The sequence below is a fragment of the Nicotiana tomentosiformis genome, chromosome 3 (genome assembly GCF_000390325.3).
Source record: "Nicotiana tomentosiformis chromosome 3, ASM39032v3, whole genome shotgun sequence".
NCBI classification, from domain to species: Eukaryota; Viridiplantae; Streptophyta; class Magnoliopsida; order Solanales; family Solanaceae; genus Nicotiana; species Nicotiana tomentosiformis.
The window spans coordinates 129804337-129862250 of record NC_090814.1 but is presented as its reverse complement, the minus strand read 5'-3'; the positions used below and the strand labels follow the sequence as shown (position 1 = coordinate 129862250).

The 57914-nt window shown below is 37.1% G+C and overlaps 4 protein-coding genes and 1 long non-coding RNA gene across 15 annotated transcripts; 2 read left to right on the top strand and 3 right to left on the bottom strand.

Annotated features, from left to right (window-relative positions):
* Positions 1-597: 597 nt before the first annotated feature.
* Positions 598-8873, bottom strand: LOC104112204 (uncharacterized). 2 transcript variants are annotated; one of them, XM_009622060.4, is made up of 12 exons: positions 8624-8873; positions 6130-6228; positions 5741-5853; positions 4262-4416; positions 4095-4183; positions 3470-4007; positions 2950-3060; positions 1949-2187; positions 1777-1859; positions 1368-1479; positions 1208-1282; positions 598-1125 (listed from the first exon to the last, which is right to left on the bottom strand). In XM_009622060.4, exons 1-12 carry the CDS (start codon positions 8711-8713, stop codon positions 949-951), a joined length of 1881 nt encoding a protein of 626 aa, XP_009620355.1. In that variant the 5' UTR covers positions 8714-8873; the 3' UTR covers positions 598-948. The 2 variants fall into 2 exon arrangements, with proteins under 2 accessions (XP_009620355.1, XP_009620357.1); XM_009622062.3 differs by having other exon boundaries at positions 5741-5848; positions 8624-8865.
* Positions 8874-18385: 9512 nt separating this feature from the next.
* LOC104112203 (uncharacterized) lies at positions 18386-19478 on the top strand. The gene is made up of 3 exons (XR_689922.3): positions 18386-18532; positions 18719-18867; positions 18949-19478. It is a non-coding gene; the product is annotated as an uncharacterized lncRNA (long non-coding RNA).
* Positions 19479-27753: 8275 nt separating this feature from the next.
* Positions 27754-34024, top strand: LOC104112202 (microtubule-associated protein RP/EB family member 1B-like). Of its 2 annotated transcripts, XM_009622059.4 has the most exons (8): positions 27754-27996; positions 28731-28799; positions 28889-28975; positions 29428-29534; positions 29633-29769; positions 29942-30018; positions 33391-33504; positions 33646-34024. In XM_009622059.4, the coding sequence occupies exons 1-8, from the start codon at positions 27892-27894 to the stop codon at positions 33751-33753; spliced, it is 804 nt and encodes a 267-aa protein (XP_009620354.1). In that variant the 5' UTR covers positions 27754-27891; the 3' UTR covers positions 33754-34024. The 2 variants fall into 2 exon arrangements, with proteins under 2 accessions (XP_009620354.1, XP_070053699.1); XM_070197598.1 differs by lacking the exons at positions 33391-33504; positions 33646-34024 and adding an exon at positions 30120-30442.
* Positions 30616-47657, bottom strand: LOC104112201 (PH, RCC1 and FYVE domains-containing protein 1-like). Of its 9 annotated transcripts, none has more exons than XM_070197594.1 (13): positions 47343-47646; positions 46508-46663; positions 44741-44827; positions 43362-43451; positions 43189-43269; positions 41443-41637; positions 39252-41372; positions 37399-37545; positions 36347-36517; positions 35013-35136; positions 32170-34914; positions 31756-31824; positions 30616-30936 (listed from the first exon to the last, which is right to left on the bottom strand). In XM_070197594.1, exons 2-9 carry the CDS (start codon positions 46553-46555, stop codon positions 36437-36439), a joined length of 2850 nt encoding a protein of 949 aa, XP_070053695.1. In that variant the 5' UTR covers positions 46556-46663; positions 47343-47646; the 3' UTR covers positions 30616-30936; positions 31756-31824; positions 32170-34914; positions 35013-35136; positions 36347-36436. The 9 variants fall into 9 exon arrangements, with proteins under 9 accessions (XP_070053695.1, XP_070053696.1, XP_070053692.1 ...); XM_070197595.1 differs by having other exon boundaries at positions 30616-31824; positions 32170-32210; positions 32286-34914; XM_070197591.1 differs by having other exon boundaries at positions 31756-34914.
* A 5127-nt stretch (positions 47658-52784) lies between these two features.
* LOC138908491 (uncharacterized) lies at positions 52785-53150 on the bottom strand. The gene has a single exon (XM_070199163.1). It carries the CDS (start codon positions 53148-53150, stop codon positions 52785-52787), a length of 366 nt encoding a protein of 121 aa, XP_070055264.1.
* Between the last annotated feature and the right edge of the window lie 4764 nt (positions 53151-57914).

Below are 57914 nucleotides of genomic sequence, written 5' to 3'. Positions count from 1 at the left end.
AACCAAGAGATGGTGTAAATCGTAATTTGAGCTATATATTGAGCTAATTGAAAGTCATATCCAGGGTCACTTTCATGCAAATACAGAATACTGCTGAGCGACTCGAAGTAAATGAGCTTTATCAGCCCTCACAATAAAAATTCTCATTAATTATGTTCTAACGTGTCAGAGCTTTTTACTTATTGATGCAATTAAAAACTCCAATTTAAATTCCAAACTACTAACGAAGTTCGATTCAGCACAATTATTAATTTAATTGCTAGTTTATCTTTTTGGTTTTGAAAATTTCATTCATGTTGATGTTGTATGTTTACACTAACCACAATGTGTTATTGGCTTTAATTTAAACTAATAAACATATAGCTCAGTTGCATCTGATTTCAATTCTCAAATTAAACTATCGATTCTCACAAACGTAAAAAAAAAGACTTGAGGCTCCACCGACTTGACCTCGGCTCAATTACACTATAGGCCATTTGGTTAAACACAGCTCAAGCTTGACACTGAAGTTGTTCAGTTGACTAGCTCAAACTCGGCTCTACTGGATACTGTGACAATCTCCATTTGGACTTGATGCCCAGAATAATGCACGACAAATAAACAAAAAAGGAACGCTTTCGCACCGATTTCCTATCTCTGCTAAAATAAAGTACAAAGTTGCTTACAGAAGAGGGAAACAAAGAATACAACTTTAATTTCATCTACGCCTGTACATGGCGGGTAGATAACTACCAAAAGCCCTCTCTGAAGCCTTAAAGTTAGATGATATTCTCTAGTATAATTTATAAAAACAAAATTTTCAGGTTACAGATCTCCTGTCTGGTCCCCTATCACCTCGTTCTTGATCTCACTCAAGACTTCCCATCTGGATCTGCTGCCCATTTTCTCGGATTGCACATTTGTCCAGAAATTGCGTTCTCATAAAACGGCTGAATTCTAGGTCAGAACTCACTCGCTCATGCCATCACTCAATCCGTGATCACTAATGTCACTAAAAGCCTCTGGTTCCTCAACATCTGGGTTGCTTTCCGTTTCCATAGCAACTTCAGAACCCTCCTCGTCACTTTCATCTTCATAGATGATAGGCTGTATGGCACCATCTTCCTCATCACCATCATCAATAGTCTGCGAAAAATATAAATAAATTAGTCAAGATTCCATGGAAAAGAGGTTTGAGAGGGGCAACATTTTCACATGTTACCCTTACCCCTGCATAAAGCAATTCTAAGGAGCTTGATAGCTGAAGAGCTTGGTGGAGAGTTGAAAGTCTGGCATCAATAAGCTGCACAACGACCAACAAAGGAATTTTTAATACATTCTAACAGTCGCTACAGGTGCTATCAACACATGAAGAGTTACTCCCTGACCTGATATAAAGAGTTGAGTACAAGCAAAGAGGATTCTTGAGACATTATTCCACTAGCGTGTTGAAGAAGTAAACTTTGCAACCAGGGAAGGGCACAAGCCAATACAGCGCCCCTGTCAAGAAAAAGTACCATAATAAACATTAACTTGACCAATCTATGACAATGGAGGCTTAAGAGAGAAGCCAACTGCACTTTGCAAATGTTAATGGCAAAAAGGTTTCGTTATGTTAATAGAATTGGTGGAACAATATAGGCTGACAATTGGAACGAGGTAATCCCTGTCATGATTAGCATTCATTCTTTTGGTGCAATCTAACTCGATATCTTAAGTGTGTGGTCAAATGCACAATTTAGACAAAACACTGTATATAGGATCAACCAGATTAATGAAATTCACAATCTCCATTACCTTGACTGGATAATTGACAAGAGTGACTGTAAAAGCTTGAGAACATCTGATGGATTTAAAAGAGATACTGAATTTGCAATGACCTGCATAGCCAAGATACATCCTACCCATTAGGAAATAACATATCAATTCAGATGCTAGAACCTTAGAAATATTTCAGTACAAACATAACCTTCTCATCTTGTCTGTATAAGCAATCTATCAAAAGTGCTCGATCATCAGCATGAAGGGCTTGCTTGAGCAGAACATGAACTGAATCAGCACTTGGAGGCTTTGTTTGAGGAGGAGATTCTAGATCCTCATTGCTTTTATCTTCATTGTTGTCTGCCAAATGGAGCCTCGCGAGTTTCTCACCCATGGTCGGCTCGTTTAGATCATCAATCTGAACTCCATCTATAGGTTCACCATTACCTACACATCATCAAAAAGGTTATCCTCTAGGTAGCAAAATGTTATTCATACCAAATTTCTGAATCAAGTCTCAAATATCAAATGACCCCACATCCTAATGCTCAACAGACAGAAACAGCAGAAAGATGATGCAAAAAGGCACTGCCCGCTAAAGACAAAAAAAAGGATCCCTTTTAAAGGGAATGAACAGGTTTTCTACTGAACACTCGAAGGACTAACCAGGTTTCAAACAACTCCACAAGTCTATTATAGTGGAAGCAGTTAACTTGTGCATAATATCCTGCATAACACAACGTCCATCTACGAAGCCATAGAATGTTTATATACAATTGCATGTTTGAAAAAGAGAATACTACTTGTGTTTTGATTTTTAATACGGTCACTACCTTAACATTTCAACTTCCAAATTCAATAAATATCAGGGTCAAATACATTGACCACCCCCTAGATATTCTCATAATACAACCGACCTTCCTGTACCCCTGATATATGACACCCCGACTTCAATTCTTCCTTTTGCTAGTCAACACTAGGATTGACTATTAAGTTTCTGAAGCAATATCAAGTAAATGGACGGATACAGTTTTGTTTTTTAGAGAGACCGGTATAGATTATCTATCCACTGAATTTTCCTTTAACATTCTTAGCCATTCTCCAAGATATAAATATTAGTCATCTGTAGTGGAGCAACAGCTCCAGGGAGCATCTAACATATGTTGAATTTCTATGTGAGCAATACAGAATCATGCAAGTATGTCATACCATCATCTGTGATTGTCACTGGTGGAGTGACATCCAGATCAGATGCTGGTCGTTTATTCGTCACTTTGCTTTTCTGGATTAATTTAACACCTTCGTTTTCCATATCTGCACCTGAAACAGAGGGAGGGGCAATCGGAAAGACAGATTATAAGGATAATTCTGTTCTGGGAACTGTTCTCGGCATAAATCAAAAATGTCAATTTATCATAGACAAAATGTATCAGTGTTGTGATGCAAGAAAGTTTAAAAATCTTTGATAAAACTAACAGAGTGATGGCCTCGTTTGCAGAAGAGTTGGTCAATTTACAAATTATTTGATCTCTCTAACAGTGACTGTATCACATCATCTAAAACACCAAGACAAGAATTCGAGTTTCAAAAAAATGCAGCTCAGCACTGCTTGGCCGAGTCAGTAGTACAAATGGGATAGGGAAGGGGAATGACAGTACCACAGACTTCTGTAACGAGTCCTGATTTTTCCACAAGGAGACAAGAAAATGTAAACCACTATTAACAACACCTTTTCTGGCATGACCATTTTCTTGAACTGCAGCAAGCACTTTCTCGGCCTGGTCTACTGCTGCTATGACGATATCCTCCCCTGGACTTGAAATGTCTACTGATGTAAACTCTGGGGATTCCACAGAGCCATATGCAATCAAGGCCCTCAAATGAGCATCTCTGTCCAAAACATGCAACCTGGCAGCAATTATGGGCGCAATGTTCTTTTTTGCTCTTCCAGTTTTCTTTTCTGTTTCCCCTTTGCTAGCTTTTACAGTGATCTTAATTGGCTTTACAACTTCATCAGTGACAGACTCAAAGTTCCAAACATAACAAACACCCTTCTCTGATATTGCAAGGACAACCATACCGTCTTCTCCCTTGCAATTTTTCCTGCACTCAACAATTATAGGAGGATGTTTCATGGAAAGAACCTGCCCATAATCTGCAGCCCTTTCACCAAAATCAAGTTTCCACACTTGAAGTTGCCTCTCGCCAAGCCCAGCAGTAACAGCAAATTGGGCATCATCAGATAGCCATAAACGCTGTGCAACAGCCTGTTATAGCAGCTTTTGATGTTTATGGATCTTTTCAGACTTTAAAAGAACATCACATGATGAAGACAAAAACTTAAGACAGCTTACCGAGGCAGGAGACAACTTCAGCAACTCTTTCCCACTTTCTAAACTTAGAAATCGTAACTTATCACTGGCTGCAGCTATAATTTTCTCGTCTTCACATTGAGAATAAAGAAGTCAAATAGAAGTACTTAAAGTAAAACAGAAAGTGTAGACATAAGTTGGATACAAACCAGTTGAATGAGCCACTGAGGAAAAGGGCTTCTTTGACACTTTGAACTCTTTGATGACTTCTCCAGTGTCAGAGTTCATCTCAAATACTAAACCATTCGCAGCAACAGCATGAATCTTACGGGCTTTGTCCACAAAAAACAGACCAGCAGCTCCACTGCATTTCAAAAGCAACAGATTTCTTATTTACGCTTTTCTTAACTGTCTTTGGTGATAACTAAGATAGACATCATTCATGGTAGTCCATTAAATAGTTTGAACACTTCATCCATTTGTGATCACAATAAACCCAGCTAAGAATTATAAGACCAGCTAAATCTATTGAAGTTGAACAGCCCTCCCAAGATTTAATAAATGACAGGCTACAAGTGCCCAGAACATTTGCAAGTAAGTGATCAACTGCCCGAGACAAAATTGTATTGCTATGTGTCAACCACTTAAAAGATGAAGTCGTCCAATGACTTTTTACCAGCCCTGGTTCTCAAACCAATGCAGTTTGTGTTTTGATTTCAGAAATCAAAGAAGGTTGGATATAAATTACATCTCAGATACTTTTGGAATTTTAGATAATTTCTCGACCTCTATATGAACCTTCCCCCAATTATCCTGATGCGTCAGAGGATTCCTGATTGGGATTCCGTCCTCAAACTTGTTGGAATTTTCTGAAGATTGATGATATAAGAATCCATTGTAGTGGAAATTTCCCATAACAAAATATCTTTACAGAAACTTCTGAATCACGTGGCTATTTGGAAACTCTTGACCAAGATCACTTGATGAATAGAATAACATAGACACGGGATTTCTGGAAGTAATAGACGGCTTTAATGGAAAAAACTCATGGTTGATTTTTCAAGTAAATACCACAGAATATCCCAGATCCCACCTATAGAGCTAGAGAGAGAGAGAGAGAGAGAGAGAGAGAGAGAGAGAGAGAGAGACTATAAGACAATATCCCAGATCCCACCTATAGAGCTAGAGAGAGAGAGAGAGAGAGAGAGAGAGAGAGAGAGAGAGAGAGACTATAAGACAAACTTCTAAAAAAGGTTCAAGATTTACGAGTTATCAAGTATACTAGCAACAACTTTCAAAATGTCTCTATAAAGCATACCATTAGACATAGAGGAAAGGGGCCCTATGGATCTTTGTTTTGACAAGGAAGGGGCTCTACAGATCTACTCATAGGGTAAACAAAATGTGGAGAAGTATCTCATTCCTGCCATTAGAACAATGCAAAAGCAGCAAGGAAAATTGAACTTTTAAACTTGCAGAATATGATGATACTTTACATGACATGCAATTAGTAAGTCATAACTTTGCCTGTCTTAAATGATGTGTTATAACTTACAAGTATGTCTTAAATTTTAATCCCACATCTGACACTCAAGCAAGGGTATTCATTACTGTCTAAGTGTTTCCTGACAAGTACTTCTCCATCCTACATAAGAGCAAAAGTACATTCCATCAAAAGAATAACATACCTGGAAAGGGCTCCAGCTTTTCTCCACCTCATTAATTCAGCAGAGATATCAACTGCTAAAACAGTTCCATCATCTGCGCCAAGGGCTATTAATAAACGTTGTTCTTTTCTGCGCTAAAAATTCAAAACAAAAAGATGCCACATAGTAATTAGATAAAAATAACCTAAGAAAGTGGTCATAATTATCAAAAGTGTTACAAATATACAAGTAGTGGTGGCTAAATATGAAAATCTTAAATTCTTCACAATTAGGGGTGGAGAGATCAGTTTTTTCTTTTTGGGATGAGTTGGTGGAGAGATCAGACGTTCTTCAAAAAACTTTGGCTGGTCTTTTTACCACTCCATCATCACAATAATCAGAAGCGGGTTTTCCCAGTTTCCTTATCTTACCTTCTTTCCAACAAAACCGCAAGCCATGTAAGAAAAACTGTCTCCAGAATTCTCCGGTTTCCACTGAGCAAATAGGCTTCCACTACTTGTGTTCCAAACCTGAAGAATAGGCAACAATTAGTCATCTAGAATGCAATAAGTAAAGCAAAAGAATACAACACAGGGTAATAGCAAAGCAGAGTGGGAATAATTATGTAAAAACGCAAGTGCCGGCACAGCAACTAGCTGGTCACTGGTTCTTTTCATTAACTTTGACCCCGAAGTCTAGAAATGAAATATGAAATAAATGAGAATATATGTGTATATATACACACACACACGCACACACGTATATATATATAGATATATATACACACACACACACACACACATACACATACAATTGAATAATGGAATCAAAAGTGTGCCTTATCTAATCTCGATGATTGTTGAACTTCTTTACTTCCTACTTCCCGTAGCTAATTTACAATTTTAGGCTGTCCCGCTTCAAGAAGAACTTGCAATACACAGTAGCTTTAAATATCAAAGTTACGTTTTGCAGAAAACTCCAATAAGAGGATACAGTATATCTTCTTAACTATTTTCTTGATAAATAATGAGAGAAAACAATATTGACATGGTAGAAGAACCGGATCATGACCTGCTGCCACAAGGATACATTTAATGCTTTACAGGCATAACATATTTGTAGAGATTTCCCTATATCATATTCTTGTCTATCTATATTTTAACAGAGAGAATACAACACCCAATATAAGTGATCTTCTGAGATGTAACTATTTCCATGAAGACTAATACACATCCTTTATAAGGTTCCATGTAGACTATAACACTTCAGTTGATTAAATGTCCAGAAAAAATCACATTATCTTGTGTTGTACTTACATGATAACCTATGTAAAGATTAAGGAGCACAAGCTTGTAACTAATATTTATAAGATGGTTGTTATCTCGTCTTTCATCAGCAGTGAGTTGTTCATTTCACCATTTTAAATGTTTATTATCTTTCCTGCTTCCCAGCTTCTTACAATATTCTGCTGAATAAAGTACTTTTCGCATCAAATAAAGAATGAGTAGGCTGCAAAGCCGTGTTAGGGTGAACCAGCAACCAAATATCTACGCCCAAGTCATGTAATATATCTGCTTATCGGTTTCAACATCACTTAGCCAACCAATCCGTAGAAAGCCATGCACCTAGTATTTCCAGCCAAGTAAAGCAAATATTCTCCTAGAGTTGACAAAAGCTTTTCAGGTAGTATATAAATTGAGGTCTATCCCGTATCAACTGGACATTATAATCTTTTTGCTTTTTGTGACAAGTAGATTGCAAAAATATCTAAGTTGCAAAAAGAGGACGACTGATATTAGGCAACTGTTGCAAGAAACAATACGATGGATTTGCCTATACTGTCATCAAACAATGTAAATAAACATGACCACGTTATAGTGTAAGACTACAGAGTGGAATCTTTTTTTATATTGTCACAGAGGGGTCTAGAGGGAACCCTCCATCAGATACCTATGTCGAGGAGATTCAATAGTATATATATGCAAAGAATTTTGCTTTAACCCTTTTGGACAGTGTAATATTTTCTGAAGATAGATACGCCCATGCCCTGCATAATGCGGTGCTATGGATCCATAAACACTAAAATTCAACTACTCGGCTTCTTTTTTTTTATAACTAAGAAATCCAAGGGATTCAAAACTCGGTGGACAACGGTCCACATCTCTACTCTTCTCCACTTAGATACCAGACTTTTTTACTGCGGTGGGGTTCGAAGTTGTGGCTTCATCTAAGAATAAATCATCTCTCCAACCCAAAGATATTCTAACAGTAAAATATCAGCAAACTCACAAATCATTTACATCAAGTAAAAATCCAACCAACGTAAGGCAAAAAGTCACTAATACAAATCTTCCATTCTCTATCAAAGTTATTATTTTTCAATTTTATTGGTCAATTAGGTTAAGGAATAGTTAAAAGAAATACATGGGAACAACCTTTCCTTGAAAACCCTATACAAAATTGAAATATGGCGAAATGTAAATTTTTCTAATTTCTCAGTTAACTTAGTTCCCAGAGTAATTAGCCCAAAACTACATTGTCCGAGAGGCAGTTTGAAACCAGCGGCAAAATAGTACCCCCCAGCATACCAAAAGGGCAGCCCGGTGCACTAAGCTCACGCTATGTTTGGGATCCGGGAAGTGTCGGACCACATGTGTCTATAGTATGTAGACATGGCATGCATTTCTGCAAGAGAATATTTCCACAGTTTGAATATGTGACCAACTAGTCACATGGTGTCAACTTTACCCGTTACGCCAAGGCTCCCCTTCACCCCAAGTAAACCGGTATGCGAAAAAGAGCGCCGTAACTAAATCGGAAAACAAAAAAGTGAACTCAACACTATTAGTAACAAAAATAAACTGAGTGTTCCACAAGTGGAAAAAACTCAGCTGGCTGGTTCAGGTATAGAGTAACAGAGCTTACTCTAACGGTTCCATCTGGAGACAATATGGCGAGATATTCGCCGCCCGCAGTAAATGACGTAACTAGCGATTTTAGCTTCTCCTTTCCCATGAGAAATCAAAGATAACAAACTCTGAGTATAATAGGAAAGAACCGGCGACTCCGACACAAAGGCAGAGGACCGAGAGAGAAAACCACAACTAATAATTTGATTTTGTCGGAGAAAAGCGTCGGCAGGAAGGAGCAAACCAGTGGAGAGGGTTTTGGCGAAGGTTTAACGCAGAAAGTCATTTATATTTGGGCTTCAAGGGAGTTGGGCTTGTAACAATGTCTTCCTTTATAACTGGCCCAAATACTCTTTTTATGAAAACGGATATAATAGGGATTTCACATAAAAAGTGGAATGAATTCACCGTTTACTTTTGTCTAACAGTTATACATAGATTATATAATAACTATACATAATTATTTATATATTTTATATGGATTATATGCATATTTTATATCCATCAATTATTTTTAGTTTAACCGGTTGGGCGAGCGGCTATTTAGGTTAATTCTTCAATTTAAAATGAGTTTATAGCTAATATTAATTGTCAGTCCAGTTAATTATTCTTATTATATTAGTACTAAAAGATAAGTGATCTCATATTTAGAATTGTATTTTTATAAACAATAAACAAATTCGACATAAAGGTTAACAAAAGACTCTTTTAGTCTATTATTTAATTCTATTATAAATGATTTAAATATAAAAAATAGAGTTTTCCTTCTAATACTTGGCTTATTGATTTTAATCCTAATACGTCTCTGAAAACAAGGTGAGCAGTACTAAAGAATTTTGATTTATTACTGATACTAATTGTAATTACTAGGTAGGTGGACAAAATGATAATCATATTGACAAATTTTAAGGTTTACCTTTTTATTTCAAGTTGTTTATAAATAAGAAAAATTTCTTTTGTTTTCAATTTTTACTTTTAAACTACACAAAATATACTTTTATACTAGTTTTATTCAAGTTCCAACTATTTCGTTATCTTTATTGCTATGGCAGCCTAAAAATAAAATCGAGTATATGACCCTATTGAGCTGCCCAAATTTCTTCTAGAAATGACATCAGGTAGCCATTTTAAAAGGCTGCTATTTAGGAATTAACCAGTTTGTCATGAATTTTAGTCTTTTAGTTCAAATTTTCAGGAAATTTTTGTTTTTGGTTGTCCTGAAATTAAGATCTTTAGTTTAAAATTTCAGGACAAAATAAGTACTAGCTAATCTCTAAATAGCATCCCTGAGAATGGTTATATGTGCACTTGCCCCAAATTCCTCTTACTGCGTCAGCCCAGTTTTGGCCCAAGTAAAAGTTCACTTCCTAGCAAAATGCAAATCATGGTTACAGGTTACTTGCCATCTCTCTGTCCCATTGTAGTTATTTGAAGTTTCGACAAAGGAATAGCAAAGAACTATAACTTTTAACTAGGAGGGTATTTTTGAACTGTAATTATGATCTTAGAAATGCACGATAACAATTGCCAATGGCTATTTTGCAAGAATTGAGAATTTGAAAAACTAACCGGCTATTCTTAGCCCTTTGAAAAACTATAAATATACCCCCCATCTTCTTCATTTCTTCATTCATCTCTCAATTCTCAAACCCAAATTCTTAATTGTCATTCTCTCTCTAACGACCCGGCTGGTCATTTGAAGTATTTCAGCCCCGTTTTTCCCATTTACTGCTCAATTTATGATTTACAGTTGTTATGTGACCTGTTGGGGTGATTGGGTTCGGGTCCGATGAGGTTTTGGAATGAATTGGAACACCTAGTTCCAAGGTTTAAAGCTTAGGTTAAAAATAGTGACTGGATGTCGACTTATGTGTAAACGGCTCCGGAATAGAGTTTTGATGATTCCAATAGCTCCGTATGGTGATTTTGGACTTAGGAGCGTGTCCGAAAAATTATTTGAAAGTCCGTAGCTAAATTAGGCTTGAAATGGCTAAAATAGAAATTTAAGCTTGGAAGTTTGACTGAGGAGTTGACATTTTGATATTGGTGCCGGAATCCGATTCTGAAAATTGAAATATCTCCATTATGTCGTTTATGACTTGTGTGCAAAATTTGAGGACAATCGGACTTGATTTGATAGGTTTCGACATTAAAGGTAGAAGTTGAAAATTGTTAGTTTTTCATTAGGCTTGAATTTGAGGACAATCGGACTTGTCTGATGTGATTTGAGGGCTCGACTAAGTTCGTATCATATTTTAGGATTTGTTGGTACATTCGGACGGGGTCCTGAGTGGCTCGAATGAGTTCCGGGGTGAGTTTTGAGCGAATCCGGGCATTTCGGCGCTCTGGTGTTGTTCTGGAACTTTTGGAAGTGCGGCGGCACATTTTTTAGTGCTGAGGCACAAGAAAAGTGCTGACCACACAATTCTTCGCGTGGTCGCACTTCAGGAGGTTTTGCAGGTTCGATGGTCCGACTTCGGAGGCTTATATCGTTTAATATACAACGAATTTTGAGATGATTCAAAACCAAAAGTTGTAGCCTTTTGAATCTAGTTTCCATAAAGGTATAGCATTAATCATTTGGATATTTGTACAGAAAGTTATGGGTATTTTACTGAAGTCTGATAGTGCAGAGTTGCTAAAGCGCGGCCGTACAATTTGGAGTACAACCGCAGCTCCTGGGATGTGTGACTGCACAAGAAAATATGCGGTCAGCACATTGGGAGATGAGACTTGGTACTATATAGCCGAGGGTTAGGGTATTATTTTATATTTGGATTTTGGGAGCTCGATTTGTGGTGATTTTTCTTGGAATTTTCAAGAAATTCATCGGGGTAAGTGATTCTAACTCGGATTTGGTTAACATATATGAATATATCATTGTTTTCATCATTTTGAGATGGAAATTTGGAAAAAATTGTATAATTTCATAAAAACGAATTTTTGGGATTTGAATACCGATTCGGAGTCGGATTTGAGTGAAATTAGTATAGCTAAACTCGTAATTGAATGGGTTATCGAATTTTGTAAGTTTCATCGGATTTCGAGATGTGGGCCCCCTGTCAATATTTCGAGCGGAGTTAGAAATTTTTATAAATTATTAATTTGTAAGTATTGGAGTAAATTATGATTTATTTGCACGTTATTTGAATAGATACAGATCGTTTGGCTTGAATTGAGAAGATAGGAAGGTGTGTGGAGGTTGATACGCGCAGAATAGAATTTCGGAGTATTGTTTATCTTGCTCGGCATTGGATTCGGCTTGTTCGAGGTAAGCAACTCTTCTAATCTTAGAGCTAAGGGTATGAACCCCGATTATACGTGATATGTGTTTGGTGTTGAGGTGACACACATACTAGGTGACTGACGTGTGGGCCTGCACCGTTTGAACCGTGACCCCGTTATTCCTGTGGTACTGTGTAGTTACCTGAACTTATCTGTAATCATGAAATCTCTACATACTAGAGTTATCGAGTTGTGACACATGTCAGAAATAATGCTTAGGCAAATGTTGGTATTATTGGGGACCCACGGAGGTCATTTCTATTGTCGATTTATTTGTTTAAATTGTAAATTCATACTTAGTCATGTTCATTCATTTCATATCATCTCTCAGTCTCTGTTGCTATTTATTGATTCCTCATATCATCATTTTGGTCTAGTTTCATGACATTGTGAGCATGAGAGACTGGAGGGATTGATGACTGAGTGAGGCCGAGGGCCTGATTGTGAGGATAATTATGGGATCGGGCTGCACGCCGTAGCATACCATATTAGCTTTATATACTTTATTATTATGGGATCGGGTTGCACGCCGCAGCAGGCCAGATTGGCTTATTATAGCACTTGAGTTGTCCGTGCGAATATATATATTGATACTATAGCACGTGAGTTATCCGTACAGATTATAGTGCTTGGGCTGAAGGAGCCCCTCCGGAGTCTGTACACACCCCTAGTGAGCGCAGGTACCTACTGAATGCGAGTGTCGAGTGCCGAGCGATTGGGAGGACTGAGTGATTGTAAAGGGTGCGTGACTGTGAGGACTGAGTGATTGGGAGGACTAAGTGACTGGGAGGACTGAATGAAATGATAATCTAAGAGTATGCATATGGTTTTATCATTGAGTTGCATCGCATTGATATGAACATTTGACATATAGACATAGAGATGCATTTTTCTCATGTTGTACGGTATCACGTCATTCATGACTTCTCACACATATTAGCATATGGGCATAGTGATGCATTTTCCACTGATTATCTAGAAAGAAAATGAAACATCTTATTTATTGTTGAAAGGAATTTTGTGAAAATTACTATATTCAAATTTACTCATATTTTTAGAAATTTCGGTAAAAGACTTGAGTTTTCACTTATACACTTGAGAGGCAGAACTCTTTTCAGAAATCATGATTAAGCTGAGCATTTAACTATAAGTTACTTCTTTTATTACTTGCTTTACGTTGTTATGGACTGTTGTTGGCTATTGGTGTTGGACTCGACCTGTATTCTAGCTCGTCACTACTTTCAACCTAAGGTTAGGTGTGTTACTTATTGAGTACATGGGGTCGGTCGTGCTCATACAACACTTTTGCACCTTGTGTGCAGATATTGGATGCCGATGTTGATGGGATTGACGTGAGTTGGATTTGGAGACGTACCTGTATTCCGGTCGCAGCTGCCACTTGTTCATGGTAGCCTTAGATTTATAAAAATCTATTTATGTACATTTCGAACAGATGATGTATTTATTTCATACCAACTTTATAAATTATAATCTTAGAAGCTCATGATTTGTACTACTAGTCCTTGAGAAAGTTTTGTATAAAAGCGGTGATTATCATTTCTTATCTTAATAAATCTCATTAAGTTGGACAGTGGTTAATTGGCTTACTTGACGGATTAGGTTAGGTGCCATCACGACTAGGTGGATTTTGGGTCGTGACACTCTCATTCTTCACCTAAATTGCAATCAACTATTTGGCTCTTATTTTTTTGGAAATTTTATTTATGGTATTATTTGAAGTTTGAACTTTAAACAATTGAAGTTTCTTCATGGTAATATCGGAGTTGGGAAATTCAATTTCAAGACTTCAAATATCATCAAGTGATCAATTTATTGCGGAATTTGGTGCACTCCTTCCAACTTTTTCTCTTATTTAATCTTTTATTTGCATATTTAATTTTTATTAGTAGTTAAATTTTTACAATATGTTTAATGCTACAAAAAAAGTTTGTAATAAGGTTGCTAATTGGGGTAATCGGGGAAATAGAAAAAGAGGTAGTGCTTCAACTTCTAGTAGTAATTTAAATGACTTTACACATGTTTCTGAAACATCACCTGATAATAATATAGATTATGAACAATTACAGAAAAATTTCGGTATAGAAGATAATGAATTAGAAATTGAAGATGAGACACTACTTATACCTAGTAGTGTTAGAGTTTGTAGCAGGGGTGGTAGTCGTGGCACTAGTAATAGACTACCTGTGGCCCCGACTAGTAATCGGAGAAGGAGAAGCAAAGTTTGGAAATATTTTGAGGAAATAGAGAATTCTGATAGAGTTAGATGCAAATTTTATAAAGATAATTTTAAACATAAGACTGGAGAAAGTTTTGGGGGGAGGGGGGAGGGGGAGGACTGGGATACTTAGTAGACATATGTGAATTATTCATCCTATAGAATGGGGCTCTAATTTAGATGAAAAATAAGGAACTCTAAACCCTAGTATTTGAGAACTTATGAAATATGATAAAATGAAGGATCGTGAGGAGTTAGCAAAAATGATTGCTTTGGGTTGTCAACCTTTTTCTTTTGCTTCTTCATCATATATTATTATGTATATTTAAAGGATTTATAATCCTTTATTTAAATGTATCCCTAGAAGTACTTGTAGATCTGATATCTTTAAACTCCATGGACAATATCAGACATACATACGTTATTTGTTTAACCACCTTCCTTGTAGAGTTTCTTTAACTTTTGATATGGCCATGTTGTTAATGAAAATGATTATTTGATAATTACATGTCATTGGATAGATGATAATTATTGTATGCAAAAACGTATTATCGCTTTTAAATATGATGAAAATCAAAGTCATACTGGTATTTTTATAAGTACTACTATTTGCTAAGTTGTTGCATTTTACAATCTTAATAAAAAAAATATTGTGTATGTCTTTTGATAATGCTTCTAACAATAATGTCGTTATTTCAATATTAAGACTGCATTTGAAGCCACCACTTGACGAAATTTATCATGTTAGGTGTGCATGTCATATTTATAATTTAATTGTTAAAAGTGGCCTTGATTTATTTTCGACTAAGATTACTCATGTTAGAAGAGCAGTTGGTGTCATTTAAGGAAATAATAGACAATCTAGAATTAGCGAATTTAAGACTAAGTGTACCGAACATAATCTTTACCCCAGATTCATGCCAGATAAAATTATTACTAGATGAAATTATACATACTTATTTTTAAAATATTGCTACAAATATAGATTGCCGATATCTGAAGTTGCTAATGTGCACTGTACTGATCCAAACCGTATGTTAACAACTAATACTTAGGAGACCATTAATGGTGTTATTAAATTTTTACATAAATTTTATACAGCTACTGTTGAGTTTTCTGGAGCATATTACCCTATTGTTATTATGGCTTTAGTACATATAGCTGAAATTTTTTTTCTACTCTCTAAATTTAAGAAGAAAGAAAAATATAAATATGTTGTTGAAAAAATGCAAGCAAAATTAAAAAAAATATTTCTTTCCAATTCCTCTTATTTACTTAATTGATGATATTTTAAATCCTTCTATTAAGATGTCTAATTGTCACCAATTAATCAATGCTTTATTTACTTATAAGGAGATTGACCAACTGAAACCCCAGATATATATAGTTGTATGAACAAGCTACATAATTATTTATAATAATTATATAATTATTATGCAAATATAATTGATGATGTTGTTATTAATGTAGGCAATGTTAATCCCACTATGCATTGTACTACTTTTACTGCATCTACTACTATGGATGAAGATAAAGGCCTTGATGGTTATAATATTTGGTCTATATTTTCTTCCACTCAAACCAGTAGCAGAAATATTGATAAACTTCAATTCTACTTGCAAAAGTAAACAGAGCCTCGCACAAAGGATTTTTCACCATTAGGATGGTGGCATGAGAATGAAAAGTAATTTTCTGTTCTTTCCGCTATGGCTCGGGACGTGCTAAATATGTCAATTTCAACTGTTGCATCAGAAAGTGCATTTATGCAGGCAAGACAATAACTAAGAGACACCCATCACTCATTGGGAAGCAATGCTTTGGAAGTTTTAGTATGTTTCAGATATTGGATTAGACCGGAACGAAGAAATTATGGATGTGAAGATGTTGATAAACCAGAAGACGAGAAACTTGGAGATATATTAAAACATGGTAACCCATCTGAATTTAACACTCCAGAAGATGGCCAAGAAGTTCATATTGATTATGAAGAACTTACTAAGGCAATGCAAAACTTTTGAAGTTCTTGATTTATATTTAATAATTCAAATTTGAATTCACTATTTTTTTTTTTAATTTAGTTGTGGTAAAATGTAAACTTTAATTTGCAAGTTTGAATTAAAAAAAGAACTTGCAAATTATAAGTTAATTTTTTTCCATCTTCATTGTATTATCTTAAATTCTTAATGAAATATTCAAATATAAGGCTTTTAAAGCCTTTGAAATTTATTCAAACACTCTTTTTATAAGATTGTTTTTATGTTTTACATTTTTACTTTATCTTAATAGAAATTACGATAGTTATACAAAAATCAAAATACAAAAAAAAAAATAGCCTGACCCAACCAATTAGGCCCAGAACCGTTCCAGTTCAAATTTTCATCGGCCAGGCATGGTCCCGGTAAAACCGGTATTTAAAATCGGTAACCGGCCCGGCACGAAGACTGACCGATCTCCTTTTCCAATAATTCGACACGGAGACCGGCCGGTCTCCTTTTCCAATAACCCGGCCCGGCCCCTTGACACCCTTAAGTTCATCCAATAGAGATAATGGACTGAAATGTTTGAGTGAACATAAGTCTTTCATATCTTTTCTCCCCAACCTGCAAAAAGTATATTCAATTTTTCTTGATTTATGAAATATATCACAAGATGGAGATATTTATACATATATATTTATAAAACTAATCTAACATGATAAATTAAAGATAAGTGTCAACTCCCTTAATTAAATATGACTCCTTAGTTTACCATCCACAAATACTATATTAGAGCCATTATATTTTACTCAAATTATAGTCAAATACATATAACATAATGGAAAATGAGTAAAAGTTAAGGTTTTGAGAAGAGTTTTATTATATATTTGGAATATGTATATCTCAATAGGTTCTTTTCCTACGACTTTCATCCTTGTATTTTATGAAGGGGAGGGGAATGATGAGCAATGTATAAAAGTTGATAAAGTACAAAATAAAGATTCAACAACTTGATATATTTACTTGGTTTGGGATTTGAGACTGAGGAGAGGCGGGCAAGTACTAAGAGCGAACAAAAATGTTTTGGCAAGATTTGGACGGAAAGTGCTTTATACTTGGGCTCTAATTTTTGTTTATAATCTGGGCTGCTACATTTGTGCGTAGAATAAGGTCTTTTTTTTCCAGCTAGCCCAAATTACTAATATATATAGAAATGTCAATTACAGTGTACGAACACTGCAACAAATTATTGTACAAAAAGTAGTGTAGATTATACTTTATACTTTAGACATATATCATTGGTTGCTCTTGAATTGCAGTTCTTCATTACTACTATAGGGATATACATGTTTGTCTATTCATGTTCTATCTCCAATTCACCTTTTTCCCTTTCTTCAATTTTTCCTATTTCTCCTCCTATCTCTCTCACTTACATCTTCACATCTTCTTTGTTGATTGTTTTCTCTGCAAAAAAGTTGATGCATGCTATTTGTCCCAAATTAGTCTGCCTTATGGATCGTACCTCCAAGCTTTTGGATAACTCTGGTGAGTATTGGTTGGACTTTTTATGGTCTATCTTGTTATTGATAATCACAATTTGGTACGTATATGTTAGTTTATAATTCTTTTACACGTAATTTCTTCTTAGAATTGTTAGTACATATTAGTAATCATACCTGATTTGCAGATGCATTATTTCTTTGATGAATTTTGTCTTTGTTATCAACTAACTAGTGTAAAATTAAATTGTGGTATCAGAAATCAAAGATAGCAAAATTGACTGAATATTTTGAAGTAGACTATGCACCCAGGGTATTTGATGATATGCCTGAGTCATCTTATTTGGAGTATTCTATTATTTTTATTCTTTTTTGGTTGTAGCAGCAATATCTCTATGAATGACTAAGAAAAGACACTTCTAGAAGAAAGTTAATTTATCTTAGCTTGATGATTCAAGGACCACTATCAAGATTTGGGTCTCCATGTTGGCTATTATCATCTAAAAATGTAAGGTTTGATTATTAATTACTTATTATTGATATTCTTTTTGCTTTGTTTTGGTCAAAAATAAAAGAGAAAATACAAAAAGACCTCATTCAACTTGTCTTGAAAAATTATTTACACACCTAAACTTTACGGGTGTCCTAACACCCCACTATTATTAAAATAATTGTATTTACTTACTTCCTCCTAAACTCTGGCCAACCGCGTGTCATAGACAACGGAATTGAGCGCGTCTTTGCTCTCTTTTAATCGTTAAAAACACCGAAAAAAGAAAAAAAATTAAATTTTTAACTTCAATATAACCCCCAACCAACGGTAAAATCCATTCTTCTCCCATATTTTACCAAATCCAATTGAAGAACCCTAATTTCTTCTTCATCTAAATTCTGCCGAAATTGCATCAAATTGCCCTTTGAAAGCAAAGGTTAATCTTTCTCCTTCTCAAGAACCCTATTTTCTTTCTTTTATTATTGTTATGTCTTTCTCCTAAAATCAAATTTCTCTCGGTTAAACATTGTAATGTGGCTTATATTTCTAATTTTTTCGTCAGCAAATTATCTGACTTTGGTATTGTCTGTTTGTGTTGTAATTGTTGCAATACCTTCCAAAGGCTTGAATTTGATAAGGCTTTGCACAAAAGAGGAAGAAAATGAGTCAAGTGGAGAAATTCGATGCAACCATGGCTATGTGTTGCCTTTGTTAACAACTTGGACCCCTCGAAACCCAAGAAGAAGATATTGGATTTGTCCATACTATGGGGTAAATGATAGTAAAAATTCTTTCAATAATTGATTTGTGAAAAATTATCATTGATTAATTTTCTTTTGTTATTCATCTTAGGGTCCACGGTCTTGTGATTTTTGGGTTTGGAAGGATTCCAAAATTGATCCTAGGTCCAAATTTGTTATTCCAAAAATACTTGACAAAATGGGTGAACTTGAGACTGCATTAGAAGGCTTTGAAAATCTTGCCAAGCCGAGGGAAACTTTAAAGGTTGAAAACACCATAGAAGGGGAGAATATGAAGAAGGTTGAGACTCAATTGGTGAAATTGAAAGTTGATATGGAGAAGATGAAAGAGAAGGAAAAGAAGCGGAAGAGCAAATTGGTTAAGTCCAAGGCTAGGAAAAATGTACTTTGGCTCATTATATTGGGGATGTGTATTATACTTGTTGCTTGTAGGTATCCAGGAATGTCATTGAAAGAAGATGCAATGAGGTTGCCATTTTGAATTTAATTTTGTCATCTCAATATGTATGTAGTTATTTTTTGTAGGTATTATTTTGTATGTTTGTAATGGACATTTCATTTGAATGTAATGAACCTTTCAACGGAATGTAATTAAGTGTTGTAGGTGTGTTCTTGTTGTTTCTTTGTATGCCCAGAACATGGCAATCAATCAAGCGTGTATCTTTATATATCTATTTTTAGTGTTTAATATTAACAATAGACACACAAAAGACTTAATATGGCAGCTGCATGAACTGTATTAAGACATATATTTGGTCTCATTGATCTAAAAGAAACAGACCTAATAAACAGTCATAAAATGAGATAACACAACATCTATTTGTTCTCATTGTGGCAGCAGCAAAACATACACCATAAGATAACAAAATGCGAAATGAAGTCTATAGCTGCCTAAAAATCCTTGTCATAATACAGAATTGCAATCTATAGCTGCCTAAAATTTTATCATAATGCAATCTATACTCTATTGCAATACAATCATCCACAAAACAGTATTTTGATCAATTGGGTGGTTTTGCAGTGGTGCTTTCCTGGCTCAACTTAGCAGCGACCTTGTTTGAATAAGCTTCTTGCCTCTCAATTGTTGAAGCTGCCTTGATGTCATAGCTTCTTTGCCTTTCCATTTACTACCTCGTGTTGGTTGATAGCCTAGATCTCCAGTTATTTCTGCTGAAGATATCACATTCTTAAAGTTTGTAGAGGATATTCCAGGATGCCAAAATCCAACAGAAAATCAGACAATGAATTCACCTAAGTATGAGAGGTTGTGTTAGAAATTACATTTTGAATTTTGAAGCCACTTTGAGTGTGTAAAACTTCCATCCCAATCTTCTTTGGCCTGTTATATTGTGTTCTTACATCACTGCTAGTACCAACATCCTACATCAACCAATTAAAAGTAAGAATTTGTTAATATTTAAAAAAGAGAAAGAAGAGACTAAAGGGAAGAACTTCACTTTTTCTTTAGAACCTTTTGGCCTAACCCTTCCTATTCTAGTACTTTGCTTTGATGGCTTTGAACTACCAACACTTGCAGACACAAAACTTACTGATGTAGCAGCAATATTACTTCCAACAGCTTTATGACACCCTCTCTTGTTATGATCCTTATTATTACAGTTGCTACATGTCATTTTCACTCCACTTTTGGTCAATTTTCCTGTTTTATTTTCACCTGGCTCTTTTCTTCTAGCCTTTTTTGGCTTGCCTGTCATCTTCTTGACATGAGGTGGTATAACAATTGGGTTTTGTGACTCTAGCCACATATTCATACTCAAAACATGCTGAAGAAAGTAACTGTGTATTTTCATATAAGTGGCATTATTGTACCAATGAGAAATATAGTCCAAAGGCTACGGATTTTTATAATGCAGGGCAGCAACTGCATAAGCACATGGTATGCCTTTTAACATCCAAGCTCTGCAGGTGCATGCTTGCATGTTGATATCCACCAGATACTTCACTTCACTTGTACCTGATCCTTGCTTTACTTCAAATCTAAACTCACCATTCTAGGAAATGTTACATTTCATTGACCTTTTTGTGTTCTCTTCCAATACTTTCATGGCCATTGATAAAAAATCAGTAATCCAAGTGTTTCCAAACTGCCTGAGTTGACCTATTTTGTTCATCATCTTCACCCTTATCTCTTCAAGCATTATCACTATAGTCTTCTGCCTTGTTGCCAAAATCCAAGCATTGAAACATTCTGCCATATTATTGTCAACATTGTCATACTTGTAGAATGTGTTGAAATACACCTTGCTCCATCTTTCTATGTTATAGTACAACAGTTCATCAACTATCTTATTACCCAATTTCTTCATTTCATCCAGATTTTTCTTCTCAACTCCCACTGATAGGTAGACCTTGCACATAAGTTTCTTCTCTCTATGCCCCTCCATTTCTTAGACCGGTTAGCTAGGATGTGCCTTGCACACATCCTATGCTTAGAATTTGAAAGTAGATCTGTTATAGCATTCTCAAGCCCCTGCAAAATGAACAATGATAATTAGTTTTAAGTTAAATAACAGTAGAAAAATAACAATAAATTACAAGTGCTTACCTTTTGCATGTCTGCTATAATGGTCATATTTGTACCATCTCCAAGATGAAGATCAATCATCCTTTAAAAGGTTGACAAATCACCTCCAAGTGTGCATATTTTCAATCTCAACAACAGCCCAAACAAGTGGAGGCATCTGATTATTTCCATCTTTGCAAACTGCTACAAGTAGTTGGCCTCTACATACCCTTTTTAAAAAAATTCATCCAACCCAATGCATGGCCTATAACCAGCCAAGTATGACTTCTTTATTGCATCAAAACAAATAAAGAACCCAACAAACATTTTCTTCCCACCTTCAAAAGTTTTATCACTAACCTTCACTACACATGTACTCCCTGGATTAGATCTAAGCAACTCATCCCTGTAATCTAATATTCTGCCATACTCCAGTTTATGATCACCCATTATCTCATTCAACACAATATTTCTTGCCCTCCTATAAACTGTCCTCCCAACATACAATCCCAATTTCTTTCTAATCGACTCCTGAAACTTGAATATTCTAATGTTAGGTTGTTCTTTTATCATCTGAATAGTAATAAGGCTCATCACCACCTATCTTACTTTTTAAACTCTTCTTCTTCCTAGATTCATATTCATTATACCCCACATCTGGCCCTTTCTTACCTAATTTAACATGTTCTTGTTCATGAGCACTTTCTTTCTTCTTCCTTCTCTCTACAGTCCTTTTTTCTGCCCTAAATGCCCTATACTCCTCATGTGTATCACTGACATAATCAGCTTCTCTTTTTTCAAACAATTCCTCATGCTCTGAATCTGAGCTATTATCAGTGCTGCTGCTAGATTCAGATGAGTTTGATTCAGATGAGGAGTTTAAACTATCATCAGTAGTAACAGTTGTAGGCACACTTTTATTGGCACTATTTTCAGCAGCATTGGATGCCTTTTCAGAAGTTCCTAAACCCTCACAACCCCCCAAATCTTGACCAGATTCTTTCTCAAAAGTAACATTACTATCACCCCCACTTGGTTGACATATCTAATAGAGGGGGACCACTAAAGCATCATCAACCATGTGATCTACATATACCTCCAAAATATCCCTATTTTTAACTCTTCACAAATATCCATAAGGTCCCTATCAACCTTAATTATTACTAAACCAGGACAATTAGGTGGTCTAACATAAATAACAACAGAAAAACTTTTGTACCCAAACTCTTTCATATAACCTAGAAACTCAAAATATGAGAACATATCAACATCGACATCAGCACAATCAGTAATCATCCCACTAACATAATCCTCCATTGAAAAGGAATGTAACTTATCTCAGTCCACCAACATAATAATCATCCCAACATGGAAAAATCTCAGTGTAACAAGTACAAAAGACATTGAAATACCTGAATATAGTAAAAAATAAACTAATTAAGGATTAATAGTTACTATTAGACCCCGGTATAATAAGTGACAACACATGCAACAAGAAAAAACTGAAATTTGGTTATTATTACACCTTAAAAATTGTATTTCTGTTACTCGATTTTACATTGAAAAAGTTACAGTGAAGAAATTTGAAGCAAGTTCAAACCCCTAGTTACGGATGATATTAAACAAACTAAAACAGAGATAATGTTTAGGGTTGATGATATAAAAGGCTAGGGTTGATGGATTTACCTCCAAACTAAAACAGAGATAACGTTTGAACTTGATTCTTCAAAGACCTTCAGCTTCGAATGCGTTTTACACCAACTCGTCAAATGAAACAATAACAACAAACAGAACCATAAAATATAATGAAATCAAAGGATTTTGCAACATGTCCCTTCAATTTTGGTGAGGCAAATCGAATCTTTGAAGTTGGGCATTAGGGTTCTTTAATTTGAGAATTTTTAACTAACGGGGAGAATGAAAGTGTTAGTAAATAGTGGAAGACTATTATTTTTATTTACTGAACATTTTAATTACGTGGCTTCATAATAAAAGTGCGTGTTTCCCACTCAAGTTATTATAGTTGGGCCAGGGCTTAAGTGGGAGTAAATAAATAAAATTATTTTAACAATAGTGGGGTGTTAGGACACTTATAAAGTTTAAGTGTGTAAATGATTTTTCAGGATAAGTTAAATGAGGTCCTTATGCATTTTCTCAAAATAAAATCTTTGGTATTGTTCAATAATACTGAATATTTGCGAAGTAGTAAAACTGCAAGAATCATCCAATGTAATTAAGCTGATTTTCCGCATTTAATAAAACTATAGTATTAACTCAGTTTTGTCCATTATAATTGTTTGATCCCCTTTATTATTCTTTAAACTTAAAGATCTGAGAAATCTACGGAATGTATGCATACTGAAATATTAAATTATGAATGATATAAAAGACTCTCTTCATCCTTTTTGTTCGATTGCTCATATTACGAATGATATGCAATTATTTTTTCCTTTCCATTCTTTCCTTTGGAATCGGAAGGCTACAAGCTTCAACTTCTTTTGAATTTTTATGTATTGCATGTCAGAAATAATTATTTGTTTCATAAAAATTTCTCTGCTTATTTTCATTTAAAGTCGTTTATTGTAATCAATGATTTATTGTATGCTTTTATCGTTAATATGTTCTTAATATGTAAGTAAGTGATTCATTTGCTTTATTTTGCTTCTTCCACACCGATGTTCCAAGCCAAAAAAATAGAAATTTGCTTCCTGCTGGTTAAGAGTTGACGATGAATGTTGTTCCATCAAATTCTTTCAAAAGTTTCTTAAATTGAGAGGTTTCTTCCATGCTATTATATTTAACACTTGACATGTATTCATTACAGAGAATGAACTTCTGAATAGGGTGGTAACAGCACAAAGAGAAGCTTAATTGACCTAGCTGGTGATTATATAAGATATGACCATTCAGTGTCAGCGTCTGTTCGCCTTGTATGTTCTAAATTGCACTTTTCTCCTTAATGTCTGTGATCTTGAGCTTAAATTTTCTCGTGTTCATATCCGAAGGATGTAGTTGAGGTTTCTTAGAATAGTTCTCAGGATTTTTTCTTTTCTACATTCAGGACAAGAAGTTATGGCAATTGTTCCTGTCTTCTATGTTTTCAAATGAAATCGAACTCTCTACTTTGTGCGGATAGGAATTGAGACTTTCAATGGTCCGCTCTTCTCTCCTCGTGATCGAAGTCTTTTCTATAGTAAAAAATAAGTTATATCCATTGAGTGGACAAATAAAAAAAATGACCTTTTCTCCTGTAGTATAAGTAACATGTATTTTGCATGTATTTCTACCATGCAATGAACAACAGAAGAACTGATTGACAAATTCCAATTCAGAAATAAATGTAAGTAAAAAAATGAAATTGCTTTTACCTATAATATTATTGACAAACAATTGACCCTCTGACTGATAACAATTACCCTATGTAACAACATGAGGGAACTCACACAGGCATGGCATAATAGTCTAGCATCATATTGCAGAAGTCAATAAGTTGAAATACCGAGCTATTCCCTTGTCTCTATTGTTCTATTGGTACAAAGTTCAGATGGATTATAAGTGTGTAAGTTCTTGAACACAATAAGTAGGTGGTTGTTTCTCCTCTATTGAGCAATATCAATTATTCCGTTCCCCAATAAGATCAAAACCCACGAGGAGGAATGTTACATATAGGAAAAGTAGGAAGTGAAAGTGGAGTTCGTGACTGTCAAACATCTTGCAAGATGTAATATTTATATATCCATGTGTTTGGTAGGATACAAGAACTACATATTCCTATAATTCAAATTTAGTAGTTTTTTGTAAAAGCTATGCTGAGTGATATTTTTTAGATCATGATGATTCTATAAGAACTCTCTTTGTGTGTGCTGCTTGATATTAAGTTTGTACATGTTCTTGCTATCAGCCAATTCCCTTTTCTGATTCATATTGCATCTTTTATGGGAAGAATTTCTTATTTGCATCAACCATATTGCCTACTCAAGTATTTGACAATTTATCCATTTTGAGATGTAGGAATTAACATTAATCTATGAATATGAATGTGCATTGCCATGTTAGTGAAGTTGCTCTTAGGTGATTCAAAGTTTTTTGAACTTCAAAAGAATAGTATGTCTCCTGTATAGTGGGTATTGAAGTATATTAGCTTGCTTAGAATTACATTTCTGATATTATTGCTTTTGCAGCACAATGAGAAGTTATTTTTCATTGAAGATAATCATGTGCTATTACACAGAGTATGCTACTTGCTTATCTTTTGTTCCTTAGTTTCAAGTCATATCAATGAAAAGATCAAAGTGAACTCTGTAGAGATGCGTCAACTGTCTCTGATTTGATGTTTATTTTATTAATATAGTAAATGAAGTATACCTTCCTTCCATCCATTCTACATCCTGAAGATTAATTTGTATAAAGGTTAATGGCTTATGCAGATCAATCTATTCCATTATTGATATCAAATCATTTTTTGAAAGGACAATCACTTAAGAATATTAGTCATCTCGCTTTGCTTCCATCTAAACCATGTATTGTAGGACCGGCCACCACCAAGTCTTCGGGCAAAAGAAAAGAGTGGTCTAGATATTACTAAGTGTAGCAGAGTATGCAGTACCGACCTACAACAAGACATGGCTATGTAATAACAAGGTAGTCCTGCTTTGAGCAACAACAAGTGTGGAAGGGCACTGATCTTATGTCATTTTTTTACACTCACTGTAAAAGAAGAGCCATATTATACTCATGTTGGTTTATTTTGGATTTCAGTACCAAACTGTATAATTACTGTCACCACAACTGAAAAAAAATAATATGTTGGGCCTGTGCAGACATCATCCTTCTAGTACTTAATTTATTGTAAAAATAGAAATATATTAACTAGAAGTGTTAGTTACCTTTGGGACGATATTCAAAGTTTGATTGCCATTTGAAATATAATTTAGAAATCTTCGCTTTTCACATTTGTGTTGGAGTTCGAAAACTCCCTGTATGCCAAGATGAAGTTTCAAACTTTTATGTGAAAAAATCAAAATTATCATTTGGAATTTTGATTGTCAAAGGATCTCATATAAACATATCTATAAAATGAGGAGTAGCAATAAAAATTATTAATTATAAAATTGCATGCGAGTTAAAAAATATCAACTCATTAACTTAGTTTTGTTCTAACGAATATTAACTTAAAATCATGTGCAAAAATCAAGTGAGTAATCACGTCACAAATTCGCTCATTCGAGATATCAGAGAGTATGTTAAGCCATTCATATTATACCTACAAGGCTACAACCAAGGGCGGATTCACAGCCCAAAGTATGGTACACGTGAACCATGTTCGCAACTTGGCTTGCTTCACTAAAACCGTGCTTCAGAGTAATATTTTCTTGATCCTTTACTTTTTTTAATTCTTCTACCTTTTCCATAATTCTCTAGGGAAATCTGATTAATCCCATTCGCATTGTGTTTCATTTCTTAGTTGCTCATGTATGACTTGTGACACTAGTTCTGAGGTTAGTTGTATTAAATTTTACGTTTTTACTTCACTATTTATAAGTCAATCTTCTGATCTTTCCGTCAAACTAGATATTTTATGTATATATATATTTTTAGGGTTGATCTAATATTATCTACTGGCTCCATGCTCCAAAAAGGTTAAATAATACATTTGGTTGAATGTTGAGTTATTTACGTAAAGGAATATAGATTGATACCCACTTAATACTTTTTTTAATCCCTTTTTCGTAGTGGTGCACCCATAGTTCCATTTCCGCCAAATCTAATAGTTTTAAATCTCGAGCCTATAAGCTTCAAATCATGATTCGCTTCTGCCTACAACTTTGTTTAATAATATGGTGAGACAAAACTAAACAAGACATATATTTCATTCTCACCTAATTGAAATTTATTTCTCTTGGTATGTCCCCTGCTCTACTTATTTAATTTCAGTAGAAAATGAAATTTTAACGTAGTCTCCCTGGCTGAATACATAGTAACTTTTATCAATTGGGACCCACCCAACTTAAGAAAATGGCCAATTGGCAATGGTAGAAAACCAAACACGAAAGTGACGAAAAAGCTTCCACTCTTGCAGTCCGCTCTCTCTCACGCTCTTCTTTCTATTTTAATTAAAAAAAAAAAGAAGCAAACGATTCTTTTCCCCAATCCCTAACCATCTTTTTTTTAAAAAAAAAATAATCCATTAATGATAATTATAAAAAAAAAACTAGATAAACATAAAATATTATTTTCTCGAGGAAAGAATTGAATTCCCTCGCTTGCTTGTATTTAATTAATGGAGTAATTAATTAGTCGCTTACTATGTCTATATGGGTTAGGCTAACAAATTTTAAATGAATAAAACGGAACGGCTATATTAAAAGGGTAATTTGAAATACAAAATTCCTTGCTTTACGCACTCTCTCTCTCTCTTCTTCTCATTCCATATATGTGACTTGCTTTGTTTCTTTTCTATATATAAATAAAAGTCTTATTAGGGGAATTGTTGGATTGAAAGAAGGGAGGATGGCGAATATAGGGATAATGGATAGTGCATATTTTGTTGGGAGGAATGAATTGTTGTCTTGGATCAATGCCAGGCTGCACCTTAATCTCACTCGCATTGAAGAGGTACGTACGGTACCCCCCATTTCTCATTATCTTTCTTGTTTTGCATTATCAAATGTGTTTTGAGTGATTTTCCAGTTTTTTTGGGTATGCACTTTTTTGTTAATCTGTTCTAGGTTGTAATATTATTTGGATTTTCTTTAGAATTCTGGGTAATGAAATAATAATGTCTCACGTTCACCTCTTGAGAAATTGTGCTTTTCCTCAAACTTTCCTTCAGTTTTGGAATTATCCCTCAATTGTGCATGAGAGTTGGGTGATACGATCCAAATAGAGCGAATTGGATATTTGATATTCATATAGCGACTCAGCTGGTTAAATTGAGGCATAGTTGTTGATGCATTTTGGGGAAATTAGATTTAAATATGGTCATATGAGAAAAGTGTCCAATCAAATTGAAATGGTCAAGGAAATAGATTAAATTGTTAATTGGTGTTCACATTCTCCTTTCAAATTGATGGTACTAGATAAGCACAAATGCCTATATGATTTATTTGTGAAGTGGGGCTGAGCTAGTATTACAGTAGCTTTAAAAGTTCTAGATTGAATTTTTTAATGAGTGGAAAAGATTAGCCAACATTTTAGCAACTTTCGTATGTCCAGTTACTTAACTTGTAAGCATTACAGGGGATACGGTATAGTTAGCACAATTGATAATTACCTTTAAGAATGTTGATGATTCTGTTTCTCCTCTAATGCTTTAATTACATATTTGAATTACAAAATTATTATGCTAGGCTGCATCTGGGGCTGTGCAGTGTCAAATGATGGACATGACCTATCCTGGAGCTGTTCCAATGCATAAGGTGATTACTGCCATGCGATGTTCTGGTGGTCCTATTTTGAACATGTTTGATTTGTTGTGGCATCTCTGATGGAGCATATTTTGTTACAGGTCAACTTTGATGCAAAGACTGAATATGACATGATCCAGAATTACAAAGTGTTGCAAGATGTTTTCAACAAGCTCAAAATTGACAAGGTAACTTCTTACAAATCACATTTCAAGTTTTATGTGGACTTCTTTAGTGAAACAGTTTTGATCCCTTCTTTCCATGTACAAACCTCTCGGAGCAGAGGGGGATTGTTCTTTTGAATTTTATCATTGTCGTAGTGCAGTTTAATCTTTCAACATAATTTTCTCACCTAGCTTTCACTTTTCTGTATTTAGCACTTTGGATCGTGCTGACGCTTTTCTTATCTCTGAATTACAAATAAATAAAATAGATCTAAGGGTAATAAAGAAACTTTTGAGGACATGATTCCTTTTATATTTTCCCTTCTGTATTACCTGCACAGCTTCCTTTTTAATGAAGTATTCAGCAGTCAAGAGAAAGCCTTCATAAAACAAAATAACCTGCTGTTGAGACCTGAGTGGAACTACATGGTTTTCTTTTTGGTCATATTTATAGTTGGTTTCCAATTTGCTTGCAGCATATTGAAGTTAACAGGCTTGTTAAGGGCCGTCCTTTGGATAACTTGGAGTTTCTGCAGTGGCTGAAACGTTACTGCGAGTCTGTAAATGGTGGCATTATGAATGAGTATGTGCTTCTTCTCAAATACTCAAGTGTTTTGTTGCTTCTAGAAGTTAGATGCCAAATTCTCCTTTAATTATCTCTCCTTTCTTGTACGTTTGCAGGAATTATAATGCTCTGGAACGCAGAAGCAAGGGTGGGAAGGAACGAAATGTGAAGGGTTCTCAGAGATATGCAAAGTCACTGCAAACAAACAACTGTCATAACCCTGGATTAGGGGAAGGCATTACTAAGATTACAGGTTAGCGACAGTGATATTTTCCTTATTATATGCAGGGTAAGGTTGCGTACTATAGATCCTTGTGGTACGGCCCTTCCCCGGACCCTGCGCATAGCGGGAGCTTTGTGCACCGGACTGCCCTTTTTTTATTCTCTGTAGTGATGCTTTTCTTAAACTATGTTTTTTTTTCTAGGAATAAAACAAGGAAGGTCAAGTCCAGTAATGGGTGGGGTTAATTCTTCAGCAGAGATTCAAGCTTTGTCAAAGGAGGTAAGTCTTATACTTGTGTGAAGTTGGATGGTGTAAAACCTATTGCTTATGGTTCAGCAGATTGATTGAGTGAATGAATAATTGCCTGTTCCAACGTCCAGGCATTATTAAGCTTGATTGAAGCCAGCTTAAATTCAATCACAGTACATGCTTCTGCATGGTCAAAGATACTCCTATTTAAAAGGATCTTGCAGAACTGTTCTGAACTACATCCGAAGCTAAGGATATGGTTTGCTTAAGTATTAGGGGATCATGTCTGCTGCTGTTGGTTTTACTTTTTTTCTTTCTTTCTTTTTGACATTAGGTTCGGTGTTTGTCAAAAGTCTGTTATGTTTGGTTTAGAGATTATATGACAGTGTAAGGATATGTCAAGATTTAAAGAATTCCCAGTTTAATAGAATCTCTAATTTGTCCTAAAAGATAAGTAATTGAGTAGTGGAAAGAAACAGCCCGAAATGGAGTGGAATGGATATTGCTGATTCTCAACCAATCCCAACTATACCAGGATTGTGGTATTGTCACGACCCAATTTCCCCTCCGTATGACGTCGTGACGGCACCTAGTCTCTACGACTAGGTAAGCCTAACATTTGCGCAATAATGAAATGAAAACATAAATTTAACAACTAACTGTAGCAGTAACAACATAACTGGGTACCATGCCGCCTGGCATGTACAATAACCAACTATTCAAAATACACATAAATTCCAAAACCCAAAACATCGTGAATCACAAACTACAGAAGGAAAGTCTAGTGTGTCTATACATCAGAGTCTAACAAAGGAAAAATACAGAAGATAATGGACATGGGAAAGAGTAGAAGGGGACTCCGAGGTCTGCGGACGCGACAGATATAACTTGAAATCTCCAAAGCTGTCCCGGCTCACTAATAGCATGGCTGATAAGGAGCACCTGGATCTGCACACGAAAAACATGTGCAGAGAGTAGCATGAGTACACCATAATCGGTACCCAGTAAGTGTCAAGCCTAACCTCGGTCGGGTAGTGACGAGGTCAGGTCAGGGCCCTATTGGTATATATATATATAATAAAAACAAGGTAGAATGAAATACCCCAGTAAAATAAAGACTGAAATTTAACAGGAATGAAATCATAGAAGACAACAACTCAGTACACAGAGATAACAACAGGGGATCTCCCGAGATACCGTCTCGTAGTCCCAAACGTAAATGTGTAGTACAGGGGGATCTCCCGGAATACCTTTCCGTAGTCCCAAAGTAAATATGCAGTACAGGGGGGTCTCCCGGAATACCGTTCCGGAGTCCCAAAGTAAATATGCAGTACATGGGGATCTCCCGGAATACCGTTCCGTAGTCCCAAAGTAAATATGCAGTACAGGGGATCTCCCAGAATACCGTTCCGTAGTCCCAAAAGTAAATATGCAGCTCAAACAATAGAATTAACAGCTACAACATGAAATCCTACAGTTTAGACAAAGTACAAGTCAAGGAAAAGCAGGAATTTCACTAAACATGTTGCACGGAGTTCAGATAAGCAATTAAGGCAAGTAGATATGCTATTCTAAGCTAACAGGATACTACACATGCTGATGTAACTCAAATAAGAAGGAAACATGTTATTACTTAGCAGAAATCGGGTTTTTACAACAATTAGCCCGTGTACGTACTCGTCACCTCACGTACACGGCGCTCACATATCAAAACAGTACCAAATCCTAAGGGGATTTCCCCCACACAAGGTTAGGCAAGCCATTTACCTCGAACCAAGCTCAATCAATCGGTCACAATGCCTTTCCCACGAATATCCGGCTCCGAATGACCCAAATCTAGCCAAAAGCAATTACATATAATAAATACAACCATAATAGACTTATTTAACTAATGAAATCAATACTTTAACAAAAATTACGAAATTCGCCCTAAAAAGTCGACCCGGGCTCACGTCTCGGAATCAGGCAAAAATTACAAAATCTGAAAGCCCATTCACTCACGAGTTCAACCATACCAAATTTATCAAAATCTGACCTCAAATGGCCACTCAAAACCCCAAATCAAACTCTTCAAATCCCTAGCCTCCAACTCCCAATTTCCACCTTAAATACACACTAATTAGGTGGGAAAATAAATGGGGAAGCAAGATTATTGATCAAAAATAAGCACAAGGGACTTACCTCAAGAAGCCCCTCAAAATGCTCCCAAGAAATTGCCAAACCTGAGTTCAAAATGTTGAAAATGAGCAAAAATCGCGAACCTTTGTATTTAAGTGTTCTGTCCAGAAATCTCGCACCTGCGTACTCTCTGTCGCATCTGCGACGCCGCACCTGCGACGCCGCACCTGCGGAAATGCCATCGCAGGTGCGGATTCCACTTAGAATCCCAGGTTCCGCTCCTGCGGCTATGCGACAGCATCTGCGACTATCGCAGGTGCGGAAATGCATCGCACCTGCGGTTCCTGCCCAGCTCCTTCTTGGCCGCATCTGCGTCTCCTCCTTCGCACATGCGATCCCGCACCTGCGGTCTCCCCTCTGCAGGTGCGAAAACACCAAAAATCAGAAAATTTTCAGCAACTAGCCTAAATCCAAATTCAATCCGTTAAGCATCCGAAATACACCCGAGGCCCCCGGGACCTCAACCAAACATACCAACAAGTCCTAAAACACCATACAAACTTAGTCGAGCCCTCAAATCACATCAAACAACCCTAAAAACACGAATCACCCTCCGATTCAAACTTAATGAACTTGAAACTTTAAACTTCTACAACCGATGTCGAAACCTATCAAATCACGTCCGATTGACCCCAAATTTTGTACACAAGTCGTATTCAACATTACGGACCTACTCCAACTTCCGGAATCGGAATCCGACCCCAGTATCAAAAAGTCGACTACCGGTCAAAATCTTCAAAAATTCGACTTTCGCCAGTTCAAGCCTAAATGAGCTACAGACCTCCAAAACACAATCCGGACACGCCCCTAAGTCCAAAATCACCCAACGGAGCTAACAGAACCGACGAAACTCCATTCCGGAGTCGTCTTCACACAGTTCCGACTACGGTCAAAATCCTAATACTTAAGCTTCCTTTTTAGGGACTAAGTGTCCCAAAACACTCCGAAACCAAAAAACAAAACCTCCCGACAAGTCACATAAGCATAAAAAGATACGGGGGGAAACAGTAAATAGGGAATCGGGGCTATTACTCTCAAAACGACCGGCCGGGTCATCACAGGTATAGTTGTTATTACTGTTTTTTTTTTCTCTTTCTGTGATAAGTATCTACTCCTGTGATTATATTATATAACTCTCAATTGCTACTTTTCCTGCTGTCAACTCACTGTTTTAGTTGCCTGGTGGTACTTCGACTGCTTGCTACTCATATTTTAACCATCCAGGTTACAGATCTCAAGCTCTCTGTTGACCACTTGGAAAAAGAAAGAGATTTTTATTTCGCAAAGTTACGAGATATTGAGATACTCTGTCAGACTCCAGAATTAGATAATGTCCCGGTAAGCTCTTCTCTCCCACATCTCTACCAAAAGAATGCTCATGATGTAGCTACCCAGCTACCCTTCTTGTTGATTCATCTATACTTGTGTATGTTTTACGAGTCATCTAATCAATGTGCTGGGGCTTATGACATTTCACAGATGGCTGCCGCAGTAAAAAAGATATTATATGCTGCTGATGCAAGAGAATCAGCATTGGCAGAAGCTCAAGAATTTCTAAGTGAATCTGTGGATGGAAGTGAAGGCTGAACTGGAAGTGGAAGATAAGTAAGAATTGCTTGCAGTAGTTTCTTAAATGTAGTGGGTTGCCATCGTTTGGTGAAAAGTTGCCAGTCTTCTGCTTTATACGTCCATGTTTTTTTTTGGGTGCCATATGAACAATCTGTCTCCAGTGTTTAGTTGATGGAGATATCTCCAGTGAAGCGAAATTTGTATTTGGATGTCTAGTGATCATAATTAGTCAACTTTAATTGAAAGATACATATCTTCCACAAAATAAATACAGTCAGCGATTTGGAAATGGGAGAGGAAGAAAAGGAAAAAAGAAAGAAAGAGAAGTACAAGATCTTTTTCCTTTGTTTGATTAATTTCAAAAGGAACAGAAAAACAAGCTGGAGAACGGGGCAAATCCAAATTTACTTCTATTTTCCCTCGTCTTTTCCCCTCCGATTTTCTCCTCCCTTTCTTTTGTTAGTTTTCAAATTTCAAGAGCAGGGGGTTTTCTTAACTTTTCCCTTTTTGGGGGAGGTCTAGGGAGATGAAGGGAAATAAAAGCTCGATCGAGCTTTAAAAGGGGAAGTCTAGCAGATGAAAAAAATTGATGAAAATCGAACCTTAATTTTTCTGGACAAGCTAAGAGCTTTAATACTGAACTGCAATGACCTTTACGGTGACATATTTCTTTTTCTTTCATTTTTTTAAATATTATATTGTGTAAGTTATTAGAGATATTATAACGATCTAAAAATAAGATAATCTTATCATTTTGCATCTTTATAGTATTTTATTTCATTAATTTCCCCATAGACCTCTCTATCTAAAGAAATACATAAATACACTAGACAATGATTACCACAGTGCCCTTTCCTAGAACTAGAATATACATCCATAATAATACAGTAGGTAGTTGTAAATTCATACATTGTCAGTTTGTCACTTATATATGTAGAGAAAGAATTTATGCAGTTGAATTACTTGTGTTGCAGTAGAGATAGATTACACCAATCTTCTGACCGTTAGCCAAAACTATATAAGTTTTGCTAGTTGAACTGTGATGTCTTCAGCAAGAAAAAAACTTGCCAATGTAAAGAAGTTGGAAATGGGCATAAAGCAGAAAACAAGATGCACTCATTGTCATTACGCTGATGCCTGATGCCTGATGCTTGTTATCATGTGATTCCACATGAAATTCTGACAGTCCCATAGGAATTAGGATAAAAAATATTCCAAAGATAAAAGTGGACATATTAGCACAATGACAACATTAATTGAAGAAGACTTCACCTTACCATTATGCTCCAATAAAAAAGCTAGGCCTCGTGAGGTGCGGCATTCTTCATGAGCCCGCACAAATATATCATCGTCCATGGCCATGCGCCCATGCCACTTAGGGAACAAGTTTGAAAGGTGAACCTAATGATTTAAAAGAAGCAAATGAGTGGACGAGTAAAATTACTAATGAGGTTAAAAGGATTTGATCGAGAATGCAGTCAAAAAAACAACGAATATCTTTGAAGAGTATGGTAAACTTCGCATCTAACAAAATAGAAAAACACAAATGTGAATCCGCTTCACTTCTTCTGCATATAACAAAATTAAGAATGCAGTCTACATATATTCCTACTTGATTCATGTAGGTACTTGAAAGAATGAACGCAGGTTGCTCTCAGAATTTATAAATCCAAAACTTCTGGCCTATAAGTGCTGTGTACCTTTAGTTTTTCAAAACACAATTATAAGGCCCTTTTTCTCTCTTTTTTTCTTTTTGCATAATGGTATAAGTAATATTTACATCACTAATTGGTATTATGAGTAGCCATCTATTGATTTGGTAAAAACTTATCATACATAAAAAGCAGTTCGAATTTCTCTTATATACTAATTCTTCAATTTTTATAAAAGCATTCGAAGCCACCACAATACCACATATTCATTTTATTTAACACCGCTCTTTCTGATTAGCGAGATGTGAAAAGTACAACCATTTTAAGCTGGGAACTAGACTCGGAGATGCTGACGGATAAATGAAGCGCACGGGTAAACAACACGATAAACAGTGAAATCTACTGGATTAAATTCTTTTCATACATTTGATCAAAATACTCGTTAGTGTTGAAATATCCTCGTACTTTTTTTACAAAACTGGGAGGAGAATGGCATAAAGGAGCGGGAGGTGGGAAACAAGAGATAGCTGGATGAATTCAAACGAGGAAGTACGTATCAGACTGTTTGATTACTATCGCGATTTTCATTTTCCTTTCACTTATTCATAGAAACAGCAGCAGTCCGTTCATCCTAATGTGTACTAAGGATATGAGTTTCACTCTATATGCAAAATTGAATGTACACTTTCTGATAGAGAGATAGCTTCTTTAGGATCACATTAGTTGTACGGGTAATAAGACTCCTTCCTTGAATCAGTGGCGTGCATCTCATATTTTCACGACTGATACGCTTTCCGAGACATTGATGATATTTACAGCTGCACATACACAGAGATGCATATAACATCCATACCCGAAGCAAACTCCATCCAGATTATAACCAACCACTTTTTTTAAGCATAACTGACCACTCACTGATACAGAAGTTAAATCAGTAGATAATTCATCTTGAAACCTACCATAAATCTTCAGTGGTCTGCAGATAACTGCAAAAAGAATAGGAGTGATGAAATCCTAGCTGGTTGCTTTACTCCTTCCAGAAACAAGGTTCAAGGCATTGTAGGTGTCATCAGTGAGATCAGATGTTCTGCAGAAGCATCCCGAGGTGCTTTTGCAGTGGTGCCCTTTACCTAGCAGAGGATCCAGAAAAAAAGAAGACAATAATAAGAATGCTTCAATGAATAGTAGTTATGACCGAAAATAAGGATAGTGACCTATAAGGGGGATGAAAGTTGTCCCAAGTGTAAACTAAGTCCTCTGTGGAATGAATAAAAGCAGGAGCTATCCACAATCTGCTCATGAATTTTGGAGAGAATAATTCCAGATGCAGGGCTTAAGAGGGTGTTTTCCAAAGTCCACGAGCACACAGGCATGTAATGCATCATTTAAAGGATCATGCAAGTGTATCTTATGTTCCTCTTACATATCTCCATTATCTGCAGTTTGTAACCACAACCTATTTTGTGAAGTTTCTTGAGATAAAATCATTATGGGGCAAGCTGCAACGACTAGATTTCCACTCTAAGAACATAACATTAGAAAATAGGGAAAATATAGCTTCGCTAGAGTAACTGAACTGGAATATAATCTAGTAGCTTTGTTATCAGTTCTAATAGCTGCGATTATTATTTCTCTTGGGCACTTATTTGCCTTCGCATTTCATTACTATCAATACCACATATCTCTTACATAGATCTTTTTGTTTCTCCTTTCTTCTTTCTCCCTGCTAAAGTTAAATGCTAAAACTATTTATCAGGTACTTAATTTGAGTTGTTTTCTCACAAGGCTTTTGTGTTCAGACTTTGGACACATAAAAGATGCGGCTGGATGTATTGATAAACAACTAAAAACTGAATGCTGATTTCTTTGTAAACAGAGAATTTTAACAGGATATTTCGGATTCAGATCTGATTGATAATTAGTACACTTTAATGGATAATATAAACATTTTCAATTAACTGCAGAACGTAACTAAAGATGTAATGGAATATATAGGACAACGAATATGTACCTGCATCATTAGAGTTTTGATGACTTCCTTTGCAGCATTGTTTTTCTCTGTTTCGGTTCTAGCTTGTTCAGTTTTCTCTTGAAGTTGCCTTGATTTCTTCTCAAGCTCAGCCTCTAAGAAAACAGATCTCTGGGTGAGAATCTCTACCTGCATGGGTTATATCTCAGGTCCAATAGAGCACGCACAGATCAACTTATACTACAGATTTCTTTGTTTGAAAGGAGAAGTAACACTGCATACGATGTAGTTAGTTTAAGCTGGCTGCTGTTTCTAATCAGTTGGTCGTTGGACTATTTCAAGAAAACCCTTTGCAAGACAAATACCAGAATCTAGTGCAATAGGTAGAGCTATGCTATAATAGAAACCACAGCAACACAATCTTTCTCAGCGGAATGTAGGATATTGTGCATGAAAAACTATTTTGGACCAATCAGGACTACTAAAACAAAGTTTTTTCTTGAGATAATATTGTTTTCATCTGTTATCCTGTTGTTCCAACTATTGTAAAATTGTTTCCACAAATAGAAGGCTCGTCCAAAAAAGACGTCACTTTGAAGTCACTTATCCAAAAAGCTATTTACGCATCTATTTGACATTCTCTTAGGAGTTAATGATATATACCTGCAGTTTGATTATAAAAATACAAGAAGAGTTGGATTAGTAGTTAATTGGTATAGAACTCTAGAGACTCAGTATTTTGACAATTCAAAGGTAATTTCAATCAAATCAGAATAAAGGATTAAGTCGCTGATCCAATTAGTGACTTCTATCTAACGTGACTCCTTTTCAAAATCTCTTTTGGAACACTTTGAGAACAGCTCAAATTATGGAATTATGGGTGAAAACAGTATTAGCTCAAGAAAAATTTCTAAAACAAAAGATGATTTAACAATAAGACGGGATAGCAGAGCAGTAAACTGGAAAGTGTACAGAAAGAATGTTAACAGAAGGCCAGGTCTCTTAAATAGTAGACGCAATATGGAAGAGACAAGAAAAGTTGATGCAGGATAAATGTTCTAAAAATCTCCAGTCTTTATGGTTATACTAACAATACAATAAGTCTGATGAAGGGAATGACAAAGTAACATCTTCATGAAATGAAACCAAGAAGAATTCTGAAATTGAAAAATCTACACGTAATTACAACCAAACTTTTGAATGAATACATAATTAGTCAACAAGTAACAGCAACCTTGTGAAACCGAACCAGGATATCCTAGGTGCGAATAACTAACTGTCAACCACATGCAGCCTGACCCCAATATATACTTCTTTTGTTCTTTTTTCCTTCATTGTACTAGTGAGTGATGCTTCCACTAATTTCCATAACAAGTGTCAAAGCCATACCATATGCTTCCTAATGTTATTAGTAATTCTAACACATAGAAGAAACAAAAATAAGTGATAAGTAATTCTTGTTAAATGGACCTTGGGCCTAACTCAACACCAAAAGGTAGCTCATGAGGTGAGGATTGCCCAAGCCATATTAAGGAGACCACCCATCCCTTAAAGCACCGATGTGGGACTCTTCACACCCCTCACGCCCAGGGCTGGACATCTGGAGCGTGGACAATTTAATATGGGGGCCCAATATCGGGAAACGAGAATTGAGATAGGTCCTGCTCTGGTACCATGTTAAATGGACCTTGAGTCTAACTCAACACTAAAAGCTAGCTTATGAGGTGAGAATTGCCCAAGCCATATTAAGGAGACCACCCATCCCTTAAAGCACCAATGTGGTACTCTTCAATTCTGATATTCTAATATTAGACGTATGTTTTCTACTTCAATGATTCTTTTAGTCATGACAGGATGTAGCAAAGCTTGACAAAAAGAATCTTGACCATTTTTACCTGCTCCTTCAATATTGAAATTTCTTTTTTCAGACTTTCACTTGTTTGCTTTGAATCATCAAGATCCACTTCGTGATATGCTTGTGCAGCAATAGCAGATCTCAGTGACACAGAATAAGATGAACTTGATTCCAAAGAAGCAGGAGAGCCAGCTTGAGAATGACTTGTTGATCCAACAAAAGAAACAGACAATTTCTCAGGGCAATCAGAAAAAGACATCAATGGGCTTGATGTTTGAGATACTTCACACTGAGTATTGCCATTGGAAACTGGAGAGACATGGTCAGAGTTTGAATCTTGCTTCTGGTTCTTTTTAGGATGTTGATTGTCAGACTGCTTGAATGAATTGAATGAGGACAGCCTAGACAGAAGGCCTTTTTGTTTGGAAGGCAAGGTCTCTTTCACCTTCTCTCCGGTATTCTTCTGTAAGCTTCCATTGGTGGCCTTCGGTGGTAGACACGTCAATCCAGTCTCCAAGCCCTTGTTCAATTTAGCAAAACAATCTTCACACACACGATAAGGTTTGTTCATTTTTGGAGCCAAAGAAGCTTTTACAGATCTTTTACTGGTGCACACTTTGCAAAAGACAAGCCCACAGTTGTAGCAGTTATGACGTTTTCGTCTGAGATTAAATGGACTCTGGCATCCAGCACAAATGGAATTATTAGCAACAGACACTTCTCTGTGTAGACAAATGGCAGCAGTAAAATTATTTCCACAGACCACATGCTTTATTTGTTTTGCTTTCAGCGCTTCAACCAGTGTAGGAGTGTTCCTATCACGATTGTCCCCATGTCCTAGCTGACCATTTCCTCCTTTTCCCCACGTGTAAAGCTGAGAGTTTGAGCTCAAGGCCACAACATGGAAAGAGCCACAAGCTATTTCTTCGATGAAACAATTTGTAATTTTTCCTTGAACACGAGAAGGGAACTTTCCATTGCTTCCAGGAATTCCTAGTTGCCCATAATCAGCTTTCCCCATTGTATATACTTGTCCTGATGTTGTCAGAGCAACTGTAATGCTATGGCCACAGACTACTCTACAGAAGTTAATGTCATCTAACTGTAAAATGTTGCATGGAGCGAGTCTAGAAGCATTATCTCCATGTCCAAGTTGTCCATCATCGCCATTTCCCCAGGTGAAAAGCTTCCGAGGTGGGGAGTTACTAGAACCAGAATCCTCAAAAGAGAGCTCTACCACGGCTGCAGTGTGCCAGTGCCCACAGGACACTGTAGCTGTTCTTCGTCCTTGTAGAGTTTCAACTTCCCTAGGAATGCTAGTGCTACTACGATCCCCATGACCTAGAGCACCAAAAGTTCCATCACCAAAAGTAAAAAGTTGGCCAACTGATGTTATAGCAGCCGAATGCCAAGGACCACAAGAGACATATGAGACATGCTTACCAACCAAAGGACCCTTTACTTTTTTGGGGGTCCAGTGACTGATTCCAGTATCATGCCCAAGGAGGCCAAAGTTAAAGGTACCCTCACCCCATGTATAGAGATCTCCACTGATTGTTGTGGCACAAGTATGATAATCTCCGCATGCTGCTGATGTAACATTCAACCCACAGAGAGTGTCAATAAGTTTTGGGCTAGAAACATCAGATTCTACTCCATGCCCTAGTCTGCCACCTGACCCCTCTCCCCAACTAAGGATCTCTCCTTGCTTTGTGATTAGTACAGCATGTGTGCTTCCACAAGCAATATATTGAGCATCAAGTAGTAAAGCTGATTCCAAGATCTTAGGCAAAGGTGAATCCCTTCTTACAGCTTCAAAGTTTCCACGTCCACATATCCCACCACCAAGCAGGCCATCACCAATTCCTTCTCCCCATATTAAAATGTCACAAAGGGTATCAATATTTGCGGAAGAAGATCCCTGGCTAGATGAACTAATGGCACTAGAGAAACTAAATCGGATAGTATCCGCAGAGCTCCGCCCATTTTCATCATCTAAGGTTCCGTATGATCTTGAGTTGAGGGAACAAGCGGCAAACTCTCTTTGGGAAGAACATTGTGCGGCTGCATTATAGAGTAAAAAGTCAGAGAATGCTCTTTCTAATCTCTTTTTTGGGGGACTCTGAGATGGAACTGAAACCAATTGATTTTTCTTTGGATCCTGTCACGAGAACAGGAAAAGAGTCAAGATCATAAATCAATCAACTTAACAAGAAAAGCACAGTAAGTACCTCATAGGGTGTACTGCTGCTTCCACTACTACTTGACAAAGCGGAGTGAGAACTTCGTTGTGTCACAGTAGTTGAACCTTCAGAAGATGTGGCATCATGTCTTATATCGCTTGTCCACTTTTGACAGTTAACCCAAGATATCAAAGCCCTGAGAGCAACAAACCAGACTTCTGCCTCTTCCTTATCTTTGCAGATCTGCCGAAGAATTCAGTTTTTTGTTGCTATCATCTAAAATTATAAAATTCTTCTGGAAATCTTCATTTTTGTACTAATAATAATGGAGTCTATTAAAATCACGGTATTCCGGGTCCGCCTATTTTCTTAACTCTGAGATTACTAGTCCATATACTTGGAAAATACATAACACATGCTTTAATGATGATCTTTGTGGAAACCTATGTTGCTCGGACTGTTCAAATCCCTGTTGCACCCGTGTTGATTCGACATAGGTATAGGTGTGGATGTGAGATCCACACCGGATTTTGTCACCTTGAGTGCTTTGACTACATCTAGGACCAAGAAGTGTAGATTGATTGGCATTTGGTCTAATTTATATGTATAGTTATATAAAGTATGTTTACACTTAGCTATTACATGAGATATCTTTTGAATAAAATATTAGGTGTTTATAAAGAATTAAAAGTTTATTAGTTTTGGTTCAATAACTTTAATTAATCGAAATATATATTTATATATGTCGTATATACATGTATTGACCTTATCCTAGCATCCGCATCCGCATCCGCATCCGCAGTCGGATTCATACCCCCAAATATTAAAATTAAATTGATGAAGAATCTGACCTCTAGATCGGCACCCGTATTGGGTACCCGCACGAGTCCGAGCAACATAGGTGGAAACCATATCTAAACAGTAATGAGCATTAACTTTGTTCCGGGACGGAGGTTTATATTGTCCTGCTTCATTAACCCATTTAGTCTATGGAATTGAAAGAATGGCAATTCTCACTCCATATGAAGGGTACAAGCATCTGCATCTCTATAATATCAGTGAAGTACGATATGCAAGTACAAAGTTATCCACTTTCTTAAATATTGTATATCAACCAATAAAATGAGCAGCTAGTAAAATCTACAACATATTATTCCAAGCAAGCATAGGACTCAAAGTTCATATATCATGAAAATACAGATGAACTGCAGACTGAGCCACAGGTGTTCATTGTCTATGTCCGAGGCAAAGTTATAGCAAATATAGCCACTTCATGGAAGAATGAAGACTGGCTAATTGTGGACCAACATAGGAAATGTCTCCTATATGCAATTATGCATAATAATACAATTTCCAATTTTCTTCCATTTCCTCATACTACTTGCATAGGTTATTTCACAGATTTACTAAAACAAAAAGGCAACTAAGGTATGAAATAAAAATGCATAGCTGGGAATTTTTAACCTCAAAAGATAACAACATTTTAAAAAAAATACTTGTATACATGTGAAATGCATCCAAAAAGCTATCTATTAATCAATCAATTAACTATGGCTCAATATTCAGGCCCATTTCATCCCAGTACTAACTAATCTTTCTTAAGGAAAAAAATTAGGGGTTTTCTAGATCTCAACTTACTAGTACAAGGTAATTACTAATTATTTTATATCTCAACTGGTTGGTGACAATTTGCTACTCAAAAAGCAATTTGTGAGTGAAGGAATGCAATTTATGCAAGTGCTTAAACTTGGAAGGGAGTGTGACATGCTGTTAAAGACTGTAAATGTTACTTACCAAATCCAAGGAACTTTTGCCATATAGAAGTGAAAATGACTGATATTCCTTCTCAGGTCTAGGAAACCGCTGAAAAATTGCCTACAATTCATTTGAGATAGAAAATGCAATCAATTGCAAATGCTGGTTAGTATGGAATTTGATATGCATGATCTTGATAGCATAAGGCTTACAGTTCGTTGACCGGGAATAATCCTTGAAACCTGACTCAATTGAAGCTGTTTCTCCTCCTTGTCAACATACCATATCAGTCTTGTCTCATCCTGAAATTTAGCCATGAGAAGCAGTTGATGGATGATACTTCAGAGGATACCCCTTCTTTGAAGCAGAGAAATAGGACCCTTATATGTAAAAGTGTGTATGTGTGTGCACGTGGGGGGGGGGGGGGGGGGAAGCAGAAGCATTAGTAAAGAAAGAAGAATAGAGCTGATCTTGGATGCTATAAACATCTTTCTTATCAAGTTCCAACTCATTAACTTCGACTCACTCATCTGTAGGCACGAGAAAGAACATCACAACAGAGGTCAAGTACTTACACCGAGCAACCATGTAACTTGAACAATAGAAACATCAAAATGAAAGTGTAGAGCTTTACCTAACCTATGCTTTAAGGCTTGAAAATCCAACCACATCTATTTAAACATCAGTTTAAGATAAGCTGATGATATTATCTAGTTGTACAGTTGCTAGGCTTCTCCACAAGTAAGAAACCACTTTATGTCATTTGTTAACCATATTTACCCCTAACCTCCCCCCCCCCCAACCCAAGCATGAACATAGCATTTCCTTTTTGTTGGTATGTCATTTTCACATAAGGAAATCCCAGTTTGTAATACTTTCATGGCCAGACAAAGAGATGAAAAAGGAATTTTAAGAAAGTTTTTCAATTAGCCGCTTACTGGTCTACCTTTTTCTTACCATACCTCTCCTACCACTTTTCAAGTTCTCACCCTTCTCTCAGCTCCCTACTGGTTCTCCTTTCTCCCTATTCTTAGCTTACCTTCCCTTCCAATCCCGGTGCTATTTTGTTCCACTTGTTCCTTCTAAGCACGTTTCAAAATATTTTTGAGCTTCTCAAACTTGTTTCGTTTTTTCCCCCTTTCCAAGTATATACATGTATAAAAGATGTTTCTAATTTTGTCCCTTACGAAGACAAAAAAAAACACAATTCTTCAGATAGCCAAGTGATCCCTAAAGTTTTAGTTTTTGATCATTAATTTATCAGCTATTCTCACCCGATATTTTCTTTTTGTGCATTCTTGAATGCAAGAGACCTTTCCAGCAAGTTAAATTAAGGTAATTCAGAACTTGATGTTTTGTCGAAGCAATCTGAACATTATGATAGCACAGTTTTGAGTGCTTGCCGAGACTTTGACGAATCAGTTATTTCTAAACTATACTTGCCTGATATATGGCATTTAGATTTGTTAAATAAAGATTTGAAAGATGAATGGATGCTCACAGAGAGTATGCTCATGAGGAGAAGCAAACTAGAGAAAAAGAATAGCAACAAATTTGGGAAATAATGCACAATCTAATGCAAAGCCCATACAGTAGAAAGACGAAAAGGGCAGAACTTTGGCTTTCCTCTGCGTCCATACTTCAGTAGATATGTTCCTCTCTTTAAGGCTGTAATGGCCTGCAAGTTGCAGAAACAAGGATCTGTAGGTTGAAGATAACAAACAGCTCATTATAGAAATTTTACCTTATCAGCAACAAATACACCCCCTCATTCCTCAAATTAATAATATTGATTTGTATGGTTTTTAAGAGAATTATAAAATTTACAACTCTTTAACAAGGGAAACTTAAAGGACCAAATCTTAGTTTATGGAATTCTGAAATAGAACAGGGAAAGAAGTCTATTTAACAGAGAGAACAAGGTTGGAGTACAAATTTATAAGCTCCTTTTATCTGATATTCCACACCGAGAAAATATGTGCTAAAATGAGGCACTCAAATTGATCTTTTCATCAGGGGCACCAGATTGTGGCAATTCAGTAAGAGAATAATAATATTATGCAGAACCTACTTTCTACATTTTTTTTGATAATGTCTGAGCTCAGGTTCGAACTGGGGACCTCTAGTGTGTGAGACTAGCGTGATAAACAACTACACCAGAAGCTACTTTCTACATTTAACATTTTGAAGTTTAAATTTCAAAGAACTTTTGCGGTCCACATATTTAGGCTACTCTTTACTCTACATCTGTACTAGTTTCTTTCCCAGATAACAAAAGCCTAACAAATTGCATTTGCTCAAGTTAACTGTGGCCAAATGTTGGACGAAACGCAAGCACACATACTGAATAATAACTAGGTATTAGAATTTTGGAATATTTCCATTAAAAAATGGCAATAGAAAGAACTAAAAATCTTCATGCTATGACTGCTAACACTGTAATGACACTGATAATGGACAAACGAGCTCAACTATGCTGTAGGCCTTTTTTTCCTTTAAAATATGAATTAATGGACTTCAATATGGATATGTTCTGCATTCCCTATCACATGCCCTTGCCGTGCACAACTATACTGCCATGTCAATCGTCCGTTGACCTTCCCATGTCCGTTGACCTTCCCATGTCAACTGCTTGTCCCAAAAGGCCGACTTTTGTATATGGAACTGAACTTCAACCAACTGATCTAACTTGTGACTGCAATGCCAGCTTTTCTATCCTTCTTAAAGGAGAATAACTTTTCTAGATTTCTACAAAATATAATCACTTTACATGTTCTCCCGAAAGGGTTTTTAAAAAAAAAAAAGCAAGCACCAATTAACAACAGGCAGTACATTAAATAGGCGTCTGTGGTGCAGCACCCAGGAAAAGAACTAAGCATCCTTTATGTTATTTCAAGTTTGACTTCTAGTTTAAAAATTTATGGTTAATAATCATAATGGATGTATTGGTTTAATGCTGGTATTTAAAGCCATTGGTTAATATATTAATTTGCAAGGGAAAAAAAGACAGACTGACAACTAACGCATGTAAGATACTCAACCTTCTCTCTTTTGGCATCCTTCTTCTTGATAAACAAACATTATGTAGAGGTCTGAAAAACAAAAACATAGGCGTTGATGTAATTATTGTCATGGTTCTATTATTGCCTGATTAGGTGAAACAATAGGATTCGCTCACTTCGATTACCTGAATTTGTATTTCTTTTTTCCTTTATTGACTAAATGGTACAAACATTTCTAGTTTGATTTCGGAATAAGAAGCTAGCTTTCCTACACTGGTGGTGAGAGTTTGCCCTTCTTCAAAATCCGCTCTGTTCTTAAGCAGAAAAGAATAGAAAAGTTTAGCAATATACATCACCTGTTCCACATTCCTCTCTCCAAGACTGTTCCTCTGTAAGTTGTTCATTAAGCTGTTATATGAACTTTTGCTCTTTGATCATGATAATACCAAACATCTTGTAGACGGCAAAAGAGTCCCCATGGTTCCTCCATAGGAAGACTTCACAAAATTTTCCTTCAAGAGAGTAAGGATATCAATATCATACAGAGTATTTCGAAAGAGCCAATAAACATGAGTAAGCGTAAAATAAGGAAAATGATTAATTGAAGAACCTCGACACGAACTATTAAGTAATGGCACTTTTCCCACAAAATAGAGACAGAAAAATTTGCAGTTGATGACATGCAGGCTTCTCTTATCGTTGTACTGGATAACCAAAAAATAATTTAAGATTACTTTCCACTAGTAGTATCATCTTTTCAAACAAATTAGCCGCATAAAGTATAATTATACGAAACATCAAAGCATGTAGAATACACGTAAAATCTCAGCAAAACTTCTTTGGATATCCGGAACTACTGGTCATGACAACATCCACATTCTATTTAATACTCAAACAACCATAACTCCCTAAATAGTCACGAATACATATCAATATCACGTAAGTATATTAAAAAAAAAAAAAAAAAAAGGTTCCTATATTTTCCTAGCTCCTAGTTCAAAATTCAACAGACAAACAACATCAGAACCAACAAGGAGCTAGGGTTTAGGTCAATGCAAACCAATTTATACACGCTTGACCGATGCAGGCGACAGAGAACACCGCTAAACAGTACATGCAATTCAAGGAAAATGAAAACGAAACTCATATTTTGTGCTTAAAGAAGATCAATACAGGTAAAAGAGCACTCACTGTTGCCGAATTCTGGAAGAAGCCGATGTCAATTTAGGCGCCGCATTCAATGAACCGAAAATACTGACGTATTTTTGAAGCTTAAATTCTCGATTTGATTACAAAAGCGAAGCGCTCGTTGATTTATTTTTTTTCTATAAGGAATTTGATAAAATCACCGGATCGAAACGTCTGGAAATGAATTGAGAATTTCCCAGAGGTTTGTGCGGAAATTAGTGTGTGACTTTCTGTTTTGCCTCTCTCCTTTTTCTCTCTGAGCAGTACGTATGTATTATATGTGTGCTTTATATATACGTAAGGCTATAGCTCTTCTTATTCTTTTTTTCTTGGATTAATTTATAGTTATTCAATCGTGAATTCGACTTTGTTGATGCCACGTAGTCAACGAAATCTGAATCTGTTGCAACTTTTCCGCGGCAAGGAAGTGGGGTACTACTGTTGGTTGCAGGGGCCTTTTCTGTTTCTCCCAGACTTGTCTCCAATCAACTAACTTCCCGCCAGTTTTTTCCCAGCTGGGTTTTGTTATAATACCCCTTCTTTTTTGTTGTATTATAGGAGTAGCAGCTATAAGCTACTGAGTTCAGCTGCAGTCCTACGAAGTTCAATTTATTTTGCTGCCAATTTGAAATTTCTAAATTTATTCTCCATTACATATATGATAAAATAAAATATACTAGAGCTTTTGGTAGAATCCATTTCTTTTAGAGCTTTTTTGGATGGTTGTTACCTATTGTTTCATAATATATCCTATCGTATTGTATTTTATTGTATTGTATTGTAATGCATCGTTTGATAAATATAATGTTTGGATAAATTATATCGTTTACCGTTATTTCATCATATCACGCACCAATAATATGAAAATAAACTTGCAATATCTTAAAGAAAAATTATGATACGGTGTAAATTATTATATAAAAAGATACGGTAAATGATAAAATAAAATCTTTATATTATCAAAAGCCAAAGAAAAAGGCACCACATTAAGCCAAGTGACAGCCTAGAAAAAAGTCACATGGCATAAGTAGTTGATAATTAGTTATTTAGTTAATGATTAGTTATTGGTTATTATTTTTGAGTTAAAATATCTATAAAATAATAAAATAAAATATTTTATAATAAAAACGAGAATTAAAAAAAATCCATTTCATAATTTAAAAAAACTTTCCATTTCAAAATTAAAAAAAATTGTCCATTTGTTGACTCCATTTGTGTCAAAATACCTTTCAAATTCAAGGGAAAATAATTTTCTATCACATTATTCTGTTATCATTATTATAAGTCAAGACTAATCTCTATCTCATATGGGACTTTTTAAATAAATTATGTGTTTATAAATGAACTACTATATGATTTTCATCACGAATTACACCTAAGAATAAATTGAAGATTTTTTAGATTCATTTAATTATAATATATTTCTTATTCATTTTAAATTAATTTATATTTTCAAATTATTTGAAACAACCTATATAATTGTTATATTTGAGTATCATCTAAAGTTATTTGATGATTATATGAGTCATTTAATTTAGTTATATTGAACTATTACTATAGGGTAGATAAGACTATAATCTATATCTATCTATATATTATTAAAAGTCAAAGAAAAAGGCATCATATTAATTCAAATGGCAGTCTATAAAAAAATCACATGGCATAATTAGTTAATAATTAATTATTTACTTAATAATTAATTATTATAAATTAACAAAGAAAGTAACTACCTAAAATTAACTACTCAAACATGGGTGAGGGTTGGTTTAGGTTAGTTAATTTCTTTGTTTCATTTTTTTAAAATCATTTTCGTTTTACGTTTTTGAAATAAAAAGTGTATTTATTCATTAAAATTCAGACAATATTATTGAGAATAATATAATAAAATTTAAAATAAAAATATTTCAAGAGAAATTAAATATATATCTTCTATTCTATTACAAAAAGAAAGTAGCAGACAAAAATATTAGATAAAGTATTATGCTAATAAAAAATTCTATTAACAATGCAATAATACTAAACATTGGATAATATAATTAAAAAAATACAAAGCAAAAAATGTATTCGATGCCCATATAAGTCCCTTTAATTTAATAGAGATTTTATTCATTATAATTAGATAATATTATTGAGAACAACAGAATAAAATTTAAAATAAAAAAATATTTAAAATTTTATAAAATATATATCTTCACTTATATTACCAAAAGAAAGTGAGTATACAAAAATATTAAACAAAGTAATATGCTAATAAAAATTTCTATTAACAATATAAAAATACTAAACATTGGATAATATAATAAAGAAAAATATATAACAAAAAAAATTATTCAATGACTATATAAGTCCCTTTAATTTAATAGAGATTTTGTTATTGGGTATATCGTATTGATAAATAAGATGACAATTGAAATTTATTAAAGCAATATATTCTAATATGTTAAAACAAACCCGATCATAATTTAACTTAATTAATATTTTTTAATATTGAACGTACATCGCGCGGGTACGACTACTAGTTATTTAATAATAATGAAGGGTGAGATAAGAGAAAAACACAAGGTAACAACGCGAACACACCAAATCGATCGTGTCACGACCCAAACTCTCCCTCCGTGAATCGTCGTGACGGCACCTAGTCTCTACGACTAGGTAAGCCTAACACTTGCGGAAAAGAAATGAAAAACATGAAAATTAACAACTAACAGTAACATATATTTTTTCTTTTAAGCAATTGAGATACCGCTCGGCATATACAATAATCAACTCTCGAAATATACAAAACACTCCAAAGACCCGGAACACCGTAAGTCACAAGGTTCTACGAAGTTCTAACTGTTCTATACATCAGTGTCTATAGAAATAAGAGAAGAATCAACATAGGGGGATAGAGGGGGGACTCCGAGGATCTGCGGGCGTGGGCAGATGTACCTTGAAGTCCTCCGAAAACAGCAGTGACTGCAACTAAGGACGAGGCTGGTTAAAGGAACCTGGATATGCACACGAAAAATATATGCAGGAAAGGGCGTGAGTACATCACAACGGTACCCAGTAAGTACCGAGCCTAACCTCGGTCGAATAGTGACGAGGTCAGGTCAAGGCCCTACTGGTATATAATAATAAGCAGGAGAGTATAACAATATAATAAGAGAATGGAATTTAAACAAAGAGAACATAGCAAAGTAACACGCAGAACACAAGGATAAACAGTAGGGGATCTCCCGAGATACCGTCTCGTAGTCCCAAAATAAAGGTGCAAGAAGATCTCCCGAGGTACCGCCTCGTAGTCTCAAAATTAAATATGCAAGGGGATCTCCCGGGATACCGTCCCGTAGTCTCAAAAGTAAATGTGCAGGGAGAACTCCCGAAGAGCCACCTTGTAGTCTCAAAAGTAAATATGCAGGGGGATCTCCCGGAATACCGTCCCGTAGTCCCAAAGAAAATACGCAGCTCAAACAAATGAATATAATAGTTACAACACGAAACCTATAATTTAGACTAAGTACAAGTCAAGAAAGGAACAGGATTCTTCTAAACATGCTGCAAAGAGTTCAAATAGGAAATTAGGACGCGTAGACATGCTATTTTAGGCTAATAGGATAACTATACATGCTAGTATGCTCAGATAAGATAAAAAATAGTCTATTACTTGGTAAAAATCAGGGTTTTCCACAAATAGCCCGTGTACGCACTCGTCACCTCGCGTACACGGCGCTCACATATTATAACAACACCAAATCCTATGGGAATTTCCCCCACACAAGGTTAGGCAAGCCACTTACCTCAAACCAAGCTCAATCAATCCGTAACAAGGCTCTTTCCATGAATATCCGGCTCCGAATAGCACAAATCTAGCCAAAATTAATTATATACCATAAATACAACTATAAGAATTACTCTAATTAATGAAATCAGAGCTAAGGCAAGAAATTAGAAAATCGCCCCAAAAAGTCTCCCCGGGCCCACGTCTCGGAATCGAGTAAAAGTCACAAAATATGAACACCCATTCACTTATGAGTTCACTCGTACCAAAACTACTCAAATCCGATACCAAAATCTCGATCAAAATCCCAAAATTCGTCCAAAGAACTTTTCTCAAAATTTTCTCCAATTTTCCAACTCAAATCACTAATTTAATGATGAAATTAAAGACATAATTATGGAAATTAACCAAAACTAGGTAAGAATCACTTACCCCAAACACCCACGTGAAAATCCCTTCAAAATTTGCCAAATTCCGAGCTCTCAAGTCCAAATGGTGAAAAATGACATAAACCCTCGATTTGAACCTTTAAATCTACTGAGGTGCTCCCTTCTTCGCGAACGCGGAATATCCCTCGCATTTGCGAAGAGCAAATTATTCTTACCCAGAAATTCTACATCGAGAACGCGATGTCCTAGTCGCGAACGCGAAGGCCTCACAACTCAACCCTACGCAAACGCGGGGCCAACATCGCGAACGCGTAGGCATAAGGGCCTGGGGACCCAGCAACCAATCCCTTCTACACGAATGCGGGATATTCTTCGCGAATGCGTAGGCTTATGATCTCAGAGCTTCGTGAATGCGGGACTGACATCGCGAACGCGAAGCATAAAATTCCTACCTGTCCCAGATCCTCTTCGCGATCGCGGAACACCTCTCGCAAACGCGAAGAAGGAAACCAGCAACTGAAAAACACCATAATCTGTTATCTCCCAAAGACCAAAAATGATCTGTTTACCACCCGAAACTCACCCGAGGCTCTCGGGACCTCAACCAAACCTACTAAAAAGTCTCAAAACACCATACGAACTTAATTGAATCCTCAAACCACATCAAACAATGCTAAAATCATGAATCATCCTCCGATTCAAACTTAAAGAACTTAAAACTTCCAAATTCGACAATCGATGCCGAAACCTATCTAACCACGTCCGATTGACCCCAAATTGTACACACAGGTCATATTCAACCCTAAGGACCTATTTCAACTTCCTGAATCAGAATCTGACCCCGGTATCAAAATTTCACTACCGGTCCAAATCTCCCAAACTTCGATTTTCGCTATTTCAAACCTAAATGAGCTATATACCTCCAAAACACTATTCGGGCACGCCTCTAAGTCCAAAATTACCTAACGGAGCTAACGGAACCTACTGAACTCCATTACGGAGTCGCCTTCACATAGTTCTGACTACGATCCAAATCCTAAGGCTTAAACCTCCATTTAGGGACTAAGTATCCCAAAACACTCCAAAAATCAAAACGAAACCTCCCGGCAAGTCACAATAGCAGAAAAGGATACAGAGAAAATAGTTAATAGGGGATCAGGGATATAACTCTCAAAACCACATCCTCCCCCTCTTAAAACAATCGTTCGTCCTCGAACGAGCATAAAGACATACTTGAAGTGGTGAAAAGATGAGGATAACGGCTGTGCATAACGTGCTCGGTCTCCAAGTCGCCTACTCAACCGGCTGACCCCTCCACTGCACCTTCACGGAAGCAATGTTCTTTGACCTTAGCTTTCTGATCTGCCTGTCCAAAATAGCCACTGGCTCCTCAACATAAGATAGATCCTTATCCAACTGGACTGAGCTGAAATCTAATACATAAGCCAAATCACCATGATACCTCCGGAGCATAGAAACATGGAATACCGGATGAACTCCTGCTAGGCTGGGAAGTAAGGAAATCTCATAAGCAACCTCCCCAACACGCCTCAACACCTCAAAAGGACCAATGTACCTTGGGTTCAGCTTGCCCTTATTCCCGAACCTCATAACGCCCTTCATAGGTGATACCCGAAGCAAGACCCGCTCTACAACCATGAATGCTACATCGTGAACCTTCCGATCTGCATAACTCTTCTGTCTGGACTGGGCCGTGCGGAGTCGATCCCGAATTACCTTCACCTTATCCAGGGCATCTTGGACCAAGTTTGTACCCAATAATCTGGCCTTGCCCGGCTCAAACCAACCCACTGGGGACCAATACCGCCTACCATACAGAGCCTCATATGGTGCCATCTGAATGCTCGACTGATAACTGTTGTTGTAGGCAAACTCCGCAAGTGGCAAAAGCTGATCCCAAGCACCCCCAAAAACTATCACACAGGTGCGGAGCATATCCTCCAGTATCTAAATAGTGTGCTCGGACTGTCCGTCCGTCTGAGGGTGAAATGTTGTGCTCACCTCAACTCGAGTACCCAGCTCCTGCTGTACAGCCCTCCGGAACTGTGATGTAAACTGCGTACCCTGGTCAGAGATGATAAATACTGGTACGCCATGAAGCCTGACGATCTCGTGGATGTAAATTTGAGCCAGCTGCTCGGAAGAATAAATAGTCATCACAGGAATGAAATGAGCTGACTTGATCAGCCTATCCACAATCACCTAAACTGCATCAAACCTCCGCTGAGTCCGTGGGAGCCCAATAACGAAATCCATAGTGATCCGCTCCCATTTACACTCCGGAATCTCTAACTTCTGAAGCAACCCACCCGACTGCTGATGCTCATACGTCAGCTGCTGGTAATTTAGGCACCGAGCCACATACTCCACTATGTCCTTCTTTATCCTCCTCCACTACTAATGCTGCCTCAAGTCCTGATACATCTTCACGGCACCCGGATGAATAAAGTACCGTGAGCTATGAGCCTCCTGAAGAATCAACTCACGCAAACCATCTACATTAGGCACACATAGCGTACCCTGCATCCTCAATACGCCATCATCCCCAATAGTGACCTCCTTAGCATCACCGTGCTGAACCGTGTCCTTAAGGACAAGCAGGTGGGGGTCATCATATTGACGCTTCCTGATGCGATCATAAATAGAATACTGAGAGACCACATAAGCCAATACTCGACTCGGCTCAGAAATATCCAATCTCACAAACTGGCTGGCTAAGGCCTGAACATCCAATGCTAAGGGTCTCTCTGCTGCTGGAAGATATGCTAAACTCTCCAAACTCTCCGCTCGACGACTCAAAGCATCGGCCACCACATTGGCCTTCCCCAGGTAGTACAAAATGGTAATGTCATAATCCTTAAGGAGCTCCAACCACATCCGCTGACGTAAGTTAAGATCCTTTTGCTTGAACGGGTGTTGCAAACTCTGGTGATCGGTGTAGATCTCACAAGGAACACCATACAAATAGTGGCGCCAGATCTTCAGGGCGTGAACAATAGCTGCTAACTTAAGATCATGGACAAGGTAGTTCTTCTTATGCACCTTCAACTATCTGGATGCGTAGGCAATCACCCTACCATCCTACATCAACACCGCGCCAAGAACAATCCGCGAAGCATCACAATAGACGGTGTAAGACCCCAAACCTGAAGGCAATACCAATACTGGGGCTGTAGTCAAAGTTGTCTTGAGCTTCTGAAAGCTCTCCTCACACTCCTCTGTCCACCTGAACGGAGCACCGTTCTGGGTTAACCTGGTCATAGGTGTTGCAATAGATGAGAATCCCTCTACAAAATGACGGTAATACCCCACCAAACCAAGAAAACTGCGGATCTCCATAGCCGATGACGGTATAGGCCAACTCTACACTGCTTCCACCTTCTTCAGATCCACCTTGATCTCATCACTCGATACTGCATAGCCCAAGAATGTCACTGAGTCTAGACAAAACTCACACTTATAAAATTTTGCATATAACTTCTTTTCTCTCAAGGTCTGAAGCACAGTCCTCAGGTGCTGCTCATGATCTTTCCGAGTACGGGAATACACTAGGATGTCGTCAATAAACACAATGACGAAGGATTCAAGATAAGGCCGGAACACGCTATGCATCAAATGCATAAAGGTTGTTGGGGCATTGGTCAGCCCAAAAGACATGACAAGAAACTCATAGTGACCATATCTGGTCTTGAAAGCAGTATTCGAGATATCCGGCTCCAGAATCTTCAATTGGTGATAGCCTGAACTCAAGTCAATCTTGGAAAACACCATGGCACCCTGTAGCTGATCAAATAAGTCATCAATGTGAGACAATGGGTACCTGTTCTTCACTGTAACCTTGTTCAGTTGGCGATAATCAATAAACATACGCATAGAACCATCCTTTTTCCTCACAAACATGACCGGAGCACCCCAAGGTGACACACTGGGCCGAATGAAGCCTTTATCAAGCAACTCCTGTAACTTCTCCTTCAACCCCTTCAATTCAGGAGGAGCCATACGATATGGAGGAATAGAGATGGGCTGAGTGTCCGACAACAAATCAATGTCAAAATCAATATCTCTGTCGGGCGGCATGCCCGGAAGATCAGCTGGAAACATATCCGGAAAGTCCCTCACAACTGGAACTGACTCCACTGTAGGGGTATCAATACTGACATCTCTCACATAAGCTAGATACATGTCACACCCCTTCTCAACCATTCGTTGAGCTTTAAGAAATGAAATAACTCTGCTGGGATTATACTCTGAGGTACCTCTCCACTCTAATCGCGGTAAGCCTGGCATCGCCAACGTCATAGTCTTAGTGTGACAATCAAGAATAGCATAATGGGGTGACAACCAGTCCATGCCCAAGATAACATCAAAATCTACCATGCTGAGTAATAATAAATCGGCTATGGTCTCAAAACCACTAAGAGTAATCAAACACGATCGATACACGCGATCCACAATAAGAGAATCTCCCACATGAGTAGACACATAAACTAGAGAACTCAAAGAATCCCGAGATACGCCCAAGTGTGGGGAAAAATAAGAGGACACATATAAATACATAGAGCCTGGGTCAAATAATACCGACGCATCTCTATGACAGACTGGAACAATACCTGTAATGACAGAGTCGGAAGCAACCGCCTCTGTACGAGCCAAAAGAGCATAATACCCGGCCTGGCCTCCCCCTCTAGGGCGACCTCGACCTCCCCAACCTCTACCTCGAGCTGGTTGAGAAGGTGGGGCGGTAGCTGGTACTGGAATCATGGCCTGAGGACCCGGTGGAGCACGTGGTGGCTGAGAAGTCTGTGGAGGTGAAACCCTCCTAAGTCTGGGGCAATCCTTCACCATATGGCGGGTGTCGCCACACTCAAAGCAACCCCTCGGACCATAGGGCATGGCTGCTGCGACTGACTCGGACCAAGTATGCTGGACTGGCCGCTAAAAGCACCCCGAGCATGAGGCACACTAGATACTGGCGGTGCATAATAAGGCTCCTGGGGCCTAGAAAGGGACTGGAGCACCACTGGCAGCTGGAAGAGCTGAATGAACGGGGCGACCCACATAACCCCTACCATGGCGAGCTGCTGGGGAACGAGCTCCAGAATAAGAACCAGTCTCTCGAGACCTCTTGGCCTTTCTCTCCTCTTGGTCCCGGGCAAGCATGCCCTCCAATCTCCTAGCAATACTCACAACCTGCTGGTAAGGAATATCCATGTCCAGCTCCCTGACCATACTAATCCTGATACTGGGGTGGAGTCCCTCAATAAACCGACGAACCCTCTCTCGAACTGTAGCAACCAAGGTCGGTGCATGTCGGGCCAAATCACTGAAGCGGACTGCATACTCTGACACAGTCGTAGCACCCTAGCGCAGCTGCTCAAACTCCGCGCGCCATGAGTCCCTAAGGCTCTGAAGGACATACTCTCTCAAAAATATGTCCGAGAACTGAGTACATGTAAGTGAAGCTGCCTCATCCGGACTACTAAACTCATAAGCACGCCACCACTGATAGGATGCTCCTCTAAGCTGGAAGGTGGTAAAAGAAACCCAACTTGTCTCCGCTACACCCGTAGTACGGAGAATACGATGACACTCCTCCAGAAAACCCTGAGCATCATCTGTAGCCAATCCGCTGAAGGTAGGTGGGTGGTACTTCTTGTACCTCTCAAGTCTGAGTTGCTCCGCCTCATAAGCAGTTGTCCTGGTCTCATGCTGAACCGGAGCTACCGGCTGCATAGGAATGAACTCTGGTGCCTGATCAACCTGGACCCTCTGTTCAGGAGTACGGGATGCGGGAGTCTGTGCCCCTCCCCCGGCCTGAGATGTGGCGGGAGCTAGTAGGATCAATCCAGCCCGAGCTAAAGTGCTAAACATGCTCATGAGTTAGGCTAGAGTCTCTTGGAGGGCTGGTGCAGCAATAGGAATATCCGGTGCCAGCCCTCCAGCTGGAACTGCTGGGGGCTCCTCTGTCGCAGCTCGCGCGGGTGCTCTGGCTGCACCGCGTGGTCGTTCTCTACCCCGCCCCCAGCCTCTGGCGGCTCTAGCAAGGGGCGCGGGTGCCTAGTTATTAGATCCTCCGGTACGGGTCCTCACCATCTGTGAGAAAGAATGGATTATAGAAGTTTAGAATTTTTGATGCCAACAAATTTCGCACGACAAGGAATCAAAGAAGCATAATTTTTTCCTAACAGTTCCATAGCCTCCCAAAGATAAGTACAGACGTCTCCGTACCGATCCGCGAGACTCTAATAAACTGGCTTGTAACTCACGACACCTATGAACCTAGAGCTCTGATACCAACTTTTCACGACCCAAACTCTCCCTCCGTGAATCGTCGTGACGGCACCTAGTCTTTACGACTAGGTAAGCCTAACACTTGCGGAAAAGAAATGAAAAACATGAAAA

Bases quoted from the DNA above. Each gene is read 5' to 3' on its own strand.
- LOC104112204 (XM_009622060.4), bottom strand. From the start codon at position 8,713: ATGGGAAAGGAGAAGCTAAAATCGCTAGTTACGTCATTTACTGCGGGC. The intron at 6,229-8,623 runs GTAAGCTCTGTT...CCTATTCTTCAG, and splicing joins CTCCAGATGGAACCGTTAGA to GTTTGGAACACAAGTAGTGG. The intron at 1,126-1,207 runs GTAAGGGTAACA...TATTTTTCGCAG, and splicing joins TAGAATTGCTTTATGCAGGG to ACTATTGATGATGGTGATGA.
- LOC104112202 (XM_009622059.4), top strand. From the start codon at position 27,892: ATGGCGAATATAGGGATAATGGATAGTGCATATTTTGTTGGGAGGAAT. The intron at 28,976-29,427 runs GTAACTTCTTAC...ATTTGCTTGCAG, and splicing joins ACAAGCTCAAAATTGACAAG to CATATTGAAGTTAACAGGCT. The intron at 29,770-29,941 runs GTTAGCGACAGT...TTTTTTTTCTAG, and splicing joins AGGCATTACTAAGATTACAG to GAATAAAACAAGGAAGGTCA.
- LOC104112201 (XM_070197590.1), bottom strand. From the start codon at position 46,555: ATGAACAACTTACAGAGGAACAGTCTTGGAGAGAGGAATGTGGAACAG. The intron at 37,546-39,251 runs GTAAAAATGGTC...TAACCCATGCAG, and splicing joins TTTCAATATTGAAGGAGCAG to GTAGAGATTCTCACCCAGAG. The intron at 36,518-37,398 runs GTACATATTCGT...ATCCTCTGCTAG, and splicing joins TCAAAACTCTAATGATGCAG to GTAAAGGGCACCACTGCAAA.
- LOC138908491 (XM_070199163.1), bottom strand. From the start codon at position 53,150: ATGGTTGTAGAGCGGGTCTTGCTTCGGGTATCACCTATGAAGGGCGTT.